General features: G+C 32.9%; 1 protein-coding gene and 1 long non-coding RNA gene across 6 annotated transcripts; one reads left to right on the forward strand and one right to left on the reverse strand.

Annotated features, from left to right (window-relative positions):
• The first annotated feature begins 25,120 nt into the window (after positions 1-25,120).
• LOC147391005 (uncharacterized) lies at positions 25,121-26,677 on the forward strand. Its single transcript, XR_015170278.1, has 3 exons — positions 25,121-25,370; positions 25,571-25,839; positions 26,540-26,677. It is a non-coding gene; the product is annotated as an uncharacterized LOC147391005 (long non-coding RNA).
• LOC147391006 (histidine kinase CKI1-like) lies at positions 26,616-38,223 on the reverse strand. Of its 5 annotated transcripts, none has more exons than XR_015170277.1 (5): positions 37,851-38,223; positions 31,600-32,028; positions 28,622-28,849; positions 27,892-28,412; positions 26,616-27,585 (listed from the first exon to the last, which is right to left on the reverse strand). XR_015170277.1 is itself a non-coding variant. In XM_086417248.1 (4 exons), exons 2-4 carry the CDS (start codon positions 31,839-31,841, stop codon positions 28,111-28,113), a joined length of 645 nt encoding a protein of 214 aa, XP_086273374.1. In that variant the 5' UTR covers positions 31,842-32,028; positions 37,851-38,223; the 3' UTR covers positions 27,611-28,110. The 5 variants fall into 5 exon arrangements, 1 of the variants encoding a protein (XP_086273374.1); XR_015170276.1 differs by having other exon boundaries at positions 26,619-27,585; positions 28,622-28,858; XR_015170274.1 differs by having other exon boundaries at positions 26,621-27,585; positions 28,622-28,722.
• Positions 38,224-72,089: the final 33,866 nt, after the last annotated feature.

Below are 72,089 nucleotides of genomic sequence, written 5' to 3' on the forward strand. Positions count from 1 at the left end.
TATATATATACGTAACTATTTTGTAAGTTGTTAAAGGGTTTGTGAATGCCTGAAGGGTTAGTGCGTCACATCATCCGTAGGGGTGCACTATCCTGGGATGTACGGTAGGGACCACCAAACTCATACGTGGTATGGGACGCGTATGAGAGTGGAGTTATAACTGGAATCCGGGTCCATTCTTTTCTTATCTTTACCAGTGAACGTGTATTGTAAAGGTGGTCGTATACAAGTGAAGTGTCATTTGGGAATCACATGCACGCCTGATAGGCATAGACGAAGATGATTGGTCAGTGATCACTAACAATCTAATAGTAGTCGAACGTTCTGACACATCGAAAAGAGACCCATTGCTTACGGTCACGTCAAACGGCTAGCCTGAGCCGGATAAATGGTCCCGCAAGCGTGGTAAACAGCAACCAGCCACAAAATCAGGAACTACAATGTTATTGAGGAATATCATGTCCCGACTGGGAGCGATCCAGTCGTGAATCCCAACTCTTTAATTCTAATACTCTACCACTTGTATTATGTATCTATTGTTATATTTTGAATTATAAACTGAAAAACATTTCTATTATTTCAATGTTGTCGACAACTGTATTTGCATAAAATGAAAAATGTATAATGAGTATGGATGATTGATGTCATGTGAAACTTTAAAATTGTTTAGTTGCTCATCCCTGGCTATATGTACTAGTTGATCGTATTTTATTCTGTAAAACCTTGCATGTGTTAAAATGTTCAGTATGCTTTATTCGATCATGTTTAGGGAGGGTTATTAGTAGGAATTGCTTGTGGACCTACTGGGTAACCATTGTTACTCACCCTTTTCTTCCTATTTTTTTTTAGTTTCAGCACTTGCAGTTACCGAGGCAGGCGTAGAGTCAGTAATTAAGGAACCTCTGGTTGGTCAGATCGACGACCAGTGTCCATTTTCCCGGTGAGCATTAGGGTTACTTCCCTTAGGAGTTTGTTCATCCTAAGAAGTGTACATAGTGTTTTGGGTCGAGTGCTAGGACTATGTTAGAGTGAGGTTACACTTTTGTAAGCATGTATGTCGCTAAACTTCCGTACTCTGATCTATTTACATGTTAGATGTAATTAGTCTTCCGCTGTTATTCCTGTATTTACATCTTTATATACAAGTTTTATTATAATTTTGTTTATCAGGTGTTGTGTTCTGTTGAACGTTAACATATACAGAGGAGGCCATGCCGAAATTTTGAGGGTCCACCTAGTACTTCGAGGTGGCCTTGGGATTTGTGTTAGCGTTTGGCGGGGTGCCACAATCATAATGTTATGCATATTAAAATTGGTACTAAAAGATGTGTTATTAATGAGGATTCCTTTACATTATGGCACCGGAGATTAGGTTATACCTCCATTGAAAAAATTAAAAGATTAGTAATTGGTGGGGTACTTAGTACTTTGGATTTTACTAATTTTGAGATTTGTATGAACTGCATAAAGGGAAAGCAAACCAACAAGTCAAAGAAAGGTGCTAATAGAATTTCGGTCATATTAGAAATCATACACACTGACATATGTAGTATAGACATAAACTCACATGGTTAGAAATACTTCATCTCCTTCATAGATGATTATTTACGATATATGTATCTCTACATGCTTCATAACAAGAACGAAGCATTAGATGTCTTTAAAATCTTTAAGGCTGAAGTAAAAAAACAATGCAGCAAGCAAATTAAGATCGTAAGATCAGATAGAGGTGGAGAATATTATGGTAGATACACAAATGATGGACAAGCACCTGACCATTCACAAAGTTTTTCAAGAACATGAGATTGTTGCCTAATACACCATGCCTGGTTCATCGGACCAGAATGGTGTAATAGAAAGAAGAAACCGAGCATAATTGGATATGGTGCGGAGTATGCTAAGCAACTCCAATCTTTCTAATTCCTTGTGGGTTGAAGCACTTAAGATGGCAGTGTATATATTAAACCGAATACCAACTAAGGTTGTTGATAAAACACTATTTGAATTATAGAAAGGTTGGAAATCGAGTTTGCGATATATACGCATTTGGGGATATCCGTCTAAAGTAAGAATTTATAATCCACAAAAAAAGAAGCTGGACCAAGGATCATTAGTGGGTATTTCATTGGATATGCTGAAAGGTCTAAAGGTTACATATTTTTTTTTCCATCTTACAGTACTAGAATTGTGAAATCAAGAAATGCAAAGTTTATTGAAAATGACTTGATCAGTGGGAGCGATCAAATTAGGACTATACGTTCTGAAAAGGATCATTCAAAGTCTTAACCTTCCAATTCAGGTGATATATTGGTTATTGTTCACAGCGCCCCTCAAGTACAAACTGGTGTTGAACAACCAATCATTGAAGTTTCACAAGCTGTTAACAACATTTCGATAGATCAGGTTGTTCAAGAATTGCCCGTGACTTTTGAATAACAAGTTGAACCTCATACTTCCGAGGAAGATGATGGTACGACATTAAGAAGATCTACTAAAACTAAGAGATCAGTAATTCATGGTCATTATGTTGTGTATCTACAAGAATCTGACTACAACATTAGAGTCGAAAATGATCTCAAATTTTTTTCACAAGCCATGAGCTGCAAATAATCAGAATTATGATACAATGCCATGGAGGAAGAAATGAATTCTATGAAGAGTTACGGAGTCTGGAACCTTGTTGAGTTGCCTAATAGTGCAAAAGCCATTGGTTATAAATAGGTGTTTAAGATATAAAAAAAGACTTATTAGGCAACATTGAGAGATATATAACAAGATTCGTTGCTAAGGGATTCACTCAAAAAGAAGGAATCGATTACACGAAGATCTTTTCTCCTGTATCTAAGAAAGATTCCTTGCGTGTTATTTTAGCATTAGGAACCCATTTTGACTTAGAGTTGCAACAAATGGATGTAAAAATGACATTTCTTAATGGAACTCTAGAGGAGAAGGTTTACATTAAATAACCTGAAGGATTTCCCTCTAGTGATGGTAAGCAATTGGTTTACAAGTTCAAGAAATCCATATAAGGTTTAAAACAAGCATCCCGCCAATGGTATTTAAAATTCCATAGTGTAATTTCTTCATTTGATTTTGTAGAAAATATTATGGATCAATGTATATACCAGAAGGTCAGTAGGGGTAAAAAAATTTCTTGTTTTATATGTGGATAACATTTTGCTAGCAACCAATGATAAGGGTTTGCTGTATGAGGTGAAACAATTCTCTCTAAAAACTTTGATCTAAAGGATATGGATGAGGCATCTTATGTCATTGGCATTAAGATCCATAGAGACAAATTTCGAGGTATCTTGGGTCTGTCGTAGGAAACCTATATCAATAAGATTTTAGAGAGATTTCGGACGAAGGATTGTTCACCAAGTGTTGCTTCCATTGTGAATGATGATAAATTCAATTTCAACCAATGCCCGAAGAACGATTTTGAGAGAGAACAAATGAAAAACATTTCATATGCTTCTACTGTCAGAAGCCTACTGTATGTTCTAGTCTGCACAAGACCTGACATTGTATTTGTTGTGGGAATATTGGGACGATATCAGAGTAATCCAGGTTTAGACCACTGGAGAGCTGCAAAGAAAGTGATAAGGTACCTTCAAGAAACTAAAAACTACATGCTTATGTATAGACGGACGGACAATCTGGAAGTGATTAGCTACTCAGATTTTGACTTTGTTAGTTGTGTTGATTCACGCAAATCAACATCAGGATAAATTTTTATGATGACCGATAGAGCTGTGTCATGGAGAAGTGCCAAGCAGACCTTGACTGCCACTTCTACTATGGAAGCCAAGTTTGTCTATTGTTTTGAGGTTCTTCGCATGGTGTATGACTTAAGAGTTTCATATCTGGACTTAGAATCATGGATTATATCTCTACGCCATTGAGAATGTATTGCAACAATTCAGCTGCTATTTTCATAGCTAAGAACAACAAAAGTCCAAGTCGAAGTAAACACATCAACATTAAGTATTTAGCCATAAGAGAACATGTTAAAGAAAAGAAAGTGGTCATTGAGCATGTTAGCACTGAATTGATGATCGCTAATCATTTGACTAAAGGCATGCCACCGTTGAAATTCAAGGATCATGTAGTAAATATGAGACTTGGTTCTATTATATAGTTTTTCATCGTATCTACAATGTTATTTAATGAAACTCTTAAGATTGTGATGTTTTCTCATATTTATGTGCACCTTAATTTATTTTGAGAAACTTCATTTATGTAGGACCAGAATAAACATAGGGTTTATTCATTAAGAAATGTTACCACATAAAGTATAATATTAAGAAATAAATACATTGTAATACATGGAAGGTAATATTCGTCATTAGAGGACTTATCGCCATGATTCATATATTTATTACTTAATACAGATTATCAATGGGTTTAAGATAAGATATTTGTACTGTGAACCAAATGAGAGAATGTTAGCCTCAATTCTCACACACACGAATAAAACCCTGATTTTCGGAGCTATAGAGATGGTCCACGATTGTCTTCAACACGTCTCTTAAAGCTTAGAGACGTGACCCACTATAGATCTGAATTGTGGCAACTAACCAAAACGTGAACGAGTGCTTGATGGAAACCTCAATCAAAAATTGGTTATTTAAGATCCGTTTGGTCCCCAAACTCCTCACTCTCTCAATTTCTCCTTCATTTTACTCCATCGATCAAGAGTAAATCCGAGTTTGGAAGCGCCAAAATAAGACAAAGACCAGTGGGAAGACGTGCATGAGACGCAATGGTCGGAGGTATGATTTTTGGGAATTTTCAAATTTTGATTATCTTATTGGGTTTTTTATTTATGCAATTTTTGAGATCAATTTTCATATTCAGATTTTTCGATTTATTTCACACAAAGCTCCATTAATCTAACACAGAACTGAATAGATTTGAGAGCGAAACCAACGTTTTGACTATTGTTTTGAGCTTCGACAAACGAAACAATGTCAGAAGTGGACCAGCGACAGACTATAGAACCGAGTTTGAATTCGCGAAAGATGATTTGAGGAAGTCGATGTCTGAGAGAAGAGATCTAAGATCATCAACAACAATGATGAAATCTTGATAGTGAACCTTACAGACTTCTTCAATCTATGATTTTTTCAATCTGGAGAAGTAACGAAGATGATGGAGTAGGGTCTCTAATTTTTTTATTTTTTTTATTTTTTTTTAGGATTCATGGACAGAAAATAAAGAGAGAGATAGATATGAAGGAGAGAGACGTCTCTCTTTTGTTTACTGTCCCTTCTTTACGCACAACAAACCTATTTGAATTTTTTTTTGTTGATAAGTAGTATTTCATTCAAGAGCAACACCAAGCCTCTTGAGGTGACTATCCTAGTAAAATCTTACAAATATGACACTACTCACGTGAAATACATCGAATCTCATCCTAATTATACATAAAATCCTTAAAGAAAATCCCCCTAAACTTCTTATATACTTTGGACCAACAAAAAATAAGACCTAAGATGGATATAATCGTATCTATACAGTCTTTTTGTTTCCCCTAAAAAAATATGCCTATTTCTCTCAATTCATACCCCCCCCCAACAAATTACGAAAGGTGCAATATTCCATAACAACTTCAGCATGCCACTAAATGAAAATCCAATTGATGACCAACAAGTGAAGACATCCTTTACTATTTCAGGTAGGCAAGTTAGAACTCCAAATAGGTTAAAGAAATGGGCCCAAATCCATGCGCAAACTTACAATGAAGGCAAGTTGACGCCTATTTCTTTTAAACGTATGTTGCTGCCAGCAACAGATAACTCATTCCTTTCACTTATCTCCTCTCTCTTGTGACCCTTCATCCTCATTTCATGTGTCACTTTGAATTTTTCATTGTTATTGGAGTTGACAAAATAATTAAAAATCCAAAATAATTTTAAAAAAACTACTTAACTAAAAGATTATACTAAAATGCCCTAAAAAATAATAAAATTAATTAAACAAAAAAACAAATAAATAAAAATAGGTCGATTTTGCATTACGATAATATTTTAGATTTTCAAGTTTGATAATCAAATTATCCCTAATAGAGTCGTCACTGAAAACGCCTTCGATCCGTGTGTGCAGATCCACTTTTTGGTATTTGGGAGTCTTCACCTAGTTTTATAGTCTAGGAACCAAAACATGACTCAAAATCGATAAAAAGTATTAATTTATGAAAAGAATGGGTCCAAGGATCACGTTATGGGATTGGAAGGTGCTAGGCGCCAATCATGTTTGGCGAACGCCGGTCTCTACTTTCCCAAAAATGTACATTGCAAAAATAACAACCTAAAAATTAAAATTAAAATAATACATTTTTTTTACCTAGATGATTGCGATGGTCGATTTTCTCATAACTGGCGAAGAGCGTTCCTCGTGTAAGTCTTCTATTTTTGTCTCCGTCACTAAATTTGCTTTCGATCTCCGAGATGAGGTATTCTCCTCCTAGATCTGATTATTTTTTTACTTTTCTGAGTATTTTTTGAGGATTTCTAAGTGTTTCTTTTAGCAAAATAAGGTTTGGGTGTTAGGTAAGGACCTAGGGCTTCAGATTTAGGGTTTTCAGAAGGCTTGGGAGAGTTTTTCCTAGGATTTTTCTTGACCTGGGAATTTAGGTTGTGAAGGCTCCTTTTTATAGAGCTTTTTGGAAGAGTTAGTGTTTGATTAGGTTTCTTCAAAATAATGTTAAGTTGCTTAATTAAGATTTTAATTCTTATGTACAATAAATATTTTTAAGTTTTTGGAAAATCCCCTAATTATATTTTAATTCTTTGAGACTCCAAATGGAGGGGTCTTTTATAAATATCATGTGGGCTCCACTTAAATAAATGGGTCACCACTTAAAAGTTAGCCCATGAGCTTAACTAATTGGTTTTATTTGTTTAAAAATTTTAATTTGATTTATTAATATTTCACTTTACGTTAATTAATATTTTAATTATTAATTTTGAAAATTTAAATTTTTAGAGTTGCAAAATTATCGTTTTACCCTCAAAGAGGACTTTTGGGTTGAGAGGTTGCTTTTCGATATTTTAAGATGTTTTGAAATCAATTTTCAGTAAAGAATTTAGTAAGAGTATTGGTTTTTAATCACTTATGAGTTTTCGACGTGAAATGATTGTAAACCTTATCAGGATGTTTTCATAATTGTGTCGAATTTTGTAAAAATTGGCGAAATAGTTTATTTGATTTTAATTTATTATTTTATGTGTTCGAAAAGATTTTCTTAAGTGTAATATAGACTCTATGGATGTTTTGATGTTAGGGGTATTTTGGTAATTTGATGATTTTTCTCGTAAAATTTCTTTTTATCTGAAGAATGATGATTTCTATGTTTTAGGTCATATTTTCCTAGCGTAGCGTGATTTTTAAAGTTTTGCTTACTTGAAATATTTAATTTGAATTTCTGAAACATATCTAGTAACAAATAAAAAGCATTGGAATATTCATCCACCATTGGCAACCGTAACAATCGGATTGATGAGTTGATTAATCAGGTAAGCGCAAAAATGGGGTGTCTACATAGTAAAAGGAATATCAAGCTCTAAAATGAGTAGTTGGTGTTTTTTTCAATGATTCCGAATTTGAATTATTCATCACAATTGAAATAAAGACCCTTGGCTCATCAATATGCTTGCTTTGTAAAGGAAAGACGTTGAATATTAGGAAGCCCATGAAGAAATGGCCCAAGAATGATGTTGTGGGCTCAAGATTTTTTGGTCCAGTAGAAGTATGTAAAAGGATTGGACAATTGGAATTCACTATAAAGGTCGCCTCTCTGTTGTAACAACTACAACTTCACCTTGAAATTTTACTAGTTTAAAAACTTATAAGGGTAATAGGTTTCCACGTCTAAACTCATACATGTAGTCTGTTAAGCAAACCTGAAATAAAGCAACAAATCAGGAAATCTTCTAGTAATCCTCTCGTTTATCGGCTAACAGCTTTAACTGCAATTGATATTAACGGATTGTTCCTATTTGACGGAACTTGGAAAGTGCTTCACTGGGATCATTCTAATCTAGTGAGTCAAATCATGAACACAATGCCTGAGTAAATTGTGTCCCCAAATTGTGTATACAATGCCTTAGTAAATTGTGTTCCATTCAATCTGCTTAAAAGGCGTTCTAACCATTAGTACCATGGAATTGCGTCTTATATAAGATGAGTTGATGCCAAGGTCACCATTTGTTCATCCATGATGTTGGTATGTTTTTTATATTGTTCCGTACGAAAAACCCAACTTGTTTAATCTTCTCCGTTGAACACTGAAAAATCAATATGAATGTTGCGGCCTTGAATTATAGCCCCACCTTGATTTAAATGATCTTGTATCTCTGGTTGCAACCTAGGTGGTATTGGTGTCAATTGCTCCAATCGTTGCTACATTTACTTAAACATAATTGCCAGCTCATTCATTTGAATCTGGTTCAACGTCTCATAAATTTCTTCAACTCTTTGGATGAGAGATTGAACTTGAACTTCTAGCTCCTTAACCATCATACTGAAGAACATGAAAGATGTTATGATACCAAATGTTAGAGTTCTTAGATATAATAATAAATAAAATAAATAAAAAATAAAAAGAGATTAAGGAGAAGAATAATTTATTGAGAGGGAGATACAAATTTATTATTATTTCTTATCTTCAATAATGAAAACTGCTTTTATATATAGAGGGTTAACTTGTTAATATGGCTACAATAACAATTCTTAATTTAACTTTAAAACCTAATTAGACTGATACTAAACTCATAATAAACTTAAAATAGAAACTCTCTAAACTAATATTAAATGAAATTAAAAAATTAATATAACAAGAAAACTAAATAAAATAGAAAATTAAAATAAGGATCCTAACATGAATTCTAACCACATCAATTTGTTGCACCCCAAAACATGATATGATACACAATTCTAAGAACTTTAAAACAAAGTATTTAAATAATAATACTAAAAAAGATTTAATTTTCACCATTGAATTTTAGTTTTAAATTTGGAAGTTCGATAACTGAAATCGCCTTGACTCATTTTCACTAAATAGTGAAAAGGAGTCTAATTGATAAATTTTGACATTTTTAGAGAGAGTGGCCACCTAGTTTAGGTCTAGGAATAAAAAATAACTCCAAAATAAATTTAGTCCGGTCCACGAATAAGAGAAATAAGTAAGTGGTTAGATTACGGGTTTCGGAAGGTGTTAGGCACCAAACCCACCCGATCGAGATAACCGGTCTCTACTACAATCTAAAACTATCCTAAGGTCAACATACAAAGACTAAAGTCAAATTATGGTCCAATCATCATCAATTTATATCGGATGTACTAAACGAATCATACGGCTAAAGTTCTCCCAAATATTTACATGATTCATTGAATTTTGCACAAAAATGTAAAAAAATTTGAAAAAGCCTTAATTTCATCTCGTGTTGTAAAGTTCACGTGGCAATATATTTCAATCACAAATCCATATAAACAAATATTTTCCAAATTAACTAAAATAGGAATTCATGAAAGTTTTTCAAATGGAAAAGTTATGAATGTAAAATTTCTATAATGACAATTTATGGAGTTTCTAAATTGGAGATGTGAAATTGTCCAAATTAGAAATTTATTATATATGACTTTCCCAAAATAGAAATTATCAAATATGACAAGTCCCAAATTAGGAATTTGTAAAAATGATTTTCTAAAATAGCAAATTACACATATATGACAAACTCCTAAATTACAAATTTATAAAAATAAATTTTCCAAAATAAAAAATCACAAATACATGACAAGTTTCGAAATTAAAAATCTGCGAGTACAAATTTTCCAAAATAAAGAGTTATAAATAGGGATTTCCCAAATTAGAAATCATGAATATAGATTTAAAAAAAATTATGAATATGAATTTTTCAAAGTAGAAAATTATGAATATAAAACTTCCCAAATTAGCAATGTGCAAATATAAATTTTCCAAAATCGAAATCCATGAATATGGATATTTCGAAATACATATTATGGATTTCCAAATTAGCAATTTGCAAATATGAATTTTCACTTCTACTTTGGAAAACAAAGAATCGCTATGAATGTCACATACAAAAAATCGGTGAGTCAACTCATTATAAAAAAATCAATTTTATGAAAATTAATTTTGTTCTTTTGCACATATATGCAATCAATGGATTGACTCAACTATTAGAAAATATTTTTCAAGAAGAAAAAACAACACTCTTTTAAAAAAGCGATCTTACGTACACTAAAAGTCAATGAGCCAACTCAAATGTATAGAAGAAAAAAAACCTAGAAAATAAATAATAAACAAATCTACTTACCTTGATCGAAAATTTTCGGTTGCTTAGATTACTTCAAGGATTGTCGAATGGTGGCTTGGGGGTGATAACCGAGGCTAAGTGATGTTCTTACAGGCGTAGGACCATGAATGAAAAGATTGTTTGGTGGGTTGTTGTTATGGAGCACAGAAGAGATAAGAGGAAAAGAAGGTGGATGTATTTAATTCAGTGGACTGAAGAACGTGATGAAGAAGTGATGGAGTGGGGGCCGTGGGTGTGAGTTATAGTCGAGAGAAATAAGAAGAGAATCTAAAATGGTGATGGATGTAAATGGGGAGGCTAAACATGAGCGAGAAGGCCGTGAATCTAAGAAGTGAACTTGAGGGAGATTGACTGGGAGCTTGAAGATATGTCGTTGAAGTGTTAAAACCGTGAGCTAGGGAGTGTATGCGGCTGTTAAACATGAATGATAGGAGGTGTTCTTGGTTGGTGATGAGAAGTGAGATGGAAAGGGACCAAGAGAGGGAGGCCAAGAATGAGGAGGGTGTTGTGAAGTATGGTTGAGAGTGAGAGAGTTAGTCGATAGTGCCTGTGATGGTGAATGAAGGTTAAATTGCAACAATACTGAAGGTAAAATTGAGGTTAATGGGCCGCAAAAACATGAGGAGGAAAGTTGTTCTAATGGCTGTAAAATCATGGAGAAGAAGGTATTCTAAGGGGCTGGTCGATCTTATTTTTTCCTTCTTTTTTGTTATGTTCTCTGTCGAATTCTCTATTCTCCTTTGTGTTGTCTTTCCTTTTTTTCTTTTTTTCCTTTTCTTTTTTTTTTGTTGTTGTATACCCTACATCCCTGCTTGAGTAGAGGCTGGAGAGAAAATGGAGGAGAGGGAGCTGAGGTCATGCTGGAAAGAGGAAAAGAGAGGTTGCTATAAGTGGCTACTGTGGAGGGAAAAAGGTAAGTTGCTGTCTTTTTTTTTTCTTGTTCTTCTCTTTTTTCTTTTGTTTTCCATTTGGCTGTTGTCCAAGAGGAGAGCCTCCCCCCCCCTGTCTTTTTTTTTTTCTTCTTTCTTCTTTCTTCTCTTTTTTCTTTAGTTTTCCATTGGCTGTTGTCCAAGAAGAGAGCCTCCCCCCCCCCCTCCCTTCCCTTGAAGAAAAAAAGACGTCTATCTCTTTATAGCACACTGTTTCTATTTATTTTTTTCTATTATTTTCTTTTTTCTTTTGTTTGTTTTTTCTTTTCCTTTTTTGTTTGTTTCTTCTTTGACCGAACTAAAGAGACTCTCTCTCTCTCTCTCTCTCTCTCTCTCTCTCTCTCTCTCTCTACTTGAGTTTAAATGGAAAAAAGAAAATGGATCATGATCTTATACTTCGCAATCCATGGCACAAAAGTTGTGGCGCCCCGCCGGACGCTAACACAAATCCCCATGTCAGATCTCGAGGTATTAGGTGGCACCTCGAAATTTCGGCATTGTCTCCTCTGTTTATGTTAGCAATCCAAGGCGTTTAATCAGTACCTGATAAACGGCATACAATCCTGCATACAGATATAAAATATAATACTAGCGGAAGCCTATATAAGTCTAATAACGTACGAAAGATCAGATTGCGGAAGAATAACCAGAATACAGGATTATATAAAATTTCTCACTCTAACAGAATTCCTAACGCTCAAGACAAAATCCATAAAACTACCTGGGGAATTGACACCACTAGGGGGTATAGCCCTAGTACTTACCAGGTGACGAACTTTGGTTGTCTATCTGACCAACCAGATGATCCTCATTCGTATTCTATACATGCCTCGCCAAACTCTGAATCTGAAACTAAAAAAAATAGAGAAGGAAAGGGTGAGTAACAATGGTTACCCAGTAGGGAAACAAACAATTTCTGCCAATAACCCCTCCTAGCATGAACGAATAAGCATACTGAATCATTTTAAAATATACAAAATTCTACAGAAGAAACTACGATTAACTAGTACATATAACCAGGGATGAGCAACTAAACATTTTAAAACTAACATTACATCAATCAAGAGTACTCACTATACCATTTTTTTTATGTACAAATCTAATCGATCAAATGGAAACATTAAACATGCATTTCATTTTATATATCAAAGTAAAGCAACAGATACATAATACACAATGGTGGAGTATTGGAATTAGAGAGTTGGGATTCACGACTGGATCGCTCCCAATCAGGACATGATGTTACAATTCTTCTCTGGTTTTTAGTTCCTGATTTTGTAGCCGGTCGCTGCACTTACCACGTTTGGTTGACCATTTATCCGGCTCAGGCTAGCCGTTTGACGTGACCGTAAGCAATGGGTCTCTTTTCGATGTGTCAGAACGTTCGACTACTATAGATTGTTAGTGATCACTGACTAATCATCTTCGTCTATGCCTATCAGGCGTACATGTGATTCCCAAAGATACAAACCATTCGTATACGACCACCTTTACATTACAAGTTCACTGGTACAGATAAAGAAGAATAAACCCGAATTCCAGTTGTGACTTCACTCTCATACGCGTCCCATACCACATATGAGTTTAGTGGTCCCTACCGTACATCCCAGGATAGTACACCACTCCGGATGATATGATGCACTATCCCTTCAGGCATTCACAAACTCTTTAACAGCTCACAAAATAGCTACTTATATATATTATTTTCATTTGAAAACAAAAGAGAAATTAACAATACAAGGTTGAGAATAGATATCCAGTTTCCTACCATGCAAGTGTGGCCACCCGGCCTAAAATAAATAACATAACAGAGCGCCTCGCGCTAACAGAAAGTAAATAAACATGCAACCAGTAACATTATCCCTGGATATCCGTTCACCAACCTGCATACAACACAACAACGTAAAATGCAGACATCACCCCTCGGGTGTGACTCTGACATTTTACCGTTTCATACCCTTTTTCCCTTTTTTCGACTTTTACAGTTTTCAATCTTTTCATAAAATATCTATTTTCTGATATTCATCAACTTAATATGAGTTTATTGAATATTAAATCACATTTTTCAACTATAGAATTTATTTCTATCAATAATATTGAAAAAAAATACAAATTTCATATCAAAACGGGGTCCGAGCAGTGCACAAGACCCAATTTATGGCAATAACCCGTTAAAATACCCTACCCACGTATAATTTATTAAAAATACAATTAAACATATCAAACATGCAATTTCTGGCGTGAATTTTTGAAATAACAAAATAATTCTATATTTTAAAAATACATCCAAATTTTCCGATAAAATCCTAAATGCAATTTTCACAATCTAGATTACTAATAGAAATTGAGAGTTCCTTACAATGACTAGGCAAAAGGATCAAAGAGTGTGCGCGGAAATCGAGGCGATCGGCACGGAAATCGAGATGGAACAAACTTCAAAGCAGCTAATTTTTGAAACCGGCCCGGTGGTTTTGAAGATCTCGATGTGCTTGTCTCTTCTCCCTTCTATGGCGAAAGACAGTTTGACCCCGAAATCGATAAAAACCGATGTCGAAGTTACGAAAATCTTCGTATAAAAATACAGCTGATTTTTGACTATACGGGGTGAAAAAGGCGAGAAAACGAAAGGAATTTGGGTGAGTTATGTAGAGAATGAGATTGCGGACGTTTCTCCTTTCTGCGTCGGAAGACGATTTGACCCGGAAACGGACAAAATCCGAAGTCAAAGTTTCAAAATTTCCGTATCCAAATACGACTGATTTTTCACGATATCGGGTAAAATAGAAAGTGAAACAAAGAAAGGTTGGGTGGGTTTTGTAGAGAATGTAGCTGCGGACATTTCTCCCTTCTGCGTCGATCGTCGACGGCGAGCCGTTTGTGAGAGATCTGAGATTGAAGATCGAAGAGAAAAAAAAATTCGTTTTTTTATATGTCTCGTCCGTATGGACGCGTTGGGGAAGATGACATATAAAAAAAATTTTAATTATTATTTAAATAAAATGTGGGACGAATTCGGTATTTTGTCAATTGTTTCGATCGATGATAACTTGATCATCCGGACTCCAAAACTGACGAATGAATACTCTATTTCGCTTAATTTTTTATTCCAGATCTAATAGTGTAGTCAATTTCTATAAATTTTATCTTTAACAAAAATTTACATTTTTGACCTGAGGTGACCCCTAAACTTGATGTCGTTTTCATTTTTGACGATAAGTCGACTTCCTGATCTCCAAAAATGACAAATAAATAGTCCATGTTGAATAATTTTTCGTTATGAACCCAATGGTATTATCGAATTTTAAAAATTATTCCTCTAAAAAAAATCACTGTTTTAGCCTGGTCCGACCCGGTAATCGAGGATTTTGCAACTTTTATATTCGGACTCTCATTTGAGCGTGCTTACAGGCTAAACTATGTTTTTCGATCATTTTGAATATAATGGTGAGGTCAGATTCCATAAAAATGATCAGAAACATCCTAAAATTTTACCCCTAAGTCCCACTTTCAAGATTTTTCTCAAAATTTCACTATTTATTTTTCCTCGAGATACAAATCAGAAATTCAGGATTTTACATTCTCCCCCCTTTAATAAAAATTTCGTCCTCGAAATTAAAATCATACCTTATCGAGCTATGTCGCGATTCCACTAACATGACATGTATTATAAACAACACCTATTTTTGATTACCATCTATTCTTAGTCCCAAATCAATCTCATTTATAACTCATAGACTTATGTCTCCCATATTCCGTCAACCCAACAAATTCATTAATTAATCACTCTATTTCAAACTCATACTCCAAGTAATCCATTATTTGTATAACCTTAAGATAACAATCAATTCACCTTGTATTACTTCCCCACCAATGTCTATCAACAACAATCTTTTCACATCTTCTCTATTCTTTATCTTTACTTCTCTCATCAATTACATCGTCTATTATGTTTTACTCATAATTATCATGTATATTACTCCCAAAAGCATAGTCTTACCGCAATACACCACTATCCTTATATTCGATTCGATATTACATTTTTACTTATTGCGATATTTCCTCAAAACCTCTGTCATAACCTTTATAATTTAAAATCTTACTCAAGGGGATAAATCCTACATTTATTTTCTCACAATTCCATTAAGTCACCATTAATGCAACATTGTCACAAGATTATTCTTTCTCACATTTTACATCGGCCCACTTCTTAACTTATACTCTACTAAATCTCTTTAGGATGGATGTGGGCACAGGTAGGTGGTAGCCGCTGCTTCTACGGAATCATAATCTTTACTTATAACGCTTTCATTTCGAGGAGTGAAAATGAACCACGATCGAAGTCTTGAAGTGAGCGCTTGTCTGTAGAAAACATTGATCACGTAACGAGAACGATAATAATGAATTCCTCTAGCAAGTGTGCAAACTCTTCACAGAATTATATAATCTAGAGGAACCAATATTGAGTAAAACTCCACGTTCTAACATTATAGTTAGAAATTGTACCTTCCAAAACTTCGTTGGAGATAGGTACTTTCTCCTGAGTCACAATCCTTGCTCGCGACTGTGATAGAGGACATTCTTTCTTGATGTGTCCTACCTGATCACATGCGTAACAATGTCAACGATCTTGTCTTTGTAGATCTCTGTGGAGTAGGCAATTGGTAGACTAGGGTCTATAGGCTCTGAACCTGTCTTGTTGATTCCTTTGACCCTATTGGCATCATTGGAGCTTCAACTGCTCTCTAACTCAGTGATAGGAAACTCTACAACTCAGTAGTAGTTGAGTTCTATATTCGGAGGAGATTGGTCTCGAATACATCGGTTTCTTGTTTGAATCTGATCTGGGAAGAAAAGAAATCTAAGGTCAACTCATTTGCCCCCTAGGTTTGTAACTCTATCTCCTCTCGTTTTATCCTTAAGCTCGATTTACCATATCTCTATAATTGGTAGTCTCAATCATCGATCTCTTGGCCCTTAGGTAGGGTTATAGTCTTTTAAAGAATTTACGGGCCTTCTGCAAATCTGTCAGGATAAGCTCGGGCGCATATCGTGACAACCTAATGTACATCATATCTTAGTCTTTGTAATTGATAGATTACCCTGCACTAATCTCAAAACTCTTAGTATTTGATTTCTCGAGTAATCTCGGATATAAATCTATCGAGAAATATCCTCTCGAAGTTTACCCACTCAAACGATCCATCTCCCAATACATTCATCTCAAAATGTTACTAATGATTAGCATTCTCGTCCAACTAGAATGTAATCACCGTCACCCATTGATTTCTTCGGCATTACATGTCACTCAAAATCTTTCAGGTCTTCAAAACCACTTATTGACCTCAATCAGATTGAAAAAGTCTCCAAATCTTGATAGACGTAATCGTTGAAAATTCTACAACCACATCCTTGGATTTACCTGTCTTTTGGGCTTGGGAATTCTCTCATTCTTCAAAGGCACGACCTGTGGTAATGGTCCCTAAGGTGGAATAGTATTTCCCTTTTGCGAAGAAGTCCAACGCTCCCTCATTTCTTGGATTTAGTGATGCACCTTGCAATCGTGGTAAGTCTTGTACCATCTCTCACTTCCGATCGCTAGTCTTGTCTGTTCGGGATGGCACGAATATGTTATCAACTTTATTTAAACCTGGTGGCCGTATTGTTTCTTCAATTGGTTTGTCTAGCATCTTTTTGAGACACGCATCCTTAATCGATTGATATCGACCCAAACATTGTTCTCCTTTATATCCCAATTTACCACATTCGTAATATATCAAAACTCTTCTTTTCAACTGATTTAGTAGTATATGTTGTTTCTTATAAAATTCTTCTATCCATTGAGTTGGTATGTCTATAATATCACACCTCACGTATGGTTATTTTTCCTATGAATTTGCTAGTTTCGTAATTATTTGTCTCTTATTGAAACTAATTGTCTTCCTTCTATTTGGCTTCAAGGTGGTGGTTGTATTATTCATACTTTCCCCTTAGATTCGATATGAGACACAACCATTTATCCCATGAACGACATTAACTGTGCTATCAGGTTAGCGGTCGGGTCTAGAATCTGTCTCGTCTACATTGCGTTTCAGCCTCTGTCTCGTCCAATTCTCTCGCTTGTGTTTATCCGTAATAAGGCAATTATCAGAATACGGCCAAAATCGTTCTTACCTAACTATGAATTACTATCGTAGCTTGGAACTTAGTAATGAACTCCATTTCCATTACTAACAGAATAAACTTAGAATCCTATCTTAGGTTTACAAGGCTCTATAGACTTCTAAACACAGAAAAACTCATAATTCCAATACAGAATTACAAATGAGCTCGGATATCGAATTCCTAGTGACACTCTATGATCATCACTCTAATATTTGTAGTATCAGCTAACTCCTATAAACATAGTAGATCTATATCCCATACGGATCTAATGCTATGCTCTGATACCATCTGTGGCGCCCCGCCGGACGCTAACACAAATTACCATGTCAGATCTCGAGGTATTAGGTGGCACCTCGAAATTTCGGCATTGTCTCCTCTGTTTATGTTAGCAATCCAAGGCGTTTAATCAGTACCTGATAAACGGCATACAATCCTGCATACAGATATAAAATATAATACTAGCGAAAGCCTATATAAGTCTAATAACGTACGAAAGATCAGATTGCGAAAGAATAATCAGAATACATGATTATATAAAATTTCTCACTCTAATAGAATTCCTAACGCTCAAGTCAGAATCCATAAAACTACCTGGGGAATTGACACCACTAGGGGGTATAGCCCTAGTACTTACTAGGTGACGAACTTTGGTTGTCTATCTGACCAACCAGATGATCCTCATTCGTATTCTATACATGCCTCGCCAAACTCTGAATCTGAAACTAAAAAAAATAGAGAAGGAAAGGGTGAGTAACAATGGTTACCCAGTAGGGAAACAAACAATTTCTGCCAATAACCCCTCCTAGCATGAACGAATAAGCATACTGAATCATTTTAGAATATACAAAATTTTACAGAAGAAACTACGATTAACTAGTACATATAACCAGGGATGAGCAACTAAACATTTTAAAACTAACATTACATCAATCAAGAGTACTCACTATACCATTTTTTTATGTACAAATCTAATTGATCAAATGGAAACATTAAACATGTATTTCATTTTATATATCAAAGTAAAGCAACAGATACATAATACACAATGGTGGAGTATTGGAATTAGAGAGTTGGGATTCACGACTGGATCGCTCCCAGTCGGGACATGATGTTACAATTCTTCTCTGGTTTTTAGTTCCTGATTTTGTGGCCGGTCGCTGCACTTACCACGTTTGGTTGATCATTTCTCCGGCTCAGGCTAGCCGTTTGATGTGACAGTAAGCAATGGGTCTCTTTTCGATGTGTCAGAACGTTCGACTACTATAGATTGTTAGTGATCACTGACTAATCATCTTCGTCTATGCCTATCAGGCGTACATGTGATTCCCAAATATACAAACCATTCGTATACGACCACCTTTACATTACAAGTTCACTGGTAAAGATAAAGAAGAATAAACCCGAATTCCAGTTGTGACTCCACTCTCATACGCGTCCCATACCACGTATGAGTTTGGTGGTCCCTACCGTACATCCCAGGATAGGACACCACTCCGGATGATATGATGCACTATCCCTTCAGGCATTCACAAACTCTTTAACAGCTCACAAAATAACTACTTATATATATTATTTTCATTTGAAAACAAAAGAGAAATTAACAATACAAGGTTGAGAATAGATATCCAGTTTCCTACCATGCAAGTGTGGCCACCCGGCCTAAAATAAATAACATAACAGAGCGCCTCGCGCTAACAGAAAGTAAATAAACATGCAACCAGTAACATTATCCCTGGATATCCATTCACCAACCTGCATACAACACAACAACATAAAATGCAGACATCACCCCTCGGGTGTGACTCTGACATTTTACCGTTTCATACCCTTTTTCCCTTTTTTCGACTTTTACAGTTTTCAATCTTTTCATAAAATATCCATTTTCTGATATTCATCAACTCAATATGAGTTTATTGAATATTAAATCACATTTTTCAACTATAGAATTTATTTCTATCAATAATATTGAAAAAAAAATATAAATTTCATATCAAAACGGGGTCCGAGCAGTGCACAAGACCCAATTTATGGCAATAACCCGTTAAAATACCCTACCCACGTATAATTTATTAAAAATACAATTAAACATATCAAACATGCAATTTTTGGCGTGAATTTTTGAAATAACAAAATAATTCTATATTTTAAAAATACATCCAAATTTTCCGATAAAATCCTAAATGCAATTTTCACAATCTAGATTACTAATAGAAATTGAGAGTTCCTTACAATGACTAGGCAAAAGGATCAAAGAGTGTGCGCGAAAATCAAGGCGATCGGCACGGAAATCGAGATTGAACAAACTTCAAAGTAGCTAATTTTTTAAACCGGCCCGGTGGTTTCGAAGATCTCGATGTGCTTATCTCTTCTCCCTTCTATGGCGAAAGACAGTTTGACCCCGAAATCGATAAAAACCGAGGTCGAAGTTACGAAAATTTCCGTATAAAAATACGGCTGATTTTTGACTATACGGGGTGAAAAAGGCGAGAAAACGAAAGGAATTTGGGTGAGTTATGTAGAGAATGAGGTTGCGGACGTTTCTCCTTTCTGCGTCGGAAGACGGTTTGACCCGGAAACGGACGAAATCCGAGGTCAAAGTTTCGAAATTTTCGTATCCAAATACGACTGATTTTTCACGATATCGGGTAAAATAGAAAGTGAAACAAAGAAAGGTTGGGTGGGTTTTGTAGAGAACGTAGCTGCGGACATTTCTCCCTTCTGCGTCGATCGTCGACGGCAAGCCGTTTGTGAGAGATCTGAGATTGAAGATCGAAGAGAAAAAAAATTCATTTTTTTATATGTCTCGTCCGTATGGACGCGTTTGGGGAAGATGACATATAAAAAAAAATTTAATTATTATTTAAATAAAATGTGGGACGAATTCGGTATTTTGTCAATTGTTTCGATCGATGATAACTTGATCATCCGGACTCCAAAACTGACGAATGAATATTCTATTTCGCTTAATTTTTTGTTCCAGATCTAATGGTGTAGTCAATTTCTATAAATTTTATCTCTAACAAAAATTTACATTTTTGACCTGAGGTGACCCCTAAACTTGATGTCGTTTTCATTTTTGACGATAAGTCGACTTCCTGATCTCCAAAAATGACAAATAAATAATCCATGTTGAATAATTTTTCGTTATGAACCCAATGGTATGATCGAATTTTAAAAATTATTCCTCTAAAAAAAGTCATTGTTTTAGCCTGGTCCGACCCGGTAATCGAGGATTTTGTAACTTTTATATTCGGACTCGCATTTGAGCGTGCTTATAGGCTAAACTATGTTTTTCGATCATTTTAAATATAATGGTGAGGTCAGATTCCATAAAAATGATCAGAAACATCCTAAAATTTTACCCCTAAGTCCCACTTTCAAGATTTTTCTCAAAATTTCACTATTTATTTTCCTCGAGATACAAATCAGAAATTCGGGGTTTTACAAAAGTGGATCATTGATGATTAATTTTTTATCTTTAATTTTGATTGATTGATTAAGTTAAAATTTCAAATGACTTATCTAATTACCTCAAAATTTTAATATGATGGATTAATTGTGTTTTAATATTTTATTTTGATTAACCAATGAATTATCAATTATATCTATAGGTTGGATTGATTTGTTGGTTGGTTCATTTTAGTTTTAATTTGAACATTGATTGGTTGATTGAATTTTAACTTTAATGTTAATTAGTTGATTGGATTTTAATTTCAATTTGATTGGTCGATTGGATTTTAATTTTAATGTTAATTGGTTGATTAGATTTTAATTTCAATTTGATTGGTCGATTGGATTTTAATTTTAATGTTAATGTTAATTGGTTGATTAGATTTTAATTTCAATTTGATTGGTCGATTGGATTTTAATTTTAATGTTAATTGGTTGATTAGATTTTAATTTCAATTTGATTGATTGATCGAATTTTAATTTGAATATTGATTGATTAATTTTATTTTCGATTTTCCTAAGAGTCAAGGTCTCTATGTACAAGTCGAACATCAATGGGCGTTTCGGTCATTTTGCGATTTTTCATAAATTTCTCCCATTTCGTCGATTTTGGTCTTGTTGGATTCAAAATCATATTTTAAAAGCAATGAAGGTACTTTCGAGAGTTTTCAAACATCCAAAATTCATGAGAGGCATTCTCGTCATTTTGATGATTTTTGCAAATTTTTACGAATTTTGGCGTGAGATTTATTTTAGTCCCAACGTGATTATTTCTAAGTTTCGAAGTTATATTTTCCTAGCATAGCGAGATTTTTAAGTTATCGAAATGTGTAGCGAACCTAGGAGTATGTGCTTACTAAATCAAGTATATAATGTAACGATCCTAAGCATGCATAATTCTATGTCGCGTGGTAATGAGAAAGAATAGAGTGGAACTAGAATGACTAGGAGGAAAACAAAGGGAATTGGAAGAAGGCCTCTCCTAAGCTTTCAAATTCTTTACACTCATCATTAGGAATCCACAGCAACTGGGTGATGGATTGTTAAGTCACGAATGCGAAAATGGGATGTCTACAATAACCATCCATTTTCAACATATACGATGAAGTTCAAAAATATTTATTCTTTTTTTATTTGTTTTTCAAATATAAGTTTTTCCATGAAATCTAGAAGACTTTGTTGTTGGATTTGCTAATTTGATAATCCATTTGGACCTAAAAGACCCCTTAATAAGATTTGAAATCTTACTAAGTTAATTATATCATAAAGTAAGATTTGGTTTAGTAACAAACTTAATAAAGTAATGGTGTTTTGTATCAACATTGCAACAGATATGTCTGCCAGGGGTAAACCTCCCTAAAAGGAATCGTATCGTTTAGATGTGTCTTGTTACTAAGATTAGGGTTTTATTTTGAAAAACCTTCATCTATAACTGGATGAAGGAAGAAGAGAATCAATGAGGCACTCAAAATATGTGAAAGATAATGAAAGAGTCAACGAATTTGCAACCAACGATATGTCAATGAGGAAAAACCAATATCAATCAAGGATGTTGTTTGATAGAGAGTTGATGATGGAATGTGATCTGTGGTGATGATTGGAGCAACAAACAGATCTAAGATTTGGAGCAACAATTACAACGAATTAGTGATGGAATAAATCCAATGAGATTAATTGCACATACGATTGCAATGAGATCATAAGGTATTGAATCCGAGATTTGTTCCCAAACGGTGCAGAATGGATACCACACTGATATCAATTGATACGATCCTAGATCGTCAAAATAAGAATAAAAAGTGAAGAAGATGGGAGATTGATCGATACGACCCTAGATCATCAAAATAAGAATAAAAGTGAAGTAGATGGGAGATTGATTTGATAAATGGTAGGTAGGTAGATCTCGTAAATCCAAAAGGATTTTGATTAATTTCTCATTCATCCGTGAAACTAAAAAACATGAGATATTTATAGCTAAAATCTAATCCTGATTAAATTCAAATTCAAACTATTCCTTATCCAATCGTAATCATAATCTTAATTCTAATCTCAACTCAACAAGCAACACTACCATGAAAAATGACTTATTATATTACCAATATGAGATTCGATTAGAGGATGACCCATACAAAAAACCAATCAAATAGGTTATCGAATTGGACTTTTTTTATTGAACCCAAAATTCTCTAGTTCAAGATCCTAAATTATTGGATTTTGGTTATGCTCAAATTTAATTGACTGCTCTAGACGTGTTTTCTAATACAAAACAAGACACGGGACTCACTCTCCTTTATTAAACAAACGCATCAGATCTGAGAGTTGAAAAAAAAAAAAAAACCTCAAATAGAGAGATTCTATTGTCACACCATATTTTGCTATTGAGAGATTCTATAGTCACACCATATTTTGGTAATGCCACCCCAATTCATATGTAAATCACTCAAGAAATGAAAACACTTGGTGTGGCATTAGCAAAAGTTGTTGTGGCCTCTCTTAATTTAATAAAAGTATCAGATCCTACTTATTTTGAAAGAAGACAAATTCTTCTGTTATTCGACGTCTTCGATAATATTTGAGTTATAGTCGTGATAATATGACGCTCCCTTTTGACAGACAATCTTGTGTATCTCAAGACAAATGATGGACGGTTCTGTGTTGGTAGTGTAGGGTTCTTTGAGTTACACCCTAGTGTTTTCCAAACTGATAAAATGCCCTTTGACCTAGATCTTCGCACATAGACTAATGAGAAATAACTAAAATGCCCACATCTTCAACATGTAACAAAAATCCCCTATAAAAAAATAAAAAACCTTGACTTTTTAAATCCAAAAGTCTGTATCTTCTGCTTTAAAAGTCGTATCTTGATCTTGCTAAATCAAGTATGATTAAAAAAAAAAAAATTGAAGGTTAAAGTAGGCAAAATCATAAAGTTGAAAGTGAAGGGTATGACACAAAAATAGAAAAATAAGAGAAAGCAGCCTATTCAAGCACACCCATGCATAACAAAGATTTAAAAACAGAGGAATCAAACTACAGAAAGGACTTTTAAAGAAACAAAAATATTCTCCACTTCGTACTTGTTTTCCACTAATATCTAACCAACAAAAACAAATAACAAATTAGTTCCTAAGATTTTTCACACATTTCATAACTAACTAGTGTAGAGAAAATGTGTTGTGAGCAAGTCAAACACCATCCAACAGTAGGTATGCATGTGCAGGGCACCACCCGCAAGATGCACTAATTGTTGATAGGGTAAAATAAGTTGACGATAGCTGATTTTGTGAAGACAAGGCCAAAGAAGTTCATAAGGTGCATCTCACTCCTTCGATTCTAGCATAGTCTGTCTAAAGTACTTGCAACGTATAATCAGAAGGTGCTCACAAGGTGCTCACCCTAGAATGTTATATGATCACAAGCCAACGGAACAAAGACAAGTTCTTTTGGGGCGAGTCAAAATGTCTCTTTTTAAGTTGGCAACCGATTGCATGGCCTGAAATGATAGATCCAGATCTATGTTGATGGTGATGATTGAGGTTCGATGTACAAGTTCTGTTAGAAGGAATGGAATCAATGGAATTAACTTCAAAACAATCCCCTTTATTTATTTATCTACCTCTGAGTCCCAAGTAAGGATATGTTTGATAAAACATGGAAAATGTATTTTTCTATGTTTGATGGCTCGTTGTCTAAGAAAAATGATTTTTCACTCTCATCAAAAAAATCCACTCTAGTGTTAATGTTTATTTTTCATCCATGGAACAATAAAATCCACCGCTATTACTAGCATTGATCACTATTGTCAAACAAATCGCCTTGACCAATTCTCTCTCTCTCTCTCTCTCTCTCTCTCTCTCTCTCTCTCTCTCCTAACAACCCTATTTCGTCCATGCAATCAAAGACAAGGCCACTCATGTCATTTTACAAAGATGAGTCTAAGGGTTATGTCATAGTTTAAAAATTGTGGGATTAACTCAAAATCTCAAATATTCTCTCTCTCAAGTCTCAAGTCTCAAAGTGTGAAGGGTACGTCTTAATTATGTAAACTTGTTCTCCTAGTTTGACTAGGATTGGGAAACCAAAGATATCCTTTCCCTCCACGTGATACATTCCGTAACTATTTAATTACTAATTTTGTCGACGTTTCCTATCCTTTCCTAAAATAAATAAAACTGTTTTTTTCTTCTATAAATACGAGAACTCATGAGAGTTATAAACACCCCGATGAATTCTCTTTTGTCTCTTCTCTGTTCCCTCTTCTTACTTCTCTCTGTTAAATACTACATGTCTTTCTCTGCAACTTCTCCATTATACAGAATAGCTTCAGAAAAAGAGGTGACATTACCACCTGGTTTCAGGTTCAATCCTTCAGATCAAGAGCTAATAGATCCATATCTCATCAACAAAGTCATGAATCTTCCCTTACCCTTCGATAAAGTCAAAGAAGTCATCAATATTTATCGTTTCAATCCCCAGAAACTTGCAGGTTCGTTATTACAAGTTACTAAAGATTCCACCCCCTTAAGTCATCAATATTTATCGTTTTAATCCCCAAAAACTTGCAGGTTCGTTATTACAAGTTACTAAAGATTCCACCCCTTACATTGGGTCCTTGGGCTCACTTTGTTTTTTAGCAAGAATTATTAGTATTATCTTCTATTTTTTTTCATTTTTTATTTTGGACAGAATCATATAAGAAATTTGGAGAAAGAAATATGTATTTTTTCACACGTAACAGGAGTGGAAAGTATCAGAAAAGAAATCAAGGAGGGTTTTGGCGTTGTTTAAGAAGATATATCCAAATTCTTACTAATAACAAGGAAGTTGGATACAAAAAGACATTGGTGTTCCATAGGAAAGGAAAGAGTTCAAAATACACCAAAACTAGGTGGGTAATGGATGAATACAGCGTACATGTGAGACATCCCATGAGAAATACAACCATTGGCAGTAAGGTATTATTTATTGATTTGTTTGTTTTAATCTATCCCTCTTTTTAGGATTTTCAAGACCATGCTCGGGCATTATTTAATTAACTAGGATTTTCAGCTCCGATACCTAACTAACTCGAGCGATACATCTTGATCTCGGACGAGTTTTAAAACCATGATTAAAATACAAGTTTTTTAATGAAATTCTCATGCAAGCACATTATTCTTGCATTTTCATGTTAATTTTGAATAACACTGTTTTTATTTTCAATTTGATGACATGCCCCCTTTGAATTTTTTCTTCTTATCCAGACTAAGACCTACATAATCTCATTTTCAACTTATAACCCAGAAACCATATTTCAAGCACTCAACATTCATTTTTATCTATTTAGCTTCAAAGGAGAGGGGACAAGACAACCATGCTATTTTATTATGTAGATAGGAAAAAAATGATTTGAAGTACAAAAACTAAGCTAGATGTTTGATAATAAACCCTAGTAATTTAAAATATCTTTTCTTATTTGATATAAAAATATATTCAAAAGGTTAATTACTATATTCAGAATTAAAATGAACGATGCTCAATGGAATTTCACAATTTTTCTCTACATTTTCTCTTCTTCTTTTTGGGTAATTTTGCTCGAAGCTTTTTACCAAAAGCTTTAGAGTTTATGTTTAGTATTTATTTCGTTTTTTTATCTTTCACTTGTTCTTTTGGCAGTTGGAAGATTGGGTTTTGTGTAAGATTTATAAGAGATCAAATAAATCTTCAAAAATTCACTTGGCAAGGAATGCATTGATACCGAATTATGAATCTACATTGCTTTCAGATAACAATTCCTTGTTGGCAAAGATTTACAATCTAAATGGCATAAATGATTCGATGGGATTGATGAATGGTGATACCCACTCCTTGAATGAGCCTCTTCAACCCTTACCCAAGAAGCCTCGAGAGTTGTTGGAACTGCTTGAACTTATTTACAAAGAGCAACGGAGAGCAATCACTCAAGAAATCCCGCCCACCACCACAAGCAATTAAAGATATCTCAAATGGTGTGTGTACCGTCAAACCAAGATAAATTGATGAATCAGATGTATATGCCGATATTGGTTTATTGAAAATTGGTCCATTGTCACCTGCTTTCCTCTTCTATATCTATAGCTAAACTCTATATAAAGAGTCTCCCGTAGCTGGATGAACAATAACTTTTGTTTTGCAATGAATCCCTAATAGTTTGTCTTTTAGTCACATTATGATGTCAAAGTGTACCAGCATTTGTCGAACGATCACAGATCGAGTGGGGAGAGTGTCACAGCCAAACTAGACCAGGCTTTGGAGCGAGTTTGGGCTTCCATAAAGACTAGTACGAATCTTCTCAACTTTTGATGTTTCTTTAAGGAGGGGTACTTGCCCATCCCCTTCCGATCCACCACACACGCCATTCAACCTAGGGCTGACTTGCAACAATCGTTAACTTTTATGCCTAGGCTTCGAATGAATTTCTGTAAGATTCTTCTTCTTCCATCTCCTTGAATTAAGAGTACAACGTGTGATCCTTGTGCCCTGGGAGCCTGGTTCCAAATATTTTTAAATAAATGCTGATGCAACTCATTTGAGATGCGATTGTTAAGTAATTTAATTCCTTCTCCCTCAACAATAGTAGACATGGTCTCGCATGTTGGCAGAAAAATGTTGAATCTAAAACAAGTTCCTCTTTCACTGAGTTCCTTATCCACAATTTCAATATCTCCCCCCATTAAACGCACCTGGCAGATGATTCAAGTAAGTTATGGTATAAACAAACTTGACCAATCAAAAAAAGAAATAAGAAAACTTGAAATCATAGGGTATCAGATTTGATTAGAAAAAAAGTAGTCATTTTAACCAACTTTTAAGGACAAACATAATCAAGCAGTCACAATATTTCATATAACTTGGACAATTCTGTCGTTAGTTCCATGTAATTTAAGAGAAATCATTGTCCGTGATCAACATATACACATAAAATAAAAAAGTATTCAAATTCTTCAATAACATAATATTAGAATTTTTACCAAAGCTTGACAACATACCATATATTTAACTTGAACGAAGTTCTCAAAGACTGATTTTCGTTCTTCCTTTGGGATACCCTTTCCAGTGTCATTCACCTCAATCACAAACTCCACAGAATTTCCATGTCGAATCGCATGAAGTGCATTCAAGTCACTGTAAGCTTCATTGTTCTTATAAACCAACCATGATAAACTATTCCACATACCAATATTGTTAGACGCAAGTATAGAGTTCCTCTAAACTTCGCATCTTAGCCCAAGCTCGAATAGAGATATGCCTTCTTTCGTAAACTTTATAGCATTATTGATTAAATTACACAGAATTTGTTTAAGCTTTCCACGATCACCTTTTACGAGAGAGTATTTGAAAATTGATCCATCAAACGGATCCAACACCAAATCTATGCCTTTCCTCATACTGCTTGAATAGAACAAATTAACTGCTTCTTCAAGGACTAGTGCAAAATCAAATTCAACTTCAATAAGTTGCATTTTACCTTCTTCAATTTTTCTAGTATCAAGAACGAAGTTCAGTATTCCTGAAACAAATTTGTTTCCACAAAAATAAGACATAATTAGTAATATATATAATGTAAAAGGTGAATGCTTTGTTGATAGATTAAAGTAATAACATTCACCACATACATCTCTTAACCCAAAAAAAAAGAAAAAAATCAATAAGAAAGATGTTATGATTGGTAAATTAATTATGTCAACCCAAAAGAATACGATAAAAAATATAACTTACCTAGAAGATCTGAAACAGAAACTCTCATCTGATCCAAATACTCATGGAACATAGAATTAGATTCAACCATTTTGCTACAAAGTCTTATTAGACCATCAAGACTGGAAAGAGAAGAACGCACATTATGACTTCCATTAGAAAATGCAACTCTTCTTCATACTCTTTCTTTCTACTTGTTGTGTTGTCTCCATCTCTTTTATAAGGGCGGCACAAAGGAACATCTCCTTTCTAGCAGTTCTAAAAATCATGAATATAAAGAAGGAAATAGATAGAATAAAAAATGCAAGCATGAGAAAGAGAAGCACAGAAGCTAGCTTGCTATGTCAGTGAACCAGGTTGAATAATCCTTTGTGAGGGAAAGCCAACAAAGATAAACAAAAGATTACAAAAGTTATATTTGATCATGTCAAGGACTCATGGTTGGACACGACCTTTGTCAACTACCATCATAAAAGCCAATATGGCTTGAAATGAACTTAAGAGTGCTCATGTGAATGTACATACCAAATATGCAAGAATCAAAAAACAAAAATTATTATAAAAGTTCTCAAATCTCTAAGTGGAGAAACTTTATATTTTCTGTAAAGTTAGCAATTGTTTTGCAATTATTTTTACATAAACTAGATTTATTGAATCGGACAGAGACTATGTCGTCATATAGAACAATGATGAAAGGCCCTGCTTGTGCGAGTAACTCCCAACAAGTAAAAGTCACTGTAGACATCCCATTTTTGCATCCGCCTGATTAATCAAGTCGTCGACCCAATCGCAAAGATTTCCAATGATAGATGTCTATTCCAATGCTTTATTTTGTTACCGGATGTGTTTCAGAAATTCGGATGAGGTATCTCGAGCTGACAAAACTTTAGAAACCACGCTACGCTAGGAAAATACTACCCCAGAAACATAGAAATCATCATCCTGCAAACCAAAAAGAAGCTTCACGATAAAAATCACTAAAAATGACCAAATTACCCCTAACATCAAAACAACCTTAGAGCCTACATTACACTTAGGAAAATCCGTTCAAATACACAAAACGACAAATCAAAATCAAATAAATCATTTCGCCAATTTTCACAAAATTCGATAAAATTACGAAAATACCCCTCATAAAATTCACGACCATTTCACACAAAAATTTCATAAATGACAAAAACCAACATTCCCATTGAATTCCTTACGAAAAATTGATTCCAAAACATCTTGGAACATTGAAAAACAACTTAAAACGTAAAAAATCCTCTCCGAGGGCAAAATGGTAATTTCACAATTTTAATAATTAAAAATTTCGAAATTAATAAATAAATCATTAAATAATGTAAAGTGAAACATTAATAAAATTAATTATAAAATTTAAACCAAAAAATTGATCAATCAGGCTTTCAAGAAAAATTATTGATGGTTCACAAGATATTTCTTTAAGGACCCCTCCATTTGGGGGTCCAAAGAATCAAAGATATAATAGAGGGGGGTCTCCAAAAATTTAAAGTCAATCAAGCAAGACTAAAGTCAACATATTAAAGTCAATCAAATAAGACTAAAGTCAAAATTAAAGTCAATTAAGTAAAACTAAAATCAAGTATTAAAGTCAATCTCATAAGACTAAAGTCAAAACCCTAAATCAAAATCCTAATCTAAACTAATCAAGTCAATCTCATAAGACTAAAGTCAAAACCCTAAATCAAAATCCTAATCTAATCAAGTCAATCTCATAAGACTAAAGTCAAAACCCTAAGTCAAAATCTTAAAGACTAAGTCCATCTCATGAGACCAATGTCTAAACCCTAATTGAAACCCTAAAAATAAACCCTAATGCTTCTAAAAACTTTATAAATAGGTGCCTCCACACCCTATTTTCGTATCAAAGAAAAAATCCTAGGAAAAGTAGGTGAAGAAGCCTCCACAACCTCTCCAAAACCCTAATTTTGGAGCCTCAACTCCTTACCTAACACCCCTGCTTTAATTTTAGCCTAAAAAACACCCAAAAACCTCTCAAAAACATCCCAAAATCCACAACAAATTCGAAGCACCCAGATCCAAGAAGGAGATACCTTACCTCGGAGATCAGAAATCAGATCCGGAGATAAAACGAAGTAAGGAATACGGTACAAGGAGCTGTTTTCACCAGATCTTAGGGAATAACACTTTTGCAGATCGAAGGTAAGCTTTTTTTTATTATTTTTTAATCTAGGTTTGTCATTAGCGATGTAGATTTATTTGGGATAAGTAGAGACCGACAATGGCCGGGCGGGGTTGGTGCCTAACACCTTCCAACCCCGTAACATGATCCCCGAATTTAGATTTTCTGTAGTAGATTAGTTCATTATCCGTTTTAGAATCAGTTTGGTTCCTAGACCATAATAACTAGGTGGCGACTCCCAAACCTCAAGGGTCAAAAGCGGATCCACGAACCCCGCGGATCGAGGGCGCTTTCAGTCACCAAGGCGAAGATCAATCTTTGAAATGGCATCAGTAAAAGATTTCACTGGAAATCCTAGGAAGATCACCCCTAAGGAATAAATTCTTCAATAGCAACTGTACTAAGGAATAAATTCTCTTCAGTTTTGCCCCATCCCTTCCCCAATGAAGTGTATCCATTAGTACTATTCAATGATTTCTCAAACCAACTTGAATCGATGGAGATTGTTGTATTCAAAATGCTCACTTCGCCATGTCACATCCCTGTGTAATTGTCTACCATTTGATTTTAGCAATCGTACACAATAGAGGCATTTGAGGTAGTTTTGATGAACGAAGTGTTGGAGTAAACAACAAAAGTTTGATTTCCTTCTTTATAACACGAGAAGAACAAACCATCTGACCGAATATAAGATATCTGTGATAGTGGAAGAGTAAAGAATGCTAAAAACATATTTGGATCCATCTGTAATACACACCAACCCAAAACTCTAGTTGGCTTTATTATTGTATCTAATAATACAACTTGGATCATGATATTATTAGGCAATACTAACCTGATTTTCAATTGTAGAGAACGATATTGGGTTGCATCTATAGATGAACTTAAAACTCTTGCTAGGTTCAACGCCAACGTATTAATTGGAAATAAAAAACTTGCAGTAGTTTCAATATCCGAAAATGTTGCATTGTGGACATGATGAGAAGCAAATTTAGCAATGTGTTCAACGCGTTTGCTCATAACACACCACGCCGAGATCACTAAAATGGGAAACAACAATACCATAAATGACTGCATTTCATTGTTGACAGAGTATAAAAACAATGCTTTGTGTCATATATTAAGCGAAGATCATAATTTAAAATTAAAAAACTCTCGTATGACTAGAGAAAACAAAAATCTTGGTATTAAGAGAAAATTACCATAACAATGAACAACCCGGCCGCAAAGCTATTGATGCTCCAAGCTTCATTGGAGTTATTGACTGCGATAAATGCATGGTTATATTAGCATTAGAATTCTCCAATTACAAACAATAAGAATGTGTCATTCCTTGTACTTACCATAGCAACACCTAAAAGCTGAAAATAGAACCACTAATCCAAGCAATGTCTTCTTAATAAGGTGCTCAATTCAATCTATGAGCACCACCATTAGGTGTGATCTAGATCATCCAATTAATCTTTAGTGCCTTCATGTCGCAATTTATAAAGAACTTAGGTACTAAAAGCATCAGGAAAAGGCTCTATTTTAGGCGCAAGAATGTAATCACATACTAAAAATTGAATGTTTTGTGATTGAAAGTGCAAGAAAATATAGGTTTTGAAATGATAACGGCATGTTTAGTAGATGTTTCTGCTAGTAAGATCAAAAATAGGAAAGGAAAAAAAAATTGAACTTAAAACTAACACTCATAATAGATCAGACCCACTGTAAAAATATTTTCTCTACCAGGATCAAGAATCAAAAAAAAAAGGATGTACATAAAGAACTTAAATCTAACACTCAGAATGATTAGAAAGTTTTTCTCTACTACAATCAAGAAAGAGGGATAGAAGAAATTAAAGCTAACACTCGTAGTGGAGCAGAGCGATTGCCTAAATTTTTGTCAATACTGGGGGATCAAGAAAAAAAAAATGGATAGAAGAACTTAAAACTAGCACTCATAATGTAATAATCTGAAAGATCATCATGAATCCCAAGGAATAAAGTTAACTATGATGGACTGGTCAAATACACAATTTTGATACACATTTTTAGAATATTTGATTTTGCTATTAGTCCCAAAGCAGCCGAAATACCTAATTTCAACTGTAAACATGACCGATCAGAGTTCGTTGAAATTGAAATTCTCTACAATGAGATTTTGGAAAGTCCGATGTCATAAATACATAGGTCTTGAAAAAGTATTAAGTTTCGACTATTTATTTGTCAATTATCAGATACCCATTGATCAAAATGGAGATTCACAAGAAACTTCAACTAAGTTTGAACAGATCAATGTATTTTGACCTAAGTCAAGAGACCAAGATTCAGCTGCTGAACTAAGTCATTAATTAGTTGATGCATAAACCAGCAAGGTGTCAAAAACATTTGATGAGTAATCAAAAGATATACCAAAACATCATCAATTAATTATAGCAAAAAAATATATCATTTGATACTAAGAAAACTAAAACAGATGAGTTGTTTCATTCTTAACAAACTGAAAATTCCAGTGAAGAAATTCCTCCAACTCCATCAAAACTTGCAACTACGGTTTTTACTATCCAAACTCAAGATATGGAAATTGTCACAAGGGGAAAAGTTGACCTAGGCATCACAAACTTCAAGAGGATGTCAATTATATGAAGACGTGAAGAAATTAGAATTTTAATAAAAAAGTTTAACAAAGCTTCAAGAAGACCACCAGGTAATATCACTCTTTCTACCAATCAAAAAAAAAAATCTCTTTCTAATTCACTAAAACTTTCTAGAGCTAAGATATTATTCCAAAAATTCAGATTGGAGAGAAAGTGATAAAAGATTAAATTTAGAGAATTCTAATGCATAAGATATTGGAAAGAGAACCAGTTCACTTGAAGCAACAAAAATTGTTTCTAAGTGCACATGGAATGAGAGTGAAAAAGGCGAATGAAAGGAGTCCTACGGTCCTACCAGAGTAGGATTGTGTGTGCGAGAAATTCAGGGGTCGGAAAGCATATCTCGAGGAGTCACACAGAAGGTTTGGCCAATAAAAGAAAGCAGACGAAGTTTGAGAGGCCTAGCCCATGTTCGGAGATGGATCCACGAAACCTTTTTGGGCCCAGATCTGGTATTTGTTTGTCATGTGAAGGAGTGTTGAACGACCGGTGGCCTAGTTCATGGTTTAGTGCCAGGAAAAGGTAGGGTTCAGGAAAAGTGTAATGACAATTAAGATACTATCATGGAATGTCAGGGAATTGGGAAACAGGTAGAATAGGATGGAAATTAAATTTGTACATGATTAAGGAATCCAGTTATAGTGACCCTGCAGGAATCTAAATTGAAGGAGTGTAACAAGGTAACCATCAAAGAATTATGGGGAAGTGTAGGCTTATGGGGAAGTGCAGGCTGGTGTTGACTGCCAACATTAAGAGCATCAGAAGCCATTTTAGTGATGTAGAACAAACTGTTAGTGAATGTGGTGGATCATTTGATCGGAACCTTTTTTATATCTATTTTATGCAATTTTCAAGTATCTATGGTCCAAACAAGTGTAGCGAGAGGATGCAGTTCTGAGGAATTGAATGACGTAGCATCACATTGCGATAAACCTTGGGGTTTTGTGCGAATGTTGACATTATCAGAGTCTAGTATGAGAAGAAAGGTGAATCAAATATCTCAACAAGTATAAGGTAATTGGTGATTTAGTGAATCGTCATTCTTTAGTCGATCTACCAATGGGTGGTACGCTGTACATGTGGTCTAACAACCAGGAACCCCGAAGGATGTCAAGGTTGGATAAATTCTTAGCGTCAAGAACCTGGAAGGATCATTTTAATACAGTGGTAAAGAACAAAAGACCATGATCCCAAACTCAACGTCTGGATGAAATCAAGAGTTTTAATCAAAAAGAGGAAAAGTATTCCTCATCAATACATGAGAAAGCAAAACGAACAAACCTAAGAAATGCATTTCAAGGAGTTGTGATTTTGGAAGAATTTTGTGTGAAGCAAAAGTCAAGAATAAAATGGATGAAGGAAAGGAAAAATAACACAAAATTCTTTCACAACATGGCAAACTGCCATAAAAGAATCCATCACATTTTGAAGTTGAAAATTAATAGAGTGCCCATGGAAAGGGAAGATAACATCAGAGAGGGGGTTTTGATGTAGGACATCTATATGAGGAAGATCGGAATTTTCAGACCGAGTTGACTCAGTCAAACCTGGTCGACTCGGGTTTGACTTGTCTCGTTTGGACCTGATTAGGTCCATACTCAATCTAATTTTGATTTTTTGTCACATTTCTTTAGTTTAGTTCAATTTTAAGTTATTTAGAAATTGTTAGGTTAATTTCTTGGGACAATTACCTCAAAGACCTAGTTTTTGAAAATATGTATCAAAAAGTCCCTTCTAAAAAAAATATGGACTCTTTAGCACCCAATTTATCAAATATTAGTCTAAAAAGGATTTTTTAAGCGAAAATACCATAATTACCCTTTCAATGATTTTTAAAGTTTAAATAAACTTGTTTATTTGAGAATATTTAAGCTACTCCTATGTTTTATAACCAATGACATGCCCCTTAACTATGGTCAAAATAGTTAAATTTAATATTTAAAAAAAAAAAAAACTTGTTTCTCTTACCAAAACTGATAATCTTTAAAACACATAAATGATGATGACTACACCAATGACGATGATGGAGATGAGGATGATCATCATCACACCGATTTGGTCTATGAATATTAGATTTATTAAAATATATAAATAATTAAAACATAATTTAAAAACTCGACTAGAATGTTCATCGAATTGATTCAACTCAAAAATTAGCAAGTCGACACAAATGTGTCAAATAAAATTATCTTGAGTTTAGTTTTTAATAAATAAAATATTTATTTTTTATTTTTCACAGAAATATTAATAACTAAATAAATTGGTAGAGTATTTTAATTGACTCCCTATATTTTGAGATCAAACACTTTGTAAAGTTGTTAGAAGGATATTTCAGATATTTTTCTTTAAAAAATCTTCAAAAGATCCTTAATAGACTACTATTTCATTAAGTGGGACTCAAATGGTCCGTATTCTTTACTAGGGGACTATTCGATACATATTCTCAATAAAGACTCCTTCAAAGTCATTCTCCCTAGTTTCTATTTTAATTTTAAGAAATTTTTATTTTATCTAGTTTCTAATTTATTTAGTCTCTAATTTTTTTTTAGATTTCTATTTTTTTATAATTTCGTTTTTATTCTTTAGGCTATTATTAGAAGTGCTTAGAAATGTCTAAATAGAGTTAGAATAGGTCTAAAAAGTTTCTATCATATTATAGATAGGTTAGGAAGCTACTTTTTGATATCTTAGAATGTTTCTAAGTTCTTGTGATGAAATTATCTATATAAAGAGCTTCAAAAACGAAATTTAATAAATTGGAAACATATTAATTCGATAATATTTTCTCTTAATTACTTTTAACTTCATACTTCATTTTGTTTCAAGTTATTACTTGTTTACCTATTGAATCTATTGATTCACACGCTTCCGCTACGTTAGGGTTTATGAATTTCTACAAATACTTTGAGGAGGAAAATGAACATAGACCTTGCCCTGAAAATTTGGAGTTCAATTCAATCTCAGATCATCAAATATGGTTAGAAAGGCGCATTGAAATGGATGAGGTTTTCCAAAGCAACATCCTCTATGCGGGTTGAGAAAGCACCAAGACCAGATAGATTTCAATAGCATTTACTAAAAATTGTTGGGACATAATCAGTGATCATATGCGAGTGGTCAAGGATTTACAAGAGAAGAAATTCTCGATTATGATTTTAAACCTATTAGCCTTGTAGGATCAACATATAAAATCATTGATAAGGTCATTGCTTCCAGTTTAAAGGAGGTCATTCATCACACCATAGGATCAAAACAAGGTGCATTTATAAATGATAGAAAAATCTTTGACAGAATTTTAGTAACAAATGAAATGCACCGATTCGAAGATGAGGGCAAGAAAATCAGGGCTAGTATGTAAAATAGATTTGATAGATGGCAAACAGAAGGTTTTTAAAAGTATGTGAAAACGAACAATCAGTCACATGTCTTGCATATGGATATATAATTGTTGTAGTTAAAAAAAAAAAGTAGACTTTAGAGATCAAGCTATTTAGATAGATGGCAACTGTAAAATAAAAGAGCATACATAAAATTTTGAAATATTAAATAAGCAAGCATCTAAGTATGAGTGCACCAATAACACCCAAGCTGGCAAGCCTCAAATACGCAAATGGTCTTGTCTTGCCTATAGGTATTTAGGAAAAGGTAAAAATCATACAATGGTATAAGAGCTGCTACAATATAATGGAAGCAATTTAGCCTTGACAGACCATTATTTCAAATTTCGGTTTGATGTTTCGTCTCGTTCATGGACAAGACTGAGTCATCTCATCTCGAATGAGATAAACCATTTTTATTAAAATATATTTATATTTATATTTATAAATAATTATAAATTTTTGTAAAATAAGTAAATTACAAGATTATTAGTCACAAGATCATTTTTTATTTAAATCACAAAAAATACAAAATCCCTGAGTGAGTTTTACTGATTCACTCCAGATTTTCAAAATCTCAGCCAAGTCATCCCTTTGTCTCATGCGATAGTGTGAAGCCCAAGACTCGGTGCAAATCCATCTAGTTAGACCGAGATGACCCGGATGAGAGTCGAAACCATGTTATAGACTCGGAGAGGCACAATTGTAAATTTGATCAACTAAAAGCATCTATACTCCATAGAGTATGGACAACCCTTGTCGAAGGAAATAGAAGCAACATGTGACTAAAAGATCATTTGAACTTACATTTAATCATCAAATTGCGTCTAGATCAAATTGAACACTTTAAAAAAGAAAAAAGTAATTGGCCATCACTTTCAAGCCAATACTCTGCTACAAATCTGAACCATCGTCATCAACAACAAATCACTAAACCCTAAACCCTAAATACCATCATCATCAACAAAGTTCATCCCGAAAATGCAGATATAGATCTCAAAAAAATTTAGAAATTAAAAAAAAAGAAGAGAGAGATATATATATGGGCCTTAAATACCTCTGGTTACCTGGACTTGGGTCTCCTTTCGTAAGTTAGGTCGTTCAAGAATGAGGGAAGGTGATGGATCACAGCACGATCAATAGTTGAAGCTTCTCAAATCATCCAATCTTTTTAGAGTGAGTGAGATGAATCAGAGCATAAACCCTAATAAATCGATCTAATCAAATACGAAATTCGATCCAACAGAAAAAAAAAATTCAATTTTTTTAGAGAGAGTGAGATGAATCAGAGCATTAACCCTAATAGATCGATCTAATCAAATACGAAATTGGAATCCGACCAGCAAAAAAATGTGTTAGGTAATCCCACGGTTTCAAAACTCGGCTGGACGTCTCGCCTCGTTCAAGGAGGAGACGGGTTGTCTCGGACGGTATAAACCATTTAACTCGATTTACAATTATTTATTTATATACAAATAATTATAATAAAAATGATAGAATAAGGAATAATAGAAGATAGTTAGTCTTAAAATCATATTTTATTTAGATAATAAATATTTAAATTTAAAAAAATTATTATTTTAATTAAAATATAAAAATATTTAGTTGACTTGAACAAATTTTATTGAATTGACCAAAATTTTCAAAATATTATCCAAGTCATTTCGTTTATCTCGTGAGATGATATGAAGCCTAAGATTGCATATCGTTGGTGAAGGGTACCAAGATGACAAGTCATTTAAGTCTCGAACGAGATTTGAAACCTGATATAATTCTTAAAAAAAAATTATTTTTAATATAAATATTTAGGTATTTTAATCATTATTTTTTTCTATTTGAAATAATTGATTTCAAAATAAAAATATTATTTTTATAACAAATTCATCTAAGTTTTTTTCTTAATGGGTAAACCGAAGTACTCGACTTGAACCTACAATCTAAAAGTTGCTTTGCAACGTATCAAACCAACTGAGTTAGGGGTTTGAGATCCAAGTTATTTATTTTTTAAATTATATCCATACCATTTTCATCAGAAGTATTTTTTTGGCTTTCCTCGCTCTTTACCATGTGGCATGTGAAGCTTAACAAGAGTAGTTTTATAAATTTGTGGATGCCTTCAATACATGTGGGCTAATGTAATTAATCAATCCTAGATCTCGTGAGATCCTTTAGGAAATAACTTGTGAAAAAAAAAAATCTCATTTTCATACCTCATTTTTATCTCTTTGCCTTTTTGTCCGTATTTTTTGGAAGATCATTGAATGTAGGGGCAGTTCGTGCGATGTCTCGAAAAATGTCTTGGAAAGCAATGTGTTTCAATCGTTGGATTTGGGACGTCTAATAGCCTGGATCTCATTTTAAAACAAAACGTGCAGACCAGCTAGGAAACCTCAGTTGTTTTAAAAGAGTCGAGGTATTTTCAAATACCTCCCTCCATCTTTTATTTTATTGAAACTAAAACCTTCTCTCTCAAAACTCCTTTTTCGACACAAATCCTTCTCTCTCACAAATCTCTTCTCTCTACAAAAATCACAGAGAAACAAACTCTTCTCTCTCATGAATCTCTCAATAGGGAAACCCTAAAAAATGAGGGAATAAAAGCATTTATTCCCTCACGTGTCTTTCTTTACAAAAAATCCTAACCATTGAAGCTCGAAATCTTTAAAACCATCAAACGATTGAAGATCCACCCGTTGAAGAAGGTGCTCATACCCATATAATTGTTCGATTCTCTCTCTCTCTCGATCGATCGATCGATCGATATATTGACGACTTCAAAGAACCCGAATGATTTTGGTACTTGCAGATGTGACCTTTGAAAAACATTATAAAAATCCTAGCTGAAAACGTTGGTGCCTTCTCTCTCCTCATTAGAGATCTCTCTATCTCCTAGCACGACGATCGTACTCTATCCCCAAAAGTATAAGTCTCTCTCTTTCTTTAAAATTAAACCTGATCCAGTCCAAACTGGTCTCTATAGTAATTTTTGGTTAATTTTTTATTGAAACCCTAGGGTATTGTGTTTATAATCTCTAGATGTATTGATAGATGATTCTTAGTTTTAAGTGTTAATTTTTATTAGTCTTCTGTTGTTTGGTTTAATCTTGTAGAGATTGAAGAGAGTCTTTATTTTGATTTCTTTTGTATATAAAATGGTTTGCTATTGTAAAATTCACATTAAAGAAATGGATATACTTAAATATCCTCTACGAACCAGGTTTATTCAAGAGTGGCAAACCATGAACCTCGAGCCTGAATTCAAGCAGAGTGAACCAATGAACCAGGTAACATAACTCCTGAGTTATCTTTGGAGCAAACTAACTAATGCTTGATAAGTTCAATAGAGAAGACATATTCACCTGAAAGGATTGTGAATCGATCCCAGTGGAAAAAGTTTTCATGACAATTGCACATATTGCAATAAGAAAGTCCTGGGAGAAAAATGATAGAAACACATAAGAATTATGGAAGTCATAACCATCCCAAAACAGAATCTATAAAAGCACTTATATAACATGACCTACAAACCAATTTTCTAGTGCCACTTTATTTTTTAAATGCATATTTGGATATTCTTGGTTGTTAATCTGATTATAAGGGAATTCAAGAAAAGATATTAGTCGGATTATTTAATAGTCTATGAATGATTATTGAGCCTTTCGAACAATGCGAAGTTTTGAAATGTTAAAAAGACTTTGATGCAAAACAAAATGGAGATAAGATGATCATCCATACTTCAATTAAGTCAATGAAAATGCTCTACCCAAGGTTGAGTCGTCATCACCCAATCATCATCCATTTGATCCCAGACCCATTACTAAACATCGAGATGCAGAAGATAATTTATTTATTAGATTGTAAAGAATCAATGGGGAGCACAAGGGGGATTTCATTGAACCTAGATCACAATTTTCCCCATAAAGGAATGTTCCACACACTTGCATTAGGATTTCTGATTTAATTTCCAAACCTTGGAAGTAAGTGATAGCTTGAGAAAGGGGACATCTTGTAGAGGTACTCTCTCATTTCTTGGATTTAATGGTGTACCTTACAATTGTGGTAAGTCTTGTACATTTCTCGTTTCTGGCCACTAGTCTTGTCTATTCAGAGTGGCATGAGTACGTTATCAACTTTATTAAAATTTGATAGCTTTATTGTTTCCTGAATTAGTTTGTCTAGCATTTTTCTGAGCCACACATCCTTAATCGATTAACATAGACCTGAAGATTACTCTCTTTTATATCCCGATTTGCCACATTCATAACATACCACAACCCATTTCTTTTGACTAATTTAGTAATACATGTTGTTTGTTACAAAATTCTTCTATTTATTGAGTTGGTATGTCTATAATCTCACTTGTCACGTATGGTTATCTTTCCTATGATTTTGTTAGTTTTGTAATTTTTTGTCTCTTATTAGATACTAATTGCATTCCTTTCATTTGACTTCGAGGTGGTGGTGGTGGTTGTATTATTTATATTTCCTCTCTGAACTTGACATGAGCCTCAACCATCTATCCCATTAATGATATTTGTTGTGCTACGGGTCAATAGTCTAATCCAAAATCTGTCTCGTCTTTGTTGCATTTCGGCATCTGCCTCTTCCACTCTTCTCGTTTGTGTTTATCTGTAACAAATCATTTATCTGACTAAGGCCAAAATAACACTTACGTAACTATGAATTTCTACCGTAACCTGGAACTTAGTAATGAATTCCATTCCAATACTGACAGAACAAACCTAGAATCCTATCATAGGCTTACTAAGCTCTATAGACTTCAAGACACGGAAGAACTAGTAATTCCAATACGAAATTACTAATGAGCTTGGATATCGAATTTCAAGTGACACTCTACGATTATCGTTCTAATATCTATGGTATCAGCCAACTCCTCAAAACATAGCAAATCTGTATCACATGCAGATCTAATGCTATGATCTGATACCATCTGTGGCACCCCGTCAAACGCTAACACAAAGCCCCACGTCAGATCTCAAAGCATTAGGTGGCACTTCAAAATTTCGGCATAGTCTCCCCTGTTTATGTTAGCATTCCAAGGCATACAACCTGTTTCACCTAATAAACAAAATCCACAATATCCTGTATATACATACAAGAATAGATAACAGTGGAAAATCTATATACATCTAGCCACTAGGGGTGCAACTTAATTCGATTCAAACCGAGAATCGAATCAATCTGTGACTTTTGGATTGGGTTGGTTCGGTTTTAGTTAAATAACGATTCGATTTCGGATTAAAAAAATTAAAAATCGATAGGTTCGGTTCGATTTTCGGTTCAGTATTTGTAAATAACCAAAAACCAAACCAAAATAATATAAATATTCTAAATCCTAACCCTCTACTTTCTCTCTCTCTATCTCGTCTCTAACTCTCTACGGCTGTGGCTGTGGCTGCGACTACGAACTTGACCTTCAATGGTGCGAGCCCCGACGGTGAAAGTAGTCGGTCCCTCTCTTTCTCTCTCGTTTGTCTCTATGACCTGCGACTGCAGATCAATGCGTTTCTCTCCCTCTCCATCGCGTTCGTCTCTACAACCTGCGACTGCAGATTAGTACGTCTCTCTCTCTCTCTCTCTCTCTCTCTCTCTCTCTCTCTCTCTCTCTCTCTCTCTCTTTCTGTGACCTACGGCTGCCGACTGTGCTTCTCTCTCTCGTTTGTCTCTACGACCTGCGACTGCCAATCGGTGCGTCTCTCTCTCTCTCTCTCATCTTTATCGTCTCTGCGATCTACGACTGCCAACTGTGCCTCTCTTTCTCTCTCTCTATTAAGTTGGAAAACAAATTCAGAGAAATGAGAGTTCTCTTCGATCGGAAAAATGAGTGAATCTGTTGACAACCCGTGGAACCGAATCGAACCAAATCGAGTTAAGATCGATTTGGGCTGGTTCGATTCTAAATTAATTCAGTTCGATTTTGGTTCTCATATAATGAAATCGATGTTGGTCGGTTCGGTTCTGATTTTGCTCTAGCCCGAACCAACCCGAACCAAGTTGCACCCCCTACTAGCCACGCAAGATAGATCAAAGTGCGAAAGATAAACAATATACAGGATTCTGCTAAAAATCATCATTCTAACAAAAGCCCTAGCACTCAATACAAAATCTGTAATATTCCTGATCTAACTGACACTACTAGGAGGTATAACGCTATTACTCTCAAGTAACGGAGTCTGATCGTCTTTCAGACCAACCAGATGGTCCCCACTTGCTGGTTTTACTCCTGGATCACCCACTGCAGGCTCTGAAGTCAAAAAAATAGGAAGAAAAGGGTGAGTAACAATGGTTACCCAGTAAAGAAATTAACAATTTCTGCCAATAACATTTTCTAACGTGAACGAATAAACATACTGAATCATTTTAACATATAGAAAATTTTACAGAAAAAACTACGATTAACTGGTACATATAACCAGGGATGAGCAACTAAATATTTTAAAATTCACATTACATCAATCAGTAGTACTCACTATAACATTTTCTTTTTATACCAATCTAATTGATCAAATGGAAACATTAAACATGCATTTCATTTTATATATCAAAATATGGCAATAGATACATAATACACAATGGTAGAGTAGTGAAATTAGAGAATTGGGATTCACGACTAGATCACTCCCAATCGGGACATGATGTTTCATATTCTTTACTGACTTTTTTGTTCCTGATTTTGTGGTTGGTCGCTGCATTTATCACACTTGGTTGATCATTTATCCGGTTCATGCTGGCCATTTGACGTGACCATAAACAATGGGTCTCTTTTCGATGTATCAGAACGTTCGACTACTATAAATTGTTAGTGATCATTGACTAATCATTTTTGTTTATGCCTATCAGTCATGCATGTGATTCTCAATATACAATCCATTCAAATCACCTTTACATTACAAATTCACTAGTAAAGATAAAAAAGAATAAACCTGAATTCTAGTAGTAACTTCACTCTCATACTCATCATGTACCATGTATGAGTTTGGTTGTCCCCACCATACATCTCAAGATATTATATCACTCCGGATGATATGACAGACTATCCATTCAAGTATTCACAAGCTCTTTAACAATTCACAAAATAGTTATATATATGTCATATTACTTTTAAAAATAAATAAAAAATTAACAATACAAAGTTGAGAATGGATATTCAGTTTCCCACCATGCAACTATGACCACGCGGCCCAAAAAAAATAACAAAATAGAAAAGTAATCAACGCCTCACGAAAGTAAATAAACATGCAATCAATATCATTATTCCTAGATATACGTTCATCAACTCATACAAAACATCACAATGTAAAATCCAGACATCACCCCTCGGGTGTGACTCTAACATTTTATAGTTTCATACCTTTTTTTTTAATTTTTATAGTTTTCAATCTTTCGAAAAAAATATCTACTTTTTGATATTTATCAACTCAATATGAGTTCATTAAATATTAAATTATTTTTTCAACTATGAAATGTATTTTTATCAATAACATTGAAAAATTACAAAACTTATATCAAAACGGGATCCAAGCGGTGCATAAAACCCAACTGACAAAAATAACCCAGTGAAATGTCATACCAACGTATAATTTATTATAAAATATAATTAAACAAATCAAATATGAAAGTTCAGGTGTGCATTTAAAATAAATAAAGGAATTCTACATTTTTTAAAATCCAATACAAACTTTCGATAAAAATCTTAAATGTAATTTTCATAAATCTACGGTTACCAATAAAAATTGAGTCCTTATAATCTCTAGGCGACAGAATTGAAGCATGTGCGCGGAAATTGAGACGATTAGTACAGAAATCAAGATGGTTGATTTTTTAATCTAACCCGGTGGTTTCAAAGATCTCGATGCCGTCGTCCTTTCTCCATTCTACGACGGGTGATGATTTGGCTTTAAAGCAGATGAAATTTATGGTCGAAGTTTCAAAATCCCCGTATCATATACGACTGATTTTTAACGATACTGAATGAAAAATAAGAAAAAATGAAAGAAAATTGAGTGGATTTTGTAGAGGACGAGGTTGCGGACAATTTTTCCTTCTGCGTTAAAGGTCGAAGACGAACCATTCACGACGAATCTGAATATGAAATTTAGGAGAAAATCAAAAAAATTTCATCAAAACCCATTGACTGGTTTTGGGCTATTGAAAATGACGATGAATAGTATTTTTTATTTTTAAAAAATTATTTATATAAGTGCGGGACAAAATCGGTATTTTACCTTTTATTTCTTTTGATGATAACTTAACCGTCCGGATTCCAAAAGTAACGAATGAATACTCTATTTTATCAATTTTTTTCATTTCAGATCTAATGGTGTAGTCAAATTTGACTCGATGGGATCCTAAAATTGACGTCATTTTCATTTTTGATGATATTTTGACTTTTTGGACTTCAAAAATGATAAGTAAAAGTTCATTTTTTATATCTTTTCGTTACGAATCCAATTGTATAATCAGATTTTAAAAATTCTTGCTCTAACAAAAAGTCATTATTTTAGCCTAGTTCGACTAAAAAATCAAGGATTTTACAATTTTTTTATTCAAACTCGCATTTAAACGTGCTTACAGGCTAAAATATATTTTTCAATCATTTTGAATCCAATGGTGAGGTCAAATTTCATTAAAAATAATCAAAAATGTCTTAAATTTTTTTCTTAATTTTCACTTTTAAATTTTTTTTCAAATTTTCACTATTTATTTTTTTCTCGAGATACGAATCGAAAATTTGGGATTTTACAAGTATATTTTCCGATTATTTTGAATCCAATGGTGAGGTCAGATTTCATTAAAAATTGCCAGAAAAAAATCCTAAAGTTTTACCATAAGTCTCACTTTTAAGATTTTATTAAATTTTTACTATTTATTTTTTCTCGAGATACGAATCAAAAATTCGAGGTTTACATGATCATTATATAGATTTTGTAGGAAAATATTACAGTTATAATTTTGCTCTTGAATAAATACAACAAAATCATTTAGAAAAATTTATGAATGCTTTAACACTAAATGAATTATTGTCACATGAACTTATTCTAAAAAATAATTATCCAATAATGTTGCTTTGAAATATCGGTCCTTCTTCTTGATTATGAATGGAACGCGAGCTATAAAAATTTCAAGTCAAATGTTATCGATACAAAATAACAAGTGGACAATTTATTAGTAAAATAATTTTTCTACCACGAATTTCACTCCAACATATTGAAAATGAAAAATATCTATTTATGTTTAAGAAAAAATAATTTTTAATTTTATTATGTTTTACTATGACGATAAACAAACCACCAGGAAAAACATTAGAAAATATTAAATTATATTTTTACAACTAGTATTTTTGCAGATTAATTATACGTTGCTTTATCTTAAACAAAGTTAAGAAATTCTATAAAAACTTTAATTAAATCAAGTAAAGGGATAAAAAATAACAAATATTTTATATTGCGAATTATTATTTCTTGTGAAATGTTGGCAATGTCATTAATAAATGTTAACTGACATTTGTTTCTTAATTTTTTTTAATATATTTATCTCTAAAATTCAAAAATATATTTATATTATTATTATTTTTAATTAATAAGCAATTTTGGATTACAAATTTTTCATTGTAAATAACTCTACAACACTCATTATTCTCAGAATTTTCTGAGTATGTCGTTCATTGGATAATCAAACTCAATCTATTTGAAAAAGAACATATGTAACAATAAAAAAACAGTAAGTCTAAATATCTTAGATTAATGTTGATGGGTCAAGAGGTATTACTCTTTCTATATTATATTATTTTTTCAATTACATATAGTTAAAAAATAACAATCATAATGATGGATTATTTTTTTATAATAAAATAAAATGAAAGTCCAAATTTTCAATAAGGATATATGTAACTACAAATCTATATTTATGACAGGAAAAACTATAAAATTTATAATGTTATGATAAGAAATATTTATCCAAAATTCAAAATAATTGATAATTAAGTAAAAAATAATAATTAACAAAAGAATAAAAGTTGAAGAAGTCAGCGAAGAAAATTATAAAATTATTTCATAGGAATTATGATTCTATTATTTTTATGGGTGTAGGATAAAATATTGACAATCAGAAAATGCAAGATAACGTTTTGTTTGATCAATGTATTCTTATTAATTATATTATTTACTAAATTATATATTTTTTATATATAATATTGTTGTTGTTATGGATTTTCAACCTACTTCAATCATAATAAAAAAACGAGACAATACGAATGTACATGTTCGAGACCTATTGATTGTCGATATAAAGTAAATTTTAATCAAATATAAATTGATTTATTTTTTTTTAATTATTTTTTTATTAATTTATTACACATTATATTATTAAGATATTTATTGCAATTTACAGTCACTTACATTATCTTTTAGAAATAATTTCATAACAAATGGAGAAAACATTCATAAATCAATAAAAAAAAATATGTCCATTATCATTTCAACACACATAAACACTCACATTTTCAAAGGTAATTAACGAAATTAAATAACATATGATCATAAATTTTTTTTATTTTTACTAATATGTTAATATAATTATAATTTTATTCTACTTTTTAGAATGATCAGTACTATGTACCACTTCTTTGATGAAAATGCTCATTGACATAGACATTTCGGATGTATTAGAGTTTAAATCTTGATAAATTTGAATTTTATTCAAAAATTATAATAAATTTATATTTTTAAATAAATTATATTGTTAATTTTAGTAATTTAATGTTGCATAATTCACTTGAAAATAGTGAAGTACTAACGAAATATAAGGTACAAAAGAATACACAAAGTACTCAAACTACTCAAAAAAAAAAATTTAAAAACTCTTCACTATAAGATAAGTTGTAAAGGATTCAGAGGTAAGGAAATCTATATTTTATTAAATAATTTTTTTTTAAATATTCTTATATAAATTTTTATATATACAAGATATGAAATGCTTTATAAAAATAATAATTAAAAAAAATTAATACACAGAATGATCCATGATACATAATATGCAGTTAATGTAAGCAAAAAATCATAAAAACATTTAATTATGAAGTCAAATATTTAAAATATGTTTCAATTAACTTTAAAACATAATTTTGATATTTATATTAATTAAATAACATATTATTTTTTCTCTTATTTTGAAATTCATAAATTTTACTCATAAATACTTATTATAATTTGTAAGGTATAATATCTGTATGGAGATAAGCAACGATACAAACATTGTATGAGTTATCTTATTTGATGAAAATGCAAAAAAAAATAACAAAATGTATAATCGAAGAATTCGAAGTAATAATGTAAAATCCCAAATTTTTGATTCGTATCTCGAGAAAAAATAAATAGTAAAAATTTGATAAAATCTTGAAACTGAGACTTAAGATAAAATTTTAAGATGTTTCTAATCATTTTTAATAGAATTTGGCCTCACCATTAGATTCAAAATGATTAAAAAACATACTTTAGCCTGTAAGCACGCTCAAATACGAGTCCGAATAGAAAAATTGCAAAATCCTTGATTACCGAGTCGAACCAAGCTAAAATAGTGACTTTTTGGTAGTGTGACGCCCCGCCAAACGCTAACACAAATCCCAAGGCCAAATCCCAAGGTACTAGGTGGCACCTCGAAATTTCGGCATGATCTCCTCTGTTTATGTTAGCATTTCACGGAACTCAAACCTGATAAACCAATTTATAACAAAACCTGTATATAAAAATGTAGATACAGGAAAAATAACAACGGAAGACTAATTACATCTAACATGTAAGTAGATCAGAGTGTGGAAGATTTATCAATATACAGGCTTACCAAAACACTCTCACTCTAACAGAGGCCTAAACTCTCAAATCCAAAAACTACATACATCCTGGATGAAACTGACAACACTAAGGGATGTGGCCCTAGTGCTCACCAGGCAATAAAATCTGATCGTCGATCTGATCGACCAGATACTCCTCAATTACTGCCTCTACGCCTGCCTCGACAGCTGCAAGTGCTGAAACTAAAAAAAATAGGAAGGAAAGGGTGAGTAACAATGGCTACTCAGTAAGTCCACAGCCAATTCCTACTAATAACCCTTCCTAAGTATGATCGAATAAAGCATACTGAACATTTTAATACATGCAAGGTTTTACAAGATAAAATACGATCAACTGGTACATATAGCCAGGGATGAGCAACTAAACAGTTCTAAAAATTTCACATAACATCAATCATCCATACTCATCATACATTTTTCATTTTATGCAAATAAGATTGCCAACATTGAAATAATAGACATGCTTCTCATTTATAATTCGAAATATAACAACAGATACATAATACAAATGGTGGAGTATTGGAATTAAAGAGTTGGGATTCACGAATGGATCGCTCCCAGTCAGGACATGATATTACAACATAAATCTGGCTTTTAGTTCCTGATTTTGTGGCCGGTCGCTGCGCTTACCACACTGGTGACCATTTATCCGGCTCAGGCTGGCCGTTTGACGTGACCGTAAGCAATGGGTCTCTTTTCGATGTATCAGAACGTTCGACTACTACTAGATTGTTAGTGATCACTGACTAATCATCTTCGTTTATGCCTATCAGGCGTGCATGTGATTCCCAAATGACACTCCACTCGTATACGACCACCTTTACAATACACGTTCACTGGTAAAGATAAGAAAGGAATGGACCCGGATTCCAGTTGTGACTCCACTCTCATACGCGTCCCATACCACGTATGAGTTTGGTGGTCCCTACCGTACATCCCAGGATAGTGTACCCCTCCGGATGATGTGACACACTATCCCTTTAGGCATTCACAAACCCTTTAACAGCTCACAAAATAGCTACGTACATATATGATTTTTATTTAAAACAAAAGAGAAATTAACAGAACAGGGTTGAGAACGAATATCCAGTTCCTACCATGCAACCGTGGCCAATCGGCCTAAAATAAATAACAGTACTCAGCGCAAGCGCTAACATAATCGGAAATAAACATGCAACCCTTTCATTAATAACCTGGATATCCTTTCACCAACCTACACACAACATATAATGTAAAACGCAGACATCACCCCTCGGGTGTGATTCTGACATTTTACCGTTCATTCCCTTTTCCCATTCTCTCAACATTCTCATTTTTCATCCTTTCAAATCAACCATTCATTTTCAATCTTTCAAAGTCATTCTTTTGGTCTTTCCATTGAAAACCTCCGAAGTCTATTCAAAAACAAGGTCCCAGCGATGCTCGGGACCAAAGCTGTTAAAAATAGATAAAGCTGGTGAAAATTTGGCTAAGTGTCAGAAACTCAATTTTTCAAAGTTCTCGAAATTGAAAACGGGTTTTTCGAAATGAAAGTCTCGATCATGAGATTCGACACCATATAGTTTTTGTAATCTAATTCAAAGAAACGCGAAAGTTATTTCATTTTGAAAACTTGCCGAAAACGTCAAAAATTACGTTTTGTTCTTTAAACCAAAATTCGGATTTTGATCCTTTGAGATTTGGATCTTAAAACCATTCCCATTGTTCCGAAATGGGGGGTAAAACCTTAATTTCATTAAAGAACTTAAAGTAAATGGAAAGTAAAAATAAATGGAAAGTAAAAATTAAAGAGGACATTTACTTAAATGTTTTTAATGAAATGAAGGGTGAGAAATAGTGTATAAGGTGTGAGGAGGTTAAGCCAAGAGTCAGAACACTGTTCTGATCAAAACTGTGTCTGTCGGTGGCTGTCGGTGGCAGAATCAATGTGCTGTCGGTGGGACCGACAGAATACACATCGGCAAGTGTCGGTGGGATCGACGGTCCTGCCGACAGAGCAAAATTTTCTCGCGTTATTTGGTTTCGTCGGTGGCAGAAACCTCATTCTGTCGGTGGCACCGACCTTTCCCACTTACAGCCTGAACCTTACTCGAACCTTCGAGTTTTCGATCCGTGTTTCGGATTCTTCTTCCGTTATTCGAATCATTCAACCCACCCACGATTTTGTTATCAAAATTCGATAAAACATAAATAAAACACCTACTTCTATCATGAATTTGGAATCAAACACCAATTTCTACGATTTAAATGCAAACAATAAGTTTTGTTTCAAAACCCTAAATGCACATTGAGAAATCTAAAGTTACCAATAGAAATTGAAAGCCCCCTACTTGTTTGTGAACGCCACAGGTACAAGCTAGCACTACAACTCAAGGTTGGATGGCTCAAGAGTCGAGGTTGGGCTGACTTGGATGCGAAACGAGCGAGTGTTTGCAAGGTATCCGACAATGACGTTTTCCTTCTCCTCTAAAATGAAGCATAGACCTATCTCCTAACTTGATGAAGCCCTCGGACGGAAGATGTGGAGGTTTACTCGAGCTACCCAGCTGATTTTGATGGAGGATGGAGAAAACGAACAAGAATGAACAACCAAAGGTGGTGAAGTTGTAGCCCTCGTCGTGGCCGACAACTTTGCCTTCTTCGTCGACGTTCAACTCGGCTTCCTTCGCGCACAAACTTGACGGAAATGGGTCGAAACCCTAGGGTGGAGAAGTGGCTGTCGTTTGGGGTTTTCTTAGAGAAGAAGAGGAAAATGAAATAAAATAAATCAGATCCCTTTTTATAATAAAGCTGAGGGGCATACTTGTAATTTCCCCCTTATTTCTAGTTTCGATCGTAACTTAACTATTCGGACTCGGAAAACGACAAACGAATATACCATTTGGAATAATTTTTCGATTTGGATCTAATGGTGTCATCAAATCTTTTCGATTCTCGCTCTAACGAAATTCTACTGTTTTGGGTCCCACTTAACACGAAATTCGAGGATTCTATAACTTCTCTATCCGAATTCGAATTCAGACTTGCTTACAGGCTAATGTATATATTTCGATCCTTTTGAATCTAATGGCGAAGTTGATTTTCTTCGAAATTAACCATAACAAGATCCGAGTATTTTACTCTAAGTTTCTCATTCGATAGTTTCTTCCAAATCTCACCATTTGATTTCCTCGAGATATGAGTTGAAAATTCGGGGTGTTACAGGTAGAGTAAGAATTATTAAGATTTGATTATACCATTGGATTCGTAATGAAAAATTATTTAATATAGAATATTTATTTGTCATTTTTGGAGCACAAAAAGTCGAATTATCGTCAAAAATGAAAATGACTTCAATTTTAGGGGTCACCTTAGGCCAAAAATGTAAACTTTTGTTAGAGATAGAATTTATGAAAATTGACTAAATCATTAGATCTGGAATGAAAAATTAGGTGAAATAAAGTATCCATTTGTCAATTTTGGAGTCCAGACGGTCAAGTTATCGTCGATCGAAACAATAGGCAAAATATCGATTTTGTCCCAAGATATATATAAATAAGATTTTTTGTAATTTTTTCACTATTTAAATTTCATTTTAAACGACTAAAAATCAGCCAACCCATTTTTAAAAAAAAATCATTTTTTCTTCGATTTTTCACCTTAGATCCCTCGGAAACGACTCGTCGTCGACGACCGACGCAAAAGGGAGAAACGTTTGCAACCTCGACATCTACAAAACCCATCCAAATTCCTTCCATGTTCTCGTCTTTTTCACCTCATATCGTCAAAAAATAGTCGTATATATATACGAGGGTTTCGTAATTTTGACATTAGATTTCATCCATTTTGGGGTCAAATCGTCTTTCACCGCAGAAGGGAGAAAAGACGACGACGTCAAGATCTTCAAAATCATTGGATTAGATTCGAAAATCAGCCGTCTTGAACTTCGAGTCATCTCGATTTTCATGTTATTCGCCTCGATTTTCGTACACGCACTTCGATCCTTTCGCACAGAGATAGTAAGAAATTCTTAATTTCTATTAGTAATCATAGATTGTAAAAATTGCATTTAAAATTTTATTAAAAATTTATGGTGAGTTTTCAAAAATATAGAATTCAATTGGTTATTTCAAATTCACGTCAGAACTTGCATATTTGATATGTTTAATTGTATTTTATAACAAATTACACGTGGGCAGGATGTTTCATCGGGTTATTTCTGTCAGTTGGGTCTTGTGCATCGCTTAGACCCCATTTTGATTTAAATTTTGTACTTTTTCAATGTTATTGATAAAGATGAATTTCATAGTTGGAAAAATGATTTAATATTCAATGAACTTATATTGAGTTGATAAATATCAGAAAGTGGATATTTTATTTGAGAGATTGAAAAAAAGGAAAAAAGGGTATAAAATGGTAAAATGTCAGAATCACACCTGAGGGGTGATGTCTATATTTTACATTGTTGTGTTGTGTGTAGGCTGGTGAACGGATATCCAGGGATAATGTTACTGGTTGCATGTTTATTTACTTTCTGTTAGCGTAATGTATTGTTTACGTTTCCATTATGTTATTTATTTTAGGCCGGATGGCCACACTTGCACGGTAGAAAACTAGATATCCATTCTCAAACTTGTATTGTTAATTTCTCTTTTATTTTTAAATGAAAATAATAGATATGTAGCTATTTTGTGAGCTGTTAAAGAGTGTGAAATTGCCTGAAGGGATAGTACATCATATCATCCGGAGTGGTGTACTATCTTAGGATGTACGGTAGGGACCACCAAGCTCATACATGGTATGGGACACGCATGAAAGTGGAGTCACAACTGGAATCTGGGTTTATTCCTCTCTATCTTTACCAGTGAACTTGTAATGTAAAGGTGGTCATATACGAATGGTTTGTATATTTGGGAATCACATTGTAACACCCCGGATTTTCAACTCATATCTCGAGAAAATTAAATGGTGAGATTTGGAAGAAAATATCGAATGAGAGACTTAGAGTAAAATACTCGGATCTTGTTATGATTAATTTCAAGGAAAACCAACTTCGCCATTAGTTTCAAAATGATCGTAATATATATACATTAGCCTGTAAGCAAGTTCGAATTCGAGTTCAGAGGAAAAAATTATAAAATCCTCGAATTTCGCGTTAAGTGGGACCCAAAATAGAAAATTTTCGTTAGAGGGAGAATCAAGAAAATTCGACCACACCATTAGAATCACAGCAAAAAATTATTTGAAATGGTATATTCGTTTGTCACTTTCCGAGTCCGAATAGTTAAGTTATAATCGAAACTAGAAATGAGGAAAAATTACAAGTATGCCCTTAGCTGTGTTATAAAAGAAAAATCTGATTTTCTTTTATTTCATTTTTCCCTCCTTCTCTAAGAAACCCCAAACGACAGTCACTTTCAATCCAAGGGTTTCGACCCATTGCCATCAAGTTTGTGCGCAAACGAAGTCGAGTTGAACCTTGACGAAGAAGACAAAGTTGTTGGCCACGTCGAGAGCTACAACTTCACCATCTTTACTTACCCATTCTTGTTCGTTTTCCCCATCCTCTATCAAAACCAACCGGGTAGCTCAAGTAAACCTCAACATCTTCCATCCAAGGGCTTCATCGAGTTAGGAGCTAGGTATATACTTCATTATAGAGGAGAAGGAGAACGTCATTGTCGGATACCTTGCAAACCCTCACTCATTTCACATCCAAGTCAGCCCAACCTCGACTCTCGAGCCATCCAACATTGAGTTGTAGTGCTAGCTTGTATCCTTGGCGTCCATAACCAAGTAAGGGACTTCCAATTCTTATTGGTAGCTTTAGATTTCCGAAATGTGCATTTAGGTTTTGAAGCAAAAGTTGTTGTTTGTATTTAAATTGTAGAAATTGGTATTTGATTTCAAATTCATGGTAGAAGTAGATGTTTTGATGATGTTTTATCAAGTTTTAACTATGAATTCGTGGGTGGGTCGAATGGTGAGAAGAATGGGAGAAGAAATTGAAAAAGGGGATCGAAAAAAAAAACCCAAAAATCGCAAGTGAGGTTCAGGCTGTCGACGGGAAGGGTCGGTGCCACCGGCACCTGCCGAAGGCATTCTGTCGGTTCCACTGATAGAATGACGCTTCTGTCACCGAAAATCTTCTTCTGTCGGCAGGAACCATCGGTTCCACCGACAGAATAAGGTTCTGCTATCGACAGCACTGTTTTTGAGTAAAAAACAGACTCTGACACTTGGCTTGACTTCCTCACACCTTATACACTATTTCTCACCCTTCATTTCATTAAAAACATTTAAGTGAATGCCTCTTTAATTTTTATTTTCCATTTACTTTAAGTTCTTTAATGAAATTAAGGTTTTACCCTCATTTCGGAACAATGGGAATGGTTTTAAAATCCAAATCTCAAAGGATCAAAATCCGAATTTTGGTTTCAAGAACAAAATGTAATTTTCGACGTTTTCGGCAGGTTTTCAAAATGAAATAACTTTCACGTTCCTTTGAATTAGATTACAAAAACTATATGGTGTTGAATCTCATGATCGAGACTTTCATTTCGAAAAATCCATTTTTCATTTTGAGAACTTTGAAAATTTGAGTTTCCGACACTTAGCCAAATTTTCACCAGCTTCCCTTATTTTTAACAGTTTTGGTCTCGTGCGTCGCCGGGACCTTGTTTTTTAATAAAATTTTATGGTTTTCAATGGAAAGATCAAAAGAATGACTTTAAAAGATTGGAAATGGATGGTTGATTTGAAAAGATGAAAAGTGAGAGTGTCGAGAGTGGAAAAAGGGAATGAACGGTAAAATGTTAGAATCACGCCCGAGGGGTGATGTCTACATTTTACATTGTATATTGTGTGTAGGTTGATGAAAGGATATCCAGGTTATTAATGAAAATGTTGCATGTTTATTTCCGATTATATTAGCGCGTGCGCTGAGTACTATTATTTATTTTTAGGCCGAGTGGCCACGGTTGCATGGTAGGAACTGGATATCCATTCTCAACCCTGTTATGTTAATTTCTCTTTTGTTTCAAATGAAAAATCATATATATATATACGTAACTATTTTGTGAGCTGTTAAAAGGTTTGTGAATGCCTGAAGGGATAGTGCGTCACATCATCTGGAGGAGTGCACTATCCTGGGATGTACGGTAGGGACCACCAAACTCATACATGGTATGGGACGCGCATGAGAGTGGAGTCACAACTGAAATCCAGGTTCATTCCTTTCTTATCTTTACCAGTGAACGTGTTTTGTAAATGTGGTCGTATACGAGTGGAGTGTCATTTGGGAATCACATGCACGCCTGATAGGCATAGACGAAGATGATTAGTCAGTGATCACTAACAGTTTAGTAGTAGTCGAACGTTCTGACACATCGAAAAGAGACCCATTGCTTACGGTCACGTCAAACGGCCAGCCTGAGCCGGATAAATGGTCCCGCAAGCGTGGTAGACACAACCAGCCACAAAATCAGGAACTACGATGTTATTGAGGAATATCATGTCCCGACTGGGAGCGATCCAGTCGTGAATCCCAACTCTTTAATTCCAATGCTCCACCATTTGTCTTATGTATCTGTTGTTATGTTTCGAATTACAAACTGAGAAGCATGTCTACTATTTCAATGTTGTCAATATTATTTGCATAAAATGGAAAATGTTTAATGAGTATGGATGATTGATGTTATGTGTAATTTTTAAAACTGTTTAGTTGCTCATCCCTGGTTATATGTACCAGTTGATCGTATTTTATCTTGTAAAACCTTGCATGTATTAAAATGTTCAATATGTTTTATTCGATCATGCTTAGGAAGGGTTATTAGTAGGAATTGGCTGTGGACTTACTGGGTAACCATTGTTACTCACCCTTTCCTTCCTATTTTTTTTTTAGTTTCAGCACTTGCAGCTACTGAGATAGGCATAGAGTCAGTAATTGAGGAGTATCTGATCGGTCAGATCGACGATCAGAGTTTATTACCTGGTGAGCACTAGGGCTACATCTGTTAGCGTTGTCAGTTTCATCCAGGATGTGTGTTGTTTTTGGATTGAGAGTTTAGGCCTATGTTAAAGTGAGAATATTTTGGTAAGCCTGTATATTGATAAATCTTTCGCACTCTGATCTACTTGCATGTTAGATGCAATTAGTCTTCCGCTGTTATTTTCTTGTATCTACGTTTTTATATACAGGTTTTATCATAAATTGGTTCATCAGGTTTGAGTTCCGTGAAACGCTAACATAAACAGAGGAGACCATGCCGAAATTTCGAGGTGCCACCTGGTACCTTGGGATTGGGCCTTGGGATTTGTGTTAGCGTTTGGCGGCGCGCCACACATATGCACGCCTGATAGCAATAGACGAAGATGATTAGTCAGTGATCACTAATAATCTATAGTAGTCGAACATTCTGACACATCGAAAAGATACCCATTGCTTACGGTCATGTCAAACGACCAGCTTAAGCTGGATAAATGATCAACCAAACGTGGTAAATACAACGACCGACCACAAAATCAGAAACTAAAATGTAGAAAAGAATTGTAACATCATGTCCCGACTGTGAGCAATCTAGTCGTGAATCCCAACTCTTTAATTCCAATACTCCACCATGGTGTATTATGTATTTGTTGCCTTATTTTGATATATAAAATGAAACGCATGTTTAATGTTTTCATTTGGTTAATTAGATTTGTATAAAAAGAAAATGTTATAATAGGTACTGTTGATTAATGTAATGTAAGTTTTAAAATGTTTAGTTGCTCAGCCTTGGGTATATCTACCAATTAATCGTAGTTTCTTCTATAAAATTTTACATATTTTAAAATGATTCAGCATGTTTATCCGTTCATGATAAGAGAGGTTATTGATAGAAATTGTTTGCTTCCCTAAAAGGTAACCATTGTTACTCACCCTTTCCTTCTCCATTTTTTTAGTTTCAGATCCGGAGCTTGGCGAAGCAGGTATAGAACACGAGTGATAACTACCTGGTAAGTCAGATAGACAATCAGAGTCCGTTACCTGGTGAGTATTAGGGCTATACTCCCCTAGTGGTGTCAGTTCATCCAGGTAGTCTTATTGATTTTGTCCTGAGCGTTAGGACTTTTGTTAGAGTAAGGAGTTTTGAATAATCTTGTATATTAATTCCTTCTACTGCACTCTGATTTACTGTACGATATTATATGTATATAGACTTTCGGTAGTTATTATATTATGTATGTATATGCAGGATTGTATGCCGTCTATCAGGTGTAGGTTGGATGTCTTGGAATGCTAACATAAACAGAGGAGACCATGCCGAAATTTCGAGGTGCCACCTTGTGCTTCGAGATCTGACATGGGGCTTTGTTTTAGCGTTTGGCGGGTTACCACAAATAAATTCTTTGTTTATATCATATATATATACAAATTAATATTTTCATATATTTTTTAAATTCCAATATTTCTCTTATAAATATTTTCAGGAATTTATTAAAAAAATGAAAATGTTTTTATTGAAATCCTCAATATAAAGTACATCTTTTATATTGCTTATTCTAAAAACACATACCAAAAAAGAAAGATAAAAAAAATCTACGTCATAGCAATTGAAGACACACCATCATATGTATCATATGTAGAAGAACAATAGAATAGACATGACAAATGACTAAGATAATAACACACTTAAATAATAATAAATGCAGTTGTTATGTTCTTTTTCGTTATACATTTCTTTTGTATATATTATTAATATTTTGTTAATATAGTGTATAGTGAGTCTTTTTTTTTTAACATGTTAAATTTATATAATAGCATCATTAATATTTCATATTTTATTTTATATTTTTCAAATACTTATATTCGATTATTAACCTCGTAATGAATTACTTTCAAACACATATCTACATGCATTTAATTATACAAATATATACATTCTTAGTTATGTTTATTTTTATAATTTTGTATATTATTTATTTTTCTTATTTACGCATTATTTTTATTTTTAATATTATTTTTAATTGATAACTATTATTTTTTTATCTAACTCATTTTTAATTTCGCTAATATAAAATTAATTGTTTTACATTGTCTGTCCTAAATTCAAATAAAAAATGAGAAAAGAGAATGATCTAAGAATAATTGAAATGATAAAATATATAATTTTTTATGTACTTAATACATACTTATTATATAATACATGCATTTCTGGGAGCATGAATCTGAATATACGAAAGGATTTAATTATTTTTATATATGTCGGTCATTTTACGATAAATACGACATTAAATTACATTATTATCGTCAAAGCATGTTACAATCTCAAAAATATTTTGATCATCATTGTAATTCTTTCATTTGAAATTTGAAAATTTATTTTTATTAAAAATATTTAATAATGATTTAATAAATTATCACATTTTATTCAAAATTTTCTTATTAAAGCTTTCAAGTCAAAATGTCATATTTCAATAACATTTGCTTGTGGAAACTCGCGAGCAAGTATAGATTGAACTATTTTGTCTATAACATTTCAAACTTATCTTTATCAAACTCTTGATGCCCTTTAATAAAATAAAAAAATTGCATATTTAATAATAATCAATGAATGTTTATCTCGAGATAACATTAAAAAAATAAATGAAAAAATAGCAACAAAAATACATGTTCTTTTATGATAATAAACACAACATAGCCAACTTGAAAGATTGTCAATTTGTTATTTACATTATTTTTTTCCTTATTAACTCTATATATATTTTCGCAAGTTTCATTAAAAAAATGGTCAAAGGACAATGATTCATCTTTCTCAAAGTTTATAGAACATTTTCAACGTGGTATCCCACCTGACATTTTAGTAATGATATTAGTTATTTTCAAGTGTATAAATGATATTTAGAATGTTAATGGAATGTAATGTATAAGTCTCTATAAATTCTATTGAAGGGAATAAAATACCAAAAATAATGATGTAAAAATTGAGTTCTTGGCCTAATAGATGTGTTTTTTTTAGTTTCATTTGGTACTACATGATATTTATTGTGGTGTCCCACCAAACGCTAACACCAAGTCCCATGTCAGATCTCGAGGCATCAACTAGTGCATAGAAATTCCGACCTGATTTTTTCTGTTTATGTTAGCATTTCAAGGCGTTCAACCTGTTTCACCTGATAAACAAAATCTACAAGAACCTGTATATACATACAAGAATAGAATAACAACAGAAAATTTATATACATCTAGTCATGAAGATAAATCAGAGTCTGAAAGGATAAATTATAATAACTATTCAGAATTACTCTGAAAATCTTTACTCTAACAAAAATCCTAACACTCAATACAAAATTTATAATACTCCTGGTCTAATCGACACCACTAGGGGGTAACCCCAGTACTCAGTAGGTAATGGACTCTGGTTCGTCTATTTGACCCACCAAATGGTTCCCACTCATTGTTTATACGCCCGCTTCACCCACTACAGACTTTAAACTAAAAAAAATAGGAAGAAATTGGGAGTAATAATGGTTACCCAGTAGAAAAATAAATAATTTCTACTAATAACCTTCTTCTAACATGAATGAATAAACATATTGAATCATTTTAATATATGCAAAGTTTTATAGAAGAAACTATATTAACTGGTACATATAACCAGGGATAAGCAACTAAATATTTAAAAACTGACATTACATCAATCAACAGTACTCCCTATAGTATTTTCTTTTTATACCAATCTAATTGACCAAATGAAAACATTAAACATGCATTTCATTTTGTATATAAAAATAAGATAACAGATACATAATACACAATGGTGGAGTAGTGAAATTAGTAGGGGTGTCAACGGATAGGTATCCGATCGGATAGTGGTGTATCCGAATCCGAATCCGAAATTTTTTAGTGATATCCGAATTCGAATCCGAATCCGATCGGATATCATTAACTAATATCCGAATTCGTATCCGAATAAATTATCGGATATCCGATATTATCCGATTCGAAAACTATCCGAAACTTTTTTTACCATTCGAAAATTATTCGAAAAGTATCCCGATGGTTGAGGTCGTAAGGAAGAGGTGAGGCGATGAGGGGCTTCGCCGCTGCCTGAGATCGTGACTGCGAGGGGTTGAGGTCGTGACTTCGCTGTTGCCGCGATGAAGAGGAAGATGAGCCGTTGCCTGAGATCGTTGAAGACGACGACAGATCTGTAGATTTGTGCTTTGCCGCTGCCTGAGATCGTGAATGCGAGGGTTTGAGGTCTTGAGGCCATGCCGCGATGAAGAGGAAGATGAGTCGCTGCCTGAATCGTTGAAGACGACGACAGTTCGTTGAAGACGACGACGGATCTGTAGATCTGAGCTTCGCCGCTGCCTGAGTTCGTGACTGCGAGGGTTGAGGTCGTGAGGCGATGCCGCGATGAAGAGGAAGAGTTCAGCCGCTACTTGAGATGGTTGAAGACGACGACGGATGATTGAAGACGACGATGACGACTGGTTCTTCGTTTTAGCCATTAAAGTAGTTGAGAGACAGAGAAAATAAGTTTAAAAAATAAAGTTTTGTTATATAACATGAATACACAATAACATATATAACATAAATAAAAATTTTGTTATAAAACATAAATACATAATACATATACTATATCAGAGCGGATATTATCGAATCGGATATCACGATATCCGAATTCGTATCCGAAACTCATTCGAATTTTAAAATGATATCCGAATTCGAATCCGATATCCGAAAATTTCGGATAATATCCGATTTTTCGAATTCGAATTCGGATTTCGGCTATCCATTGACACCCCTAGAAATTAGAGAGTAGAGATTAATAACTAGATCATTCCCAGTCGGGGCATGATGTTATAATTCCTTACTGACTTTTAGTTCTTGATTTTATAATCGGTCGTAGCACATAACACGCTTGATTGACCATTTATCCAGCTCAAACTGGCTATTTGATATAACCGTAAACAATTGATCTCTTTCGATGTCTCAGAATGTTCGACTACTATAGATTGTTAGTGATCACTAACTAATCATCTTTGTCTATGCCTATCAAGCGTGCATGTGATTCTCAAATATACAATCCATTCGTATACGACCACATTTACATTACAAGGTCACTAGTAAAGATAAAGAGGAATAAACCTGGATTCCAGTTGAAACTCTATTCTCATACGTGTCCCATACCACATATGAGTTTGTTTATTTCTAGCGCACATCCCATGAGAGTATATCACTCTAGATGATATGAAAAACTGTCCCTTCAGGTATTCGCAAACTCTTTAACAGTTCACAAAATAGCTATATATATTTGATTTTCTTTGAAAATAATTAAGAATTTCTTTTAAAAAAAAAAATTAACATCACAAAGTTGATAATGGATATCTAATTTCTACCATGCAACTGTGACCACACGATCTAAAAGAAATAACATAACAAAAAAGTAACCAACGCCACGCGTTAACAGAAAGTAAATAAACATGCAACCAATGCCATTATCCTTAGATATCCGTTCATCAACTCACACAAAGCATCACAATATAAAATCCAAACATCACCCCTCGAGTGTGACTCTGACTTTTATCGTTTCATACCCTTTTTCTCTTTTTTTTATTTTTAAAATTTTTAATCTTTCGAACAAAATATCATTTTTTTGATATTTATCAACTCAATATGAGTTCATTGAATATTAAATCATTTTTCCAACTAGGAAATTCATTTTTATCAATAATATTAAAAAATTACAAAACTTAAATCAAAACGGGGTTTGAGCAGTATATAAAACCCAATTAACGAAAATAATCTAATGAAATGTCTTACCCACGTATAATTTATTATAAAATACAATCAAACAAATCAAATATAAAGATTCGAGCGTGCATTTTAAATAAAGAAAAGAATTCTACATTTTTTTAACTCAATACAAATTTTAGATAAAAATCTTAAATGCAATTTACGTAAATTTACAGTTACCAATAAAAATTGAGAGTCCTTACAATCTTTGTGTGAAAGAATTGAAGTGCGTGTGTAGAAATTGAGATGGATTGAACTTCGAGGCGACTGATTTTTGAATTTGACCTGATAGTTTCAAAGATCTCGATGTCGTCATCCTTTCTCCCTTTTACAACGGAGAACAATTTGACCTAAAAAAAGATGAAATTTAGGGTTAAAATTTTGAAACTCCCGTATTATATACAACTAATTTTTTACTATACGGGATGAAAATTGAAAGAAAATGAAAGGAAATTGAGTGTATTAATGAGAATGACACTACGGACGATTTTTCCTTCTACGTTGGAGGTTGAAAATGGACCGTTCGCATCGAATCAGAGTTTGAAGATCGGAACAAAATTTAATTTTTTTTTAAATGTTACGGCTACTTTTAGATGATTTAACATGACAATGAATAATGTTTTTTATTAAAAAAATTATTCATATAAGTGCAGGACGAAATCGATATTTTACCTATTATTTCGTTCGATGATAACTTGACCGTCTAAACTCCAAAAGTGATAAATGAATACTCTAATTTATCTAAATTTTCATTATTAATTTAATGATGTAATCAAATTCTACAAATTATGTCTAGTAAAAATTTACTTTTCTGACCTAATGGGACCCTAAAATTGACATCATTTTCATTTTTGACGATAATTTAATTTTTTTAACTATAAAAATGTCAAGTAATAGTCCATTTTTTATAATTTTTCGTTACGAATTCAATAATGTAATCGAATTTTAAAATTCTTACTCTAACAAAAAGTCATTATTTTAGGCTAATCCGATAAAAAAATCGAGGACTTTACAATTTGTCGGTTCGAACTCACATTTGAACGTGCTCATAAATTAAAGTATGTTTTTCGATAATTTTAAATCTAATGATGAAATTAGATTTTATTAAAAAGAATTAGAAACATCCTAAAATTTTATCCTAATTTCCACTTTTAAAATTTTCTCAAACTTTCATTGTTTGTTTTGTTTTATTTTTTTATACGAATAAATTTTAGAATTTTATATTTATTTTAGTTTTCTTGAGGTTCTTGCGCGTAATGTAATTATTGATACATTTTTATATGTTTTTCAATAATTAAAATATTTTATTTAGTTCTAGCATATGTATCGTGTTAAAATATTTTTATTTTTGCTTATATTATTGTGTACTTAGTAGAAGTGTTATAATCAATATGAATATGTGATTTTACTTAACTATTTTTATTTTCTTTTATTTTAAATTTTTTTATAGAACATCAAACATAAGATATCATACTTGCGGTATATTATATGAATTACTTGACAAAATGTCTTTTATTTTAATTATTTTATTCAATTAAATGAATTATATATTTTTATGTACAAAATTCATTAAGTCAAAAGAAGTCTTTGTAATATTCAAACGAGGTAATAATATTTATTTTCTATTTTCTTTTACTATCTTGTTATCTTATTCAAAAAATTTTCAGTATTGGTATCTATCTCAAAGGTTTTAAAACTTTTACTCTAGGTTTGAGGCTTCCTAGTCAGGTAGTAAAACTCATAATTGGTTTTTTTTTTTTTTTTGAGTAGTAAAACCTTGACCAGCCACTAGAGATAAAATTTTTAACCTTTTATATAGTGTTAATAATGGAAATAATTTTAAAACCCTTTAAGAGAAAATTACAACTAGGAAATTCTTCTTCTCAACCTGAAACTATAAGATCTATATCTATCAAACAAAATGATGAAATATCCTATGAAAACATAGAACAATCTATAAAAAATTGGACAATTCCAAGAGTTTCTACAAAAGAAATCTATAAAGATAAATCCAAAATAAAAAATGATTACATCATAAATACTATAGAACAATCTTTGCCAATATCTACAAAAATAGAAAACATATCCTTATTACCTCATAATCTATTAGAAAAACTTCAAAGTAAAAAATATAATTATATTCATTTTTGTCTAATACAAGTAGCCATAGTTCCCCTAACAAGAATAGGTCTCAATACATCTACTCTAGCTCATGTTAGAGACAGAAAACATCTCAAATTCTCTGATCAATTAATAGGAATGATCCAAGCTCCTTTAAATGATGGACCAGTGTTTTTTAACTGTTTCCCAAATTTTTATGTTTCTTTAACAGATCCTACAATAACAAAATCTTTAACACTAGGAGTTCAAACAAAAGGATTTAACATCCCAAATTCAGAAAATATTTCTATAATTTACAAAATCTACTATAAATCTATGATGTCATTAATACCAAACGTTGCGTATCAAAGTCAAACGAAAGGATTGACAACTTTGTTTCTAACAAATTTTCGAAACACAGTAATAACACCAAAACAAATACAATGGGATAATATTGATCTAAATAGTTCCTGAAAAATTGAAGAAGCTTAAGAGCCAACTCCTAAAGAAGAAGACCAAATAGAAAGTATAACAGAACACCCTGATGGAACAATATAAATAATTTTGAAAACATTTGTTAAAAGAATTACATGATTTCTAGACCCTCTACCACCAGTTCTTCACGCAAATCCTCTAATCAAGTTACCAATAGAACATATAATACAGTTCCTACTCATATATCATACCCCATATATACAAAACAAAAATAACAAACTGAACCTGACTACAACCCAACAGAATCTGATTTTGGAAGTCCTCCTAGACAAATAAACATGATAACTATAGAAAATAATTTTATCATAAATAAAGAATTGTTAAAAGAAGAAATAATAAAAAAATCCTTTAACTAAGTGGTTTTTTCAAAACTTTTCAAAAACAGAACAAAAAATCATTAAAGAAAAATGATTTGAAGAAATGAATAAAAAACAAACCCATATTCCATTATTCTTATGGTTAAAAACTCAAATAATAATAATAATAATAAGCTCTCTGTAAATATGATAAAACAAAAGGTACAAATATGGAAAACCTTAAAAAACGAAAAAATAGAATCTATATTTCCTCCATTCAGATCGATAAAAACCATGGGATCTATTGCGACTCCCCTTAAATCAGAAACTCAATTTCAAAAGGAAACTCCTTGTACCCGAAAGGATTTATCTCACATAATAGAGCAAAATAACTATACTAATACCTACCTTAATCAGTTAGGTCAACATTTTGAAAGTATTTCTAATAGTAATAAAAAATTAAGACCAACACTTATAGGACAAACATCTAAAATATTAAATAAAGAGCTTGAGAAGTCTACAAAAATAAAAAACCCTTTTCACCTACAAGAAGGTTTAACACCAATTGATACTTCTGCCTCTTTTATTGAAGAAATAACAAAAAGGATTAAAGGAAATCTTAAAATAAATGTATTAACTGAAAACAAAGATAATACTTCAGAAACTCACTCACAATTATCAGATAATACTTTTGAGTCTGAATCACAATTATCAGATAATAATGGAAAAACCCCTCAAATAAATAAACTAAAAAGATATAAAAATCCCAGAACCTCATATTCTAGGCCAAACTATTATAATAAAAACAAAAATTATTATAGAAGACCTACACCTGTTGATCTCCAATTTGAAGAAAAAATAAATCCAACCAAACATTATAATGGTAATGAAATATATGAATGAAATATAGATGGCCAAACAGATTATCAAATAATGAACATTATATCTCAAATGATAATTTTTGGAAATGCCTGTCATAGATACAACCTTTCGGTAGAACATATGACCCTTGCATTTGCAGGTGGGTTTATCAGACAATTATATGGATGGTGGCATAATATGTTAAGCCAAGCTGAAAGAGATGAAATAATAAAACATGTAAAATTAAATGAAAATGGAGAACCAGAATTAGACGACAAAGGAAAACCACAACCTGATGGATTTTTGACTCTAATATCAACCATCTTTCTACACTTTAATGGTAGAATAGATAAAATGGGCCAAAAGGATAGAGAAATTTTAATGAGTCTAAAATGCCTTACTTTACTAGACTTCAAATGGTATAAAGACGTTTATTTATCCAAACTATATTCACTAAATTCTGGATGTAATGATGTTTTCTGGAAAGAAAAAATTCATATCGGGCTTACCTAAACTATTTGCAGAAAAGGTTCGAAAAAGTCTAAAAAACAATGATACAGATACTATTGATTATCGTTTATATTCATTTGGGATGCTAATACAAAGAGTCAATATGGTTGGACTTAAACTGTGCTCTGAACTAAAACTCAAAAAACAAATTGAAAAACAAAAATCTATAAGAGAATTAGGAGACTTCTGCTATCAATTTGGAAAAGAAATGTTTAGAGCTCCATCACAAAAGATTAATAGAAAACCCTCAAAATCTACCAGATTTAAGAAAAGTCTAATAAAAAATACCCAAACATTTTATAAAAGATTCCCAAAAAGAAATTCACAAAAACAAGAAAAGATAGAGAAAAATATTGACACTAAACCCATTATTTGCTATAAGTGTGGAAAACCTGGTCACAAAGCTAATAAATGTCATCTAAAAAATTTTAAGAAAAAAGTTAATGAAATAAAAATACCCCTTTCTTCTTCTTCAGAAAATGATAACAGCTCATCATCTACAGAAAATGACTGTGAATGCCCATGGCATTTAGATACGGTTTTATCAAGTTCATCCTCAATAAACATGCTTCAAATTAATGTTTTAACTGAGAACGAAAAACTAATGCTAAAAATACTAGACGAAATTCCTAATCAAACACAAAGAACACAACACTTAATTCAAATAATGGAAAACATAAAAAATCAAGATTCAAAAGAAAAAGGCATAGAGAAAAAACAAAATGTTTCTACCTCATTTCAAGCATACGCATTAAAAGACATCTATTCTAGAGTAAACAAAATTGGATCAAAAGAATCTACTTCAAATCTTACGTTATCTAGTTTACAACATCAAATTAATCAACTAAAAGAAGAAATTAGCTTCTTAAGAGAACAAATATCTGAATTACAAATATCTTCAAACATTCAAACAGAGCTTGAAAAATTATCTGATATTGAAATACTAGATACCGAAATACAAACCAATGAATTTCTCAACACAATTACTCATTACAAATATAAAAAGTGGTATATTACCATAACCATAAAAAATAAGAAATTTTCGAAAAATTCATAGCCTTAATAGACTCAGGTGCGGACCTGAATTGTATACAAGAAGGATTAATCCCCATATCCTTTTGCGAACCCACAAATACTTCGCTCAATCACAGCCAATGGAAAACAAATGAATATTAAATATAAAATAACAGATTCTTATATTTGCAAAAACAAAACCTGTATCCCAGTCCCTTTTCTTATAGTTTCAAACCTACAACAAGAAGCTATACTAGAAAATCCTTTCTTGAATCAAATACAACCATTTATAATGACCCAAGAAGGAATCCTTTGTAAAATAGAAGATATCGAATTACTCTTCGACTTTATAACACCCCCTACATACGGACAAGTTGATATATTAATAAACCTAATTAAATCCAAAGAAAGACAACTTACCCTAATAAATCAAGAAAAGGAATTTCAAAAGATAAAACAAGACATCTCTAGCAACAAATAACAAACAAAAATAAAACATTTTGAACAATCTTTAATAAAAAACTGTTGTTCTGATGTACCAAATGCCTTCAGGTATAGAAAAACCCATCAAGTAACATTACCCTATATTCCAAATTTCGACGAGAAAAATATACCTACAAAAGCTAGACCCATCCAAATGAACCCTCGATTTCTCGAATTATGTAAAGAAGAAATTTAGGATCTCCTCAACAAAAAATTAATAAGGAAATCAAAATCACCATGGAGTTGTGCTGCATTTTATGTTGAAAACGCAGCATAATTAGAAAGAGGGGCTCCCAGATTGGTAATAAACTATAAACCACTTAACAAAGTACTACAAGCAATAAGATATCCAGTACCAAATAAACAAGACCTTATTGATCGATTAATAGAAGCAAACATCTTTTCAAAATTCGACTTAAAATCTGGATTTTGACAAATACAAATAAAAAATGAGGATAGATATAAAACAGCCTTCACAGTCCCTTTTGGACATTATGAATGGAATGTAATGCCATTTGGACTAAAAAACGCTCTAAGCGAATTCCAAAACATGATGAATGACATATTCTCAAAATTCTCAAAATTCATATTAGTTTATATCGACGATATATTAATATTTTCTCAAAACATAGACTCCCATTGGAAACATCTTTACATATTTAAAAAAATCATCTTACAAAATGGGTTAGTACTTTCCCAAAGAAAAATCCACCTTTTCCAAACAAAAGTCCAATTTTTAGGATTCTCTTTTGAAAATAAAACTTACACTCCTATAAATCGTGTTATTCAATTCGTTGACAAATTTCTTGATGAAATTACAGATAAAAAATAGTTACAAAGGTTCTTAGGATACCTCAATTATGTCCTCAATTTTATAAAAAATCTAAAAGCAGAACGCAAAATCCTCTTCGACTTTTTAAAAATCCCAAAGAAAAATAGTCTTAAAAAAATATGGACTACAAATCATACACTTGCAGTACAAAAAATAAAACAAACTGTTAAGGTACTACTTTGTTTGCATATCCAAAATCCTGAATTACCAAAAATAATTCAAACAGATACATCCGAAATAGGATATGGAGGAATATTGTTACAAAAAACAGAAGAAGAAGAACAAATAGTAAGATATACTACAGGAATTTGGAATCCCTGTCAACAAAATTATTCTACAATAAAAAAGGAAATATTAGCTATTGTTCTAACGATTTTAAAATTTCAAAGTGATATATTAAACCAAAAGTTTTTGTTAAAAATAGATTACAAATCTGCAAAAGACGTTTTAGAAAAAGATGTCAAAAATCTTGCTTCAAAACAAATTTTTGCCAGATGGCAAGCATTACTTTCAATTTTTGAATTTGATATTGAATTCATCCCTGGTTCTCAAAATTGTCTCCCTGATTTTTTAACCAGAGAATTCCTTCAAAAGCCACAACAATGAGCAATTCCAAAAGCCATCAAAAGTCCAAAAAAAAAAAGATAAACTGCCTATTGAAATATCTCCTTCTCGATTCTCTCCAATATCTCCAAAGTCTAAATACCTTCACAAAATAAGCCAAGCTTTATTATCTTTGTCCCAAAAGCAATATGAGTCATTAACTATTTCTCAAATTCAAAAATAATTATTCCTTGCAAATAATCTTTTTAATCCTAAACAACCCAATCTTTCGTCAAAATTCTACGAAATCATCCTTTCTCAAACACAAAGTGCAATTATATCCCACAATCTCGATCAAGATGGACAAATTACTTATTCAAAAATCAAAATTCAAAAGATAATTTTTGAACAAGATTGGGGAGAGTCTTTCTGGACCTCCAAATATGTCAAATCTCCTTCCAACCAACAAATTCCCTTTACCTATTGGGATTATCAAAATGCTTGGAAATATGTTCTACTCATCCAAAATACCAAGGGTTCTCATTCTTGGTTCATCCAATTTTGTCAAAATTTTAATAAACAGATTCCTTATTGGTTCTTTAATCAATGGTGGCAAAATTACGGTTCAATATCTGAAATCCTCCCTTTTGAACAAGTTTCCCTCTTTGAAGAATTTATTAACACTAATAAATTCAAAATTGAAGATTTGAACTATCAAAATATGTTGTTCTTTGCACATACCAAGTACCCCTGGATCTACAGATGGAATCATTCCAAAGAAATCCTCGACAGCTTTCCCACCTTTTTCAAAAATACCTATGTCAAGTGGTTGGACAAATACGATCAGACCAAAGCCGCTGAATCATCTTCTTTGAAGAACTCGCCCCTGAAGATTTCTCAGTCAAAATTTCCAAAATTATCAAAAGCTCAAACAACCTCAAAATCTTATGCCAATGTAGCAGCATCTGCAACAGCGACTCCAACTACTTCACCAGCAAAAGTTTCAGCTCAAGATTTTCTAATAGCCATTGAACAAATGCAAAAGATCTCTAAAGAACTCAAAAGCCTCAAAGATACTATGTCAAGTCACGGATCTATTACTGCTAGGTCCTCTTCTTCCAATAGTCCCTTTAAAAATGATGATGACGATATACAGTAGTTTTCATTCTAAAATGTACAAAACCTCAAATATGTATAATACAGGTACAATACAAGAAGATAACCATCATCACTTATCGAGAAATGGTCAGCCAGTCAAAAGAAGAGTTTGCCAGTCAAAAGAAGAATTATTAAAGCTACTATAGTCTACTTTTATCTGTCTTTTTAGCTTTTAACTGTAGTAGTTCGTCTGTATATTGTCAGTGGGTTCTGAAAGTCAAAAGTAATAATTCTCTCCATTTGGCTCGAGAGAATTTTGTCTGTCACATGCATCTACTTTCTTTTTCTTTTAACTTTGTCGGTCACATGCATCTACTTTTTCTTTTAATTTTGTCGGTCACATGTATCTACTTTCTTTTTCTTTTAACTTTGTCGGTCACATGCATCCAAAATTTAGATCCATTCTCATCTATAAAAGGAGGTGCTTATGCCTCTCAGAGGACACGCAGAAAATAAGACCTTCATCTCCGACCATTCTCCGACCTTCATCTCCGACCACTCTCCGACCAAACCTTCATTTCCGACCTTTATCTCCGACCAAAAGTTTTCCTCAAACGTCTACTCAGATCTCAACAAATCTCTTTTATAAGAGTCGATCCTCAAAAGTGGTATCAGAGCCAAGTTCATTAAGTCAAAAGAAGTCTTTGTAATATTCAAACGAGGTAATAATATTTATTTTCTATTTTCTTTTGCTATCTTGTTATCTTATTATGTATAAAGAATTTCATTTTGAAATTGAGGTTCAGATTTAAGAGGTGTTGCTATTAATCTCATTATTGTTATAATTATAAAAAGAGGAAATTGTGATTCAATTCTCACATTTTTTATTATTTCTTATATTTGTATTTTTTTATTTTAATATATTTACTAAATAAAAAGATTTTACATTTATTTGAGTTTATTGCTATTTGGATAAGATCAAAATGAATATAATTATAATTTTTATTTTAAAGTTTTTCTAATAAATTTTGTGAAAGTGAAGAAATTTTTATTTTTATAAAAATTGACATATTGTTCTATTGTATTTATTATAGTTATTTCTTAATTTTAATTTATTTTTGTAAATTTCATTTGTAAGGACTCTACGTTTTGTCCAATTTTTTATTGATTGTTCAATATTTTCATATAAAATTTCATCATTTTATTTGATTGAAATAGTTTTAATTGAGTTTGTTGAAGATGTATTACCTACTTGTAATTTACTTTTAAAAGATTTTTAAATTATTTTCATTCAAACAGTTGAATTTTAAATTTTTTCGTTCTAGCGACTGATTAAGGTTTTAGTACTCGTCTTATAGTAACACTGTCTTCGAGTTTACTATCCAACCAGGAAGTCTCGAACTTAGATCTAAATTTTTTAAATTAACCTGTTTTAATGAA

Source organism: Akebia trifoliata, chromosome 11, assembly GCF_017979445.1.
Source record: "Akebia trifoliata isolate Shusen 1 chromosome 11, ASM1797944v1, whole genome shotgun sequence".
NCBI classification, from domain to species: domain Eukaryota; kingdom Viridiplantae; phylum Streptophyta; class Magnoliopsida; order Ranunculales; family Lardizabalaceae; genus Akebia; species Akebia trifoliata.

Bases quoted from the DNA above. Each gene is read 5' to 3' on its own strand.
- LOC147391006 (XM_086417248.1), bottom strand. From the start codon at position 31,841: ATGCAGTCATTTATGGTATTGTTGTTTCCCATTTTAGTGATCTCGGCG. The intron at 28,723-31,599 runs GTTAGTATTGCC...TTCTCTTTCCAG, and splicing joins TCTCTACAATTGAAAATCAG to TCTTGATGGTCTAATAAGAC. The intron at 28,413-28,621 runs GTAAGTTATATT...AATTTGTTTCAG, and splicing joins TTCTGTTTCAGATCTTCTAG to GAATACTGAACTTCGTTCTT.